Source organism: Gopherus evgoodei, chromosome 4, assembly GCF_007399415.2.
Source record: "Gopherus evgoodei ecotype Sinaloan lineage chromosome 4, rGopEvg1_v1.p, whole genome shotgun sequence".
In the NCBI taxonomy this organism is placed as follows: domain Eukaryota; kingdom Metazoa; phylum Chordata; order Testudines; family Testudinidae; genus Gopherus; species Gopherus evgoodei.
Genome location: NC_044325.1, coordinates 125,276,253 through 125,347,004, shown reverse-complemented (window position 1 = coordinate 125,347,004; position 70,752 = coordinate 125,276,253). Strand labels below are relative to the sequence as shown.

General features: G+C 48.1%; 2 protein-coding genes, 3 non-coding genes and 1 pseudogene across 8 annotated transcripts; 4 read left to right on the top strand and 2 right to left on the bottom strand.

Annotated features, from left to right (window-relative positions):
* The first annotated feature begins 226 nt into the window (after positions 1 to 226).
* Positions 227 to 300, top strand: TRNAV-UAC. The gene has a single exon. It is a non-coding gene; the product is annotated as a tRNA-Val (tRNA).
* Positions 301 to 22,908: 22,608 nt separating this feature from the next.
* Positions 22,909 to 37,663, bottom strand: LOC115650662 (zinc finger protein 883-like). 4 transcript variants are annotated; one of them, XM_030560918.1, is made up of 4 exons: positions 37,159 to 37,663; positions 34,653 to 34,768; positions 26,967 to 27,041; positions 22,909 to 24,596 (listed from the first exon to the last, which is right to left on the bottom strand). In XM_030560918.1, the coding sequence occupies exon 4, from the start codon at positions 24,583 to 24,585 to the stop codon at positions 23,059 to 23,061; it is 1,527 nt and encodes a 508-aa protein (XP_030416778.1). In that variant the 5' UTR covers positions 24,586 to 24,596; positions 26,967 to 27,041; positions 34,653 to 34,768; positions 37,159 to 37,663; the 3' UTR covers positions 22,909 to 23,058. The 4 variants fall into 4 exon arrangements, with proteins under 4 accessions (XP_030416778.1, XP_030416779.1, XP_030416776.1 ...); XM_030560919.1 differs by lacking the exon at positions 26,967 to 27,041 and having other exon boundaries at positions 22,909 to 23,240; positions 23,493 to 24,596; XM_030560916.1 differs by lacking the exon at positions 26,967 to 27,041.
* Positions 37,664 to 40,095: 2,432 nt separating this feature from the next.
* On the top strand, positions 40,096 to 46,693 carry LOC115650674 (zinc finger protein 250-like). Its single transcript, XM_030560958.1, has 3 exons — positions 40,096 to 40,185; positions 43,881 to 43,994; positions 45,717 to 46,693. The coding sequence occupies exons 1-3, from the start codon at positions 40,152 to 40,154 to the stop codon at positions 46,256 to 46,258; spliced, it is 690 nt and encodes a 229-aa protein (XP_030416818.1). The 5' UTR covers positions 40,096 to 40,151; the 3' UTR covers positions 46,259 to 46,693.
* On the top strand, positions 45,924 to 56,377 carry LOC115650669 (annotated as a pseudogene).
* A 7,609-nt stretch (positions 56,378 to 63,986) lies between these two features.
* TRNAS-ACU lies at positions 63,987 to 64,068 on the top strand. The gene has a single exon. It is a non-coding gene; the product is annotated as a tRNA-Ser (tRNA).
* A 4,026-nt stretch (positions 64,069 to 68,094) lies between these two features.
* On the bottom strand, positions 68,095 to 68,168 carry TRNAT-UGU. Its single transcript has one exon. It is a non-coding gene; the product is annotated as a tRNA-Thr (tRNA).
* Positions 68,169 to 70,752: the final 2,584 nt, after the last annotated feature.

Here is a 70,752-nt window from a genome sequence, read left to right as displayed (position 1 = left end):
AAGTGAAACATAATATTTTTTGGATATTCTTGCAGAAGAGTTTTGCTTTATGACCTGGAATTGAACAGGGGTTACCTGAAGGGGACAATGCTACTCCCTTTACTTGACTCATCAAAAAACGTAAGTTCTTGGTGCCCTTTGTTTCCCTGTTCTTCAAAGACAAATCAGCTGGTTTAGCAGCTACTGATAAAGTCTTTGAAAAGGGTCCCAAAGCTGAGAGCAACTGGTTTTAGTAGTGTAGCGGTTAGCACCTTTGCCTTACATGCAAATGGTTCCCTGGTTCAAAGCCAGGCAGAAACAGTGTTGCTTTCTCTCCCTTGGTCTTTCATCACTTCAAGCCATTTCTCAACTACACCCATAGCTTCTGTGCTTTCTTCCTCATTATTTTTTCCTTTCATGGAGCTTTAAATTCAAAAGGAGAGGCTTAGCTGGCATTTTGAGGGAAGGAACAGGTAATCATTTGGGAGACTGCCAGCTTCGTAACAAATCTGAGGGTAGAAGAATCTCAACCCTTTGTTCCGCATATTTAGCTCCCAGCCAGCAGTTTCCTCCTCACTTTTATTTATGTTGAGCTAACTACAAACAGCCTCGTGTATCCTTTTCATGTCAGAGAAATCTATTAACTGATGATCACATTTCCGCTACTTTCCTGGCTAGGCAGGGTTGGGGTGTGAGGAATCAGAACATAATAATTGGAACTCTCTAAATCCTCCTTTTAACATACAACATCACATTCCCCTTTCTAAATAACATTTTCCCATAACATTTTTGAACACTCAACATCTTGTTTGTCTTCAAACGATGTAGTGGGAATTCTGTGATTGACTAGCCAACTACAAAAACAGTTTCTCCTCCCTTGGTGTTCACACCTCAACTGCTAGAAGAGGGTCTCATCCTCCCTGATTGAACTAACCTCCTTATCTCTAGACTGATTCTTACCTGCATATTTATACATGCCCCTGCAAATTTCCACTACATTCATCTGACGAAGTGGGGATTCACCCATGAAAGCTTATGCTCCAATATGTCTGTTACTCTGTAAGATGCCACAGGACTCTGTCTTTTTGAGACAAGTGCAGCTGGCTTCGGATGGTGCTGATGATGGATAGAAAAAAGGCTGGAGTCAATGACAGATGAGACCACAGAAGGAACAGGGGAATGGCAGCCCCATAGAAGATCCTGGGTACTCAGATGCCCCAGTTATTGCACCCTGGCCTGTCGTAGAGAGAGAAAAGACACAGAGGGACCCAGCCTCTCTACGGTGATCCTATGGACAAGAACCTGGTTGGGAGTGGGGTGAAAGTTCCCTCTGGGCAAAGTGGAGCTGAAATCCCTCAGTGTCCTAGAATTTAAGTAATGGAAGCTTCAAACCATGCATGGATGTGGGCTGAGGTGCATCAGCAGAAGGTTGGGCTGGACAGGGGCGGCAGGTTTGAATAATTTTTGGTGGTGCCCAGAATGGGACCAAGTCCTGCTCCCCCCACCACACACACCTGCCTAAGGCTCTGGGAAGGTGTTTGGGGGTGGGAGGGAGAGGGATTGGGCTCTGGGAGAGAGATTGGGAGCAGGATCTGGACTCAGTCAGGGGGCTGGTGTGCAGGAGGGGAAGTGGGTCACAGGCTCTTGGAGGGAGTTTGGGTGCGGGTGTGGGGTCTGGGCTGGGGTAGGGGGTTGGGAGTGCAGGACAAGGTGAGGAGTGCAGCATTTACCTCAGGTATCTCCCAAAAGCAACCTGCAGCCCCCTCTGGCAGCAGCCCCTAAGCAGGAGGGCCAGGGGCATCTCTGTGCACTGCTGCCCGCAGACTCCCCCCGTCCCCGCAGCTCCCATTGCCGCAGTTGACAGAGTTGGCACTTGGGGTGGGGGCAGCATGTGAAGACCCACACCTCACCCCAGGGGCTCCAGGGACGTACCAGCTGTTTCCAGGAGTGGTGTGCCACATGGAGCAAGGGCAGGCAGGAAACTGCCTTAGCCCCCTTGTGCTGCTGGTTGTGCTGTTGGGGGTCTCCAGGCCCTTTTCAATTGCCATGGGGTGGGAGGCAGGAACAGGAGGACACTCCCAAGGGCCTAACATTGCTTTGCACAATGATAAATCTTGGAACAGGACAGAAATGAAATGGCAGCAGAACCTAAGGAATTAAACGCCTCCGGATTCTTGTGTGTGCTCTGACTCTGAACGGAAACTGTAATTTGACTCGCTTTGTGTCTGCGGCCAGTAAAATATCAAGGGAAAATCATTCCAGTGATTGTGACCCTGGGTTTGAGGCTTTGGTCTTATTAAAATATAACTAGCATGTTACACTTGTGTTTTTAAAGGTGGCTTCCCCAAGCAATCTCAAGTTGTTCTTCCCAGAGCTGGCTGATGGGGGCAGCAGAGGATTTCCCCAATCTGGGGGAATCTCTGTAGGCCCCACTGTTAGTTCTCCATCCTTTCTCCCCCTAACTGCACACACCCCTCCCCTCCACATTATAAATGTTTTGGAGCGACCTCTCCCTCCCTTTATGGGATACAGACTCTCTGTGACACTGACTGACTGGGGCTCCTCTCTGCATGGCCCCAATGGGGAAGGAAAGAGACTGGGGTGGGGGGAGAAGATGGGCAGAAGGAGTCAAATGGGGCTAAATCAGAATAGAGGAGATTTTCTTCCTGTTAAAATGTACTGGAGTCTCATGGCTGAAAAGCCGCATCTTGAGTTAGGTTTGATGTGTCAGCCTTTCAATTACCAGGCAAAGGTGTGAACCACAGAGATTGATAACTGCCTGCTTCCCAGCTTTGTCTAAGAAGCACCTGTAGTTGTGCAACTGGTTAGTGCAAAGGGGGATACTGCTGGGGTTATGAATTCAAGCCTTATCTGGAGCACTGGTTTCTATTACCTGTGTAATTTCCTGAACTTGCTTTGCCCAATGCACAGGGAAAGTGCCATACTAGGCAAAAGGCAAGTAAGTCCTAAAATGTGGCAGTGAGTGCACAGCTTGGAAACATCCCGCCTTGTGCTGCCATTAGTTCCAGTAGATTGTTCACTGGCAACATGAATTGATTTCTTTGGTGCTGTGAAAGCTGCCAGGAAAAGTTTCTGGTCACCAGAGCATCCCTGGCGCCTTCCCCCCCAGTCACTGCTGTAGGAGGGTTCTATATACACTGAGCCTAAAGCTTTTCCAAGCCTTCTTAGTGCAGTTGGCAGTGTATCAGTCTCATAACCTGAAGGTCCTGAGTTCAAACCACAGAGAAAACAATGATTTTCGCTCCCTGCTTCAGATTTTCTACAGGAAATCAGAGAAAAGAAACTAGAGGAGAGTGGTTTCCAGACACTCTCCCACCCGTCTAACACGCGCGCACACACACGCAGACTTTTCTAAGGCATTATCTTTTCCTTCTCTATGGAGTATTCTTCATAGAGCAAAATAAAACAAAAACATGCAAGTCTAAGTCTAATACAGTATGAAACTCAATACAGATAAAATCTCACCCTCAGAGATCTTCCAATAAGCTTCTTTTGCAGACTAGACTTATTTCTTGTCTGGGCCCAATCTTTTCACCTGGTACAGTCCTTGTTCCAGCTCAGGTGATAGCTAGGGGATGTCTCATGACTGCAGCCATGTTTGTTCATTTCCACCCCCTTATACAGCTTTGGTGCAAGGCAGGAATTGTTTGTCTCTCTCCTGGGGAAAAGCCCCAGGTTTCAGATGGATTCCTGTACCAAGTGACATGGTCACATGTCCTCTTAGACCCCACGCCTTCATTCTTCCTGGCCTGACTCACAGATGGTGCAGGACAGAGCCATCTCCAGTCGATTGTCCTGGTTAATGGGAGTCATCAAGATTCCAAACCATTATTAATGGCCCACACTTTGCATCATTACAACAAGACATCAGAGTTATATTTCATATTTCTAGTTTCAAATCCAAGAATGATTGGTTCATACAAATAGGATTAACACACACAGTAGATAATAAGTTTTGTAATGATACCTTACAGGAGACCTTTTGCATGAAGCATAGTCCAGTCACTTTATATTCACACTCATTAGCATATTTTCATAAAATCCTATGGAGTGCAACATCACAGCAGGGAACGGGTTTTACTGCAGCACCTGGGAGCAGTTGAGTTTCATGTTCAGGCTGTGGTATGAATTCCTCCAGATTTCTCGTAAGCATACAGGGACCTTAGCGGGTGCTCTCAATACAGGAATGGCCCAGACATGATAAAGTGTTGGGGATTGCATTTTCCTTTTTAATTTTTGTATTTCCAATGACATTTCTGTATGTGATTTCGTTTTGCTTTGTATAACTGTTTTCTCCTGGATTTGATATTTAATTAAAAAAAGAATAAGGCCTCAGGGTGCCAGATGGAGGAGCAGCCTGGGGCTAAGACTACTTAGAGAGCAAGAGTAGCAGGTTTTCTGTATTGTTTCCCACAGTTTTTCTTGAAAATTTTCTTCTTTTGCAGATGATCCTGGCTAGCTCAGTTGGCAGCACATTGGACTTTTAATCTGAGGGTCCAAGGTTCAAGTCCTGGGTCAGGTGAAAAAAGAATCATTCTGCCCAAAACTAAAAAAGGCATCTCTCCAGGATGTTATTTGACATCACCTTTTTTCCCCAGGACTTGGCCTTTCCTAGGAAGGGCCATGTACTGCCTGGGACTGAAGGGGCAACTTCCTCACATGCTCATTGGTGTCTCAGTCTGGATTAAGAAAGGCCTCTGGGAGCTGCAGCAAACTGCTGCATGCCAACTTGGTGAGCAAATGCAGGGCTGCCCTCACAGGGTCATCCCCACTAGAACTCAGCAGAGGTCTGGGGGTTCCCTATTGGTCCCATGGTGTAAGAGCAGCACTTGGGACTTTGAATCCTGCAATCTTAGTTGAAGTCTTGGTGGGATCTGAGAACAATTCCTGTGCCATCTAACCCTGCTGGGTCTTCCAAGGTTCTATCTTGCTTTCTCAAAGGCCATGGTAACCTGTCTTTTGCCTGCTAGCTGTTGTGACTTGAGCGCAAGAGGGGATGTTTGATCCAGAAGCCTGGCCTTGCCTGCAGTCTTGTAGGTAGGGATGGGAGCTCCATTTCCTCTCAGTCCTGGGCTGCAGCCTGGCCTAGGAGGCAGCCCTATTGGTTGACCTACTGGCCCAAAGTCACTTGGGCGGTGTTGGTGTTCCCCAGGAATGCTGAAGGGCCTAAGGGAGGGAGGCTTAATACTCCTCCCTATCAGTCAGGGCGAAAGAGGAGGGCTGCAGGAGTGGGCAGGTTGATGAGCTGGACCTTCTAGCATTCAGCTGGGGACAAGTTGGGGAACGCAAACTGGGAGAAGTGGTTGCTGGCCTGTGAGGAATGATTTGACCTGTGGTGTAAGTGGACTTTGTCATTACCTACAAGGTTGCCATGTTCAAGATCCATCTGTGGGGAATTTCCTGAGCCATGTATTTTCCCCTGCTCCATGAGTGCTACTGAGACTGAACACGATGGCCTTCCACTTCTTGTGGGGCAATAGGACATCCCTACCTTTGAAGCCTTGTACGGTTCTACTGTTTTGTGTTTCAATTTTCAGTGGGTGGCTGAGCTGCAGGTCAGGTCAGGCCCGAGGGGAATGGTAGCACAACCACAAAGAACCCAACTGACTCTTCCGATATGGCCGTATTTTTTTTTACCCCACTGGGTGCAGCACCGGGTATGGGATGGCTGATGGTGGGAGAAGGGGGAGGAGATTAGGAAGCCTCCCCTCCCCCCGTGTTCTTCTATTCCCACCTTACATCCTACAGGATTTTCAGTGGGTGGATAGGTGGAAGGTGCTTGCAGGATGGCTTCATCCACAACAGTGGACATCCTCACAGCAGTGGTGGCCACAGCAGCGAGACTCCCCCACTTTGGCTCAGTTTGAACAGAGGTCAATGTACCACTGTGTGAAACAGGCCAATTTTAGGGAGATTCCTCTGAAGGTGAGCAACTGTCCCCAGAACTTACTGACAGGAGCTTTAAAATATTTGCAAATGTGCACGACCGGCACGTGCAGAGCAAAGGCTGCCCAGGGGCACTGTGTCAGGCTCTGGCACCGCTTGAGACAATGGACCATCTTCAGCCACCAGGTAACCCAGGATCTAAGGCAGGAATGGGGAGAGGAAGCAAGTCAAGCTGAGCAAGGCAGGCAAAAATTCATCTAGCCTTCGTGGGCGCTTGCAATTATGCCCTTTTTTGTGTGCCAGGGCTGACAAAAACATCCCGGACAGAGAAGCAGCAGGCCCAAAAAATGCCCTTCAGGTGCTGACTTAGCTCAGTTGGGAGCGTGTTAGACTAACAATCTCGAGGTCCCTGGTTCACTCCCATGCTCTTTGTGTGCAGCAGTGGGCTTTTCTGTGGAAGCATAGCAGTGCCTTTATCCACCATGAGTCCCTCATTTCAGGCTCCCAAGCAAGAAAAGACAGCATGGATTTGTGTGTTAAGTTGGCACACCTGACCTTTCTTCCTTCTCTTGCTCTTTCTCAGCAAGGGGAAGAAAAAGAAACTCTCCTTCAAGCTGGAGTCAAAAGTGAGACATAAGGATGACCCTGAGTGCCAGCTCCGGTCCTTTGCTCTACCAGCTGACCTATCGAGGGGCTGCCACCACTCTCTCCAGGTTTGCCCATCAGTGTGTTCAGAATGGAGAGCGGTAACTAGTGGTGTTCCCCAATGGTCAATCCTATTCAACTTATTCATAAATGATCTGGAGAAAGGGGTAAACAGTGAGGTGGCAAAGTTTGCAGATGATACTGAACTGCTCAAGATAGTTAAGACCAATGCAGACAATGAAGAACTTCAGAGAGGTCTCATAAAACTGTGACTGGGCAACAAAATGGCAAGTGAAATTTAATGTGGATAAATGTTAAGTAATGCACATTGGAAAAAATAACCCCAACTATGCATACAATATGATGGGGGCTAATTTAGCTACAACTAATCAGGAAAGAGATCTTGGAGTCATCATGGATAGTTCTCTGAAGACAACCATGCAGTGTGCAGTAGAAATCAAAAAAGCAAACAGGATGTTAGGAATCATTAAAAAAAGGAGAGAGAATAAGATGGAGAATATTATATTGCCCTTATATAAATCGATGGTACATGCATATCTTTAATACTCTGTACAGATGTGGTCTCCTCATTTCAAAAAAGATATACTGGCACTAGAAAAGGTTCAGAAAGGGGCAACTAAAACGATTAGAGTTTGGAACGGGTCCCTTATGAGGAGAGATTAAAGAGACTAGGACTTTTCATCTTGGAGAAGAGGAGACTAAGGGGGGATATGATAAAGGATATGATAAAATCATGAGTGGTGTGGAGAAAGTGAATAAGGAAAAGTTATTTACTTGTTCCCATAATATAAGAACTAAGGGCCATGAAATGAAATTAATGTGCAGCATGTTTAAAACAAATGAAAGAAGGTTCTTCTTCACACAGCGCACAGTCAACCTCTGGAACTCCTTGCCTGAGGAGGTTGTGAAGGCTAGGACTATAACAGGGTTTAAAAGAGAACTAGATAAATTAATAGATTTCAGAGTGGTAGCCATGTTAGTCCGTATCAGCAAAAAGAATGAGGAGTACTTGTGGCACCTTAGAGACTAACACATTTATTTGAGAAACAACTCTGACATCATAATCAAAAAGGCTGACAAAGGAGGTGCTGTCGTCATCATGAATAGGTCGAAATATGAACGAGAGGCTGCTAGGCAGCTCTCTAACACCACATTCTACAAGCCATTACCCTCTGATCTCACTGAGAGTTACCAAAAGAAACGACACCATCTGCTCAAGAAACTCCCTGAAAAAGCACAAGAACAAATCTGCACAGACACACCCCTAGAACGCCGACCAGGGGTATTCTATTGTCTACCCAAGATCCAGAAACCTGGAAATCCTGGACACTCCATCATCTCAGGCATTGGCACCCTGACAGCAGGACTGATTGGCTGTGTAGACTCTATCCTCAGGCCCTACGCTATCAGCACTCCTAGCTATCTTCAAGACACCGCTGACTTCTTGAGGAAACTACAATCCATTGGTGATCTTCCAGAAAACACCATCCTGGCCACTATGGAGATAGAAGCCCTCTACACCAACATTCCACACAAAGATGGACTACAAGCTGTCAGGAACAGTATCCCTGATAATGTCGCGGCAAACCTGATGTCTGAACTTTGTGACTTTGTCCTCACACATAACTATTTCACGTTTGGGAACAATGTATACCTTCAAATCAATGGCACTGATATGGGTACTCACATGGCCTCACAGTATGCCAGCATTTTTATGGCTGACTTAGAACAACGCTTCCTCAGCTCTCGTCCCCTAACACCCTTACTCTACTTGCGCTACACTGATGACATCTTCATCATCTGCACCCATGGAAAAGAAGCCCTTGAGGAATTCCACCATGATTTCAACAAGTTCCATCCCACCATCAACCCTCATCCTGGACCAGTACACACAAGACACCCACTTCCTGGACATTACAGTGCTAATAAGTGATGGTTACATAAACACCACCCTATACTGGAAACCTACTGACTGCTATACCTACCTACATGTCTTCAGCCTTCACCCAGACCACAGCACACAATCCATTGTCTACAGCTAAGCTCTAAGATACAACCGCATTTTCTCCAACCCCTCAGACAGAGACAAACACCTACAAGATCTCTATCAAGCATTCTTACAACTACAATACCCACCTGCTGAAGTGAAGAAACAGATTGACAGAGCCAGAAGAGTACCAAGAAGTCACCTACTACAGGACAAGCCCAACAAAGAAAGTAACAGAACCCCATTAGCTGTCACCTTAAACTCCCAACTAAAACCTCTCCAGCGCATCATCAAGGATCTACAACCTATCCTGAAGGACGATCCCTCACTCTCACAGATCTTGGGAGACAGGCCAGTCCCTGCTTACAGACAGCACCCAACCTGAAGCAAATACTTACCAGCAACCACACAACAAAAACACTCATCCAGGAACCTATCCTTGCAACAAAGCCCGTTGCCAACTCTGTCCACATATCTATTTAGTGGACACCATCATAGGACCTAATCACATCAGCCACACTATCACAGGCTTGTTCACCAGAACATCTACCAATGTGATATATGCCATCATGTCCCTGCAATGCCCTTCTGCCATGCACATTGGACAAACCGGATAGTCTCTACGTAAAAGAATAAATGGACACAAATCACATGTCAAGAATTATAACATTCAAACACAGTAGGAGAACACTTCAATCTCCCTGCTCACTCGATTACAGACCTAAAAGTGGCAATATTATAACAAAAAACCTTCAACAATAGACTCCAACGAGAGACTGCTGAATTGGAATTAATTTGCAAAGTGGACACCATTAAATTAGGCTTGAATAAAGACTGGGAGTGGATGGGTCATTACACAAAGTAAAACTATTTCCCCATGTTTATTTGTCACTCTACTGTTACTCCCACTTTCTTGTCAGCTGTTGGAAATGGGCCATCCTGATTATCACTACAAAAGGGTTTTTTTTCTCCTGCTGGTAATAGCTCACCTTAACTGTTCACTCTTGTTATAGTGTGTATGGCAACACTCATTTTTTCCTGTTCTCTCTGTATATATATCTTCCTGCTGTATTTTTCACTGCATGCGTCCAATGAAGTTGGTTTTAGCCCACGAAAGCTTATGCTCAAATAAATTTGTTAGTCTCTAAGATGCCACAAGGACTCCTCATTCTTTTTGCAGATAAATTAATGGATGTTAAGTCCATGAATGACTATTAGCCAGGATGGGTAAGGAATGGTATCCCTAGCCTCTGTTTGTCAGAGGGTGGAGATGGATGGCAGGAGAGAGATCACTTGATCATTACCTGTTAGGTTCAGTCCCTCTGGGGCAACTGGCATTGGCCACTGTTGGCAGATAGGATGCGGGGTTGGATGGACCTTTGGTCTGACCCAGTATGGCCATTCTTATGTTCTTATGAAGGGAGGGGCAGAGCACCATGACAGAGGTTCTGCAGTGTAATGGTTATCATGTTTGCCTAACATGTAAAAGGTTCCTGGTTTGAAATCAGCAAAAACAGGAGGGCTTAATTTCCCAGCTCCTACTGGCCTGTCCCTGCTGTTGTGGGAACAGCATTGATTTCTATGCTCAAAAGGTCTGTTATACTTCTCCCATTCCCACCTTTGTCTCTTCTCCCTTTCTGAATACCTGTGAAGTGGCTTTCCCTTACTCCCTCCTGGAATGCTTGTGGGATGAATGGGCTGCTTGAAGAGCTCCCAGGTAGACAAGGTGTCTGGGACTCTAAATAGGCAGCACTCACACACCCAGAGCATGGACACTGCCCAAGGTGGAGTGTGGGCAACCAGATGCAGTCAAGTCATCTCTAGCTGCAGGCCATGAGGAGCAGGTCCTTAAAAGGGGAAGGGGCCCCATGCTCAGGAGTGCACTCACAAGCTTGTACCTCCAGTGAATGCCCTTCACTGGGTCCACTGTGCTGCATTTCATTGTGCCTCAGGAAGACTTACCTTCATCACACAGTCCATCACGGTGCTGTGAGACACTTACCTTGCAGAATCCTGACATCTCCAGTGCTGTGCCAGTTGTGTGAGTGTGACGCCTTCTCTTCTTTTGAGCTTAGCTGTCAGTATAATAAACGTGCTGCTTTCTGCCAAGCTCTGGTGGGTCATTAGTCCTCCCTAAGCTTACTAGCTGGCCCAATTTTGGGTAACACCTGCAACAACCCCAACCCCTGCAGGACAGAGGGTGGTGAAATGAGCTGAGAAAAAGCCTTAGCATCAGCAGGGGAAAGCTAGAGGATCTTGGCCAGTCACCTTTTGAAGCCCTGTGGCTTGGTCTCCTTTGCCCTTGGAGGTTGGCCTATGGCGGCCGGCTCTTTCTGCTGGCCTCTTTTGCATGAGTTGCCAAAGGAGAAAGTGAGGCAGGAATGGGGCAAAAGAGGAAAGTCGATCTGAGCAAGGCAGGGCAGAAGCTAAGCATCTCAGTGTGGCTAAGTGGGGTTAGTAGAGCATCACCATTTGTTTTGCAAAGCCTGGGGAGGTGCGGTTGGCTGCTGGGAGGTAGAATCCTGTGCCTGCCTCTTGGCGTCCCAGGGATGGCTACTTGCATCCCAGGAGAAGGATGGTTCCGGGTGAAAGGAAGACAAGCAAAGCTCTGGGAGGAAATTTGGGTGCGGGGTGCTGGCTCTGCACTGGGGGAGGGGGTTGGAGTGCAGAAGGGGTGGCGCTTACCCTAGGCAGTACAGCTCCCAAAGTGACCGGTACACACAACCCTGTGGCAGCAGTTCCTAGGTGGGCGGGGCCAGGAGATCTCCGTGCGCCGCTGCCTGCAGGCGCTGATCCCCAAGCTCCCATTGGCTGCAGTTCCTGGCCAATGGGAGCTGCAGAGTTGGTACTTGGGGCAAGGGCAGTGAATGAAGACTTCCTTTAAAAAGCAGAAGTCAAATCCTAGTGAGGCAAATAGAAAGGAGCATAAAAATTGCCAAATTAAGTGCAAGAGTATAATAAGAAAAGCCAAAGAGGAGTTTGAAGAACTGCTAGCCAAAAACTCCAAAGGTAATAACAAAATGTTTTTTAAGAACATCAGAAGCAGGAAGCCTGCTAAACAATCAGTGGGGCCCCTTGATGATCGAGATACAAAAGGAGCACTTAAAGATGATAAAGTCATTGCGGAGAAACTAAATGGATTCTTTGCTTCAGTCTTCATGGCTGAGGATGTTAGGGAGATTCCCAAACATGAGCTGGCTTTTGTAGGTGACAAATCTGAGGATCTGTCACAGATTAAAGTGTCGCTAGAGGAGGTTCTGAAAGAACTCAAATGTGAAGTTGCGGAACTATTAACTAAGATTTGTAACCTGTCCTTTAAATCGGCTTTGGTACCCAATGACTGGAAGTTAGCTAATGTAATGCCAATATTTAAAAAGGACTCTAGAGGTGATCCCAGCAATTACAGACCGGTAAGTCTAATGTCAGTATGGGGCAAATTAGCCGAAACAATAGTTAAGAATAAAATTGTCAGACACATAGAAAAACATAAACTGTTGAGCAATAGTCAACAGGTTTCCGTAAAGGGAAATCATGTCTTACTAATCTATTAGAGTTCTTTGAAGAGGTCAACAAACATGTGGACAAGGACATAGTGTACTTAGATTTCCAGAAAGCCTTTGACAAGGTCCCTCACCAAAGGCTCTTATGTAAATAAAATTGCCGCAGGATAAGAGGGAAGGTCCTTCCATGGACTGAGAACTGGTTAAAAGACAGGGAACAAAGGGTAGGAATTAATGGTAAATTCTCAGAATGGAGAGGGGTAACTAGTGGTGTTCCCCAAGGGTCAGTTCTAGGACCAATCCTATTCAATTTATTCATAAATGATCTGGAGAAAGGGGAAAAACAGTGAGGTGGCAAAATTTGCAGGTCATACTAAACTGCTCAAAATAGTTAAGACCAAAGCAGACTGTGAAGAACTTCAAAAAAAGATCTCACAAAACTAAGCGATTGGGCAACAAAATGGCAAATGAAATTTGATGTGGATAAATGTAAAGTAATGCACATTGGAAAAAAAACACCCCAATTATACATACAATATCATGGGGGCTAATTTAGCTACAACGAGTCAGGAAAAAGATCTTGGAGTCATCATGGACAGTTCTCTGAAGATGTCCACGCAGTGTGCAGAGGCAGTCAAAAAAGCAATCAGGATGTTAGGAATCATTAAAAAGGGGATAGAGAATAAGATGGAGAATATATTATTGCCCTTATAGAAATCCATGGTACACCCACATCCAGGACCAGCGCTAGAGTTTTGAGCGCCCTAGGCAGACGGCAATTTCGCCGCCCCGCGCGCTGGTCCCGCGGCTCCGGTGGAGCTGCCGCAGTGGTGTCTGCGGGATGTCCACCAGAGCTGCGCGAGCAGCCGACCGTCCGCAGGCACGACTGCGGCAGCTCCACGGGAGCTGCCTGCCACCCCCTCTGGACACCCTGGACTGCTGGCTGCTGCAGCGGCGCCCTGACCCAGGGTCAGGGCGCCTCCGCGACAGCTGGCAGCCCGGGGTTTCCCTGGGCCAGGGGACCCCCGTCCCTGGGCTGCCGGCTGCTGGGGCGGCGCAGTGACCCAGGGGACACCCTGAGCTGCTGGCTGCCATGGAGGCACCCTATCTCAGGGGCACCCTGGGCTGCGGGCTGCCGCGGATGCGCCCTGACCCAGGGGACACCCTGGGCTGCTGGCTTCCGCGGAGGTGCCCTGACCCAGGAGACACCCTGGACTGACAGCTGCCACGGAGGTGCCCTGACCCGGGGGACACCCTGGATTGCGGGCTGCCGTGGAGGCGCCCTGACCCGGGGGATACCCTGGGCTGCCGGATGCCACGGTGATGCGCTGACCCAGGGGACACCCTGGACTGCGGGCTGCCGCGGAGGCGCCCTGACCTGGGAGACACCCTGGACTGCGGGCTGCCGCGGAGGCGCCCTGACCCGGGGGACACCGTGGATTGCGGGCTGCCGCAGAGGTGCCCTGATCCAGGGGACACCCTGGACTGCGGGCTGCGGCAGCGGCGCCCTGACCCGGGGGGACACCCTGGGCTGCCGGCTGCCACGGAGGCGCCCTGACCCGGGGACACCCTGGGTTGCCGGCTACTCCCGGCAGCTCATATTCCCTCTCTGCCCCAGCAGCAGCGGCTGCTCAAACATTAAAAAAAATTGGGGGATGCTTTTTGGCACCCTGAAATCTCGGCGCCCTAGGCAACAGCCTAGTCCGCCGAAATGGTTGCACCGGCCCTGCCCACATCTCGAATACTGTGTACAGAGATGGTCTCCTCACCTCAAAAAAGATATACAGGCACTAGAAAAGGTTCAGAAAAGGGCAACTAAAATGATTACGGATTTGGAGAGGGTCCCATATGAGGAAAGATTAAATAGGCTAGGACTCTTCAGCTTGGAAAAGAGGAGACTAAGGTGGGATATGATAGAGGTATATAAAATAATGAGTGGTGTGGAGAAAGTGGATAAGGAAAAGTTATTTACTTATTCCCATAATATAAGAACTAGGGGTCACCAATGAAATTAACAGGCAGCAGGTTTATAACAAATAAAAGGAAGTTCTTCTTCACGCAGCGCACAGTCAACTTGTGGAACTCCTTGCCTGAGGAGGTTGTGAAGACTAGGACTACAACAGGGTTTAAAAGAGAACTGGATAAATTCATGGTGGTTAAGTCCATAAATGGCTATTAGCCAGGATGGGTAAGGAATGGTGTCCCTAGCCTCTGTCAGAGGATGGAGATGGATGGCAGGAGAGAGATCACTTGATCATTGCCTGTTAGGTTCACTCCCTCTGGGGCACCTGGCATTGGCCACAGTCTGTAGACAGATATTGGGATAGATGGACCTTTGGTCTGATCCGGTACGGCCGTTCTTATACTTGCTGTTTTGAAGCAATTCAATAAAATAATGGTGGAGCTACAATGTCCAGTCCAAAATTTAACACCCCTCCCCAGTTGGAAAAACATTATTTTAGGATCTAAATAGCAGGCTTCCAGCGCTAGGACACCTGACCAAAGAGCTCAGTGGGGGGTGTAACAGCTGCTGACTCTGAGGGTCCTGGGCTAAATCCACTTGCAGAGGGAAGTGTTTTGATTTATTTGATGGATAATGAGCAGCAGCTACCAGGGGAGAGGCCCTGAGAGCTGCTGCCACTCCAGCTGCTGCCAGGGGTAGCGGGGGAGCCCCAGGGGCCAGCTGCTGCTTCAGGCACCCTGGGAGTGCTGCCAGGGGCCACCAAGCTGCAGCTGCTCCCACTGCCCTCAGAACAACTGGTCAAGTGGTTCCCAGGGCCAGCTGCATTGGCCGCTGCTTGGATGATCCCCAGAGCCAGCAGCTTGGGTGGCCCTGGAGTCAGCCACAATGGCCACTAATAGAAGTCATGGAGGTCGCAGGAAGTCACAGAATCCATCACTGCCACAACCTCCGTGACCGACATGGATCCCTTACAATGAGACAAAGCCCTCCCTGCTATGACTGCAATTCCTGGAAGGAAAGAGAAGAACAGAAAGTGAAGAGAGAAGGAAAAAGAGAGACTCCCTGTCACCTCTCTCCCCTGCTCCCTCCCCCTGGTATTCTATAATCCCATCCCACTGGGTTCCCTGTGCTGGTGCCATGAGGGTGACACTAGAGTTCTGGGGATTTGCGGGGAGGGAAGGGGGCTCTTCACTTCTCAACAATTCACACAAATTTGTCTTTGGGCTGAAATTTCTCCTGTGGGGCTTCTCAGTCAGAGCTGTACCCCACCCCCTATAGTGGGGGAGGGGGGTAATTTTTAGTATTTTTATTTTGAAGTGTTTGGCTTAACTGTGATCTTCTCTTTCCCTAACTGTATTGCAATTTTGCATTTATTTTTATTGTGCCTCCATTTTGTTCATGTCATAATTGTAACAGCAAAGGAATCTGCCGGAGCAAAAATGGACTCAAAACTTAATTTCCCCATAATGCGGGAACAGATAAACATTGCACACAGCTGGAATCATAACACAGAAGGCCAGGGAATGGGAGATGGAGGTTTCCAAGCATTCTGTCTTTCTCAGATGACACATTCCAGCCCCTTGTACATCTCCATCCTGCATGACCTGCTGGACTTTGACACATATATTGTTTCATTCTATTGATAATGTGATTGTAACACAATGTGACTGAAATTAAATCATTTCCAGACAATGAACCAACAAAAGACAAAAGCCATTATTACATTGGCTAGGACTTGAACTCAGATTAATTGCTTAAAAGATAGCTATGCTCACCACTATACCACCAATACCCCACACACAACCGAGCCCTAGGAGAGGGGAACTGAAGCTCAATTTCAATTATAGGAATATCTTCCCTGAAAAGGAAGGAGACAGCTTGTTTTAAAGACAAGGTTTGTGTTTGTTCCTGCTACATGCAGAGGGGCTGGATAGTGTTGAGTCCAGCCCCCAGATTCAGGGAGGATAAGGAACAAACTCAGGCTGCCAGTCACCTGCAGGAGGGAGATAATTTTTTGACTGTGATGGATGCTTTGTCCTCAAGGCCTTTGTCTGTCCCCTTCTAGTGACTGTTTGGTACAGGAATGCAGCCACCACTCCTGGGTCTCTCCTGGGGAAATAATGTTTCTGTGCAAAACACCAAAGCTTGTAACAGAGGAGGGAAAGGAAATGGCCACACGATGGGACCAGGACATAAGGAACGAAACCCCAAATATTTCTTCCATGTGCATCGACTTTGAACCTTGTTGTTTGCAGTGCTGTTGCACCCATGTTGGTCCCAGGACATGAGAGACATGGGGGAGCGGGTCACATAATATCTTTTAAAGGACCAAGGAAGGGAGTGTTATTTACTCTTTCTCAGAATAACACAAGAAGTAGGAGGGTCACCAAATGAAATGAATAGGCTGCAGGTTTGAAATGAACAAAAGGAAATATTTCATCACACAATGCACAGTTAACCTGGGGAACTCTTTGCCAGAGGGTGTTATGAAGGCCAAGACCAGAAGAGGGTTCAAAACTGGACTAGATAAGTTCATGGAGGACAGGTCTATCAAGGGCTATTATCCAGCACGGGCAAGGATGGTGTCCCTATCCTCTCTGTGCCAGAAGCTGGGAATGGGCGACAGGAGATGGATCACTTACTTGTTTTGTTCATTCTCTTTGGAGCCCCTGGCATTGGGCACTTTTGGAAGACAGGCTAGTGGGATAGATGGACCCCTGCTGTGACCTAGTATGGCCGTTCTTATGTTCTAACTTCTGTTTGTGGAAGAGACAAACTTTGGGGCTACACGGAGCTGAAGAAGAATTCTGGGTTAGCTCCAAAGCTTGTCTCTTTCACCAACAGAGGTTGGTCCTCTACAGCTCTTAACCTCACCCGTCTTGTCTCTTTTGGACTCTGAAAAGTGTTTTCTCTCAACTCCCTTAGGAGAGAAGTTAAGTTTTCCCTCTGGAAAACTGTAACGCTGAAGCACTTATGATTGTGACACTAGGAGGAAAGGATTATTTAATATTATAAATAAATGAAACGAAACCTGTGCTTCCTGTTTTGAAACTGGTTTTCCCAACTCAGTTCCAAATTCTCTTCTAGAAAGGCCTACAAGATGCCTACCCATGCCAGCAGAAGTGGCAAGGAGAAATCTGATGAGGTTTAACAAGGACAAGGGCAGAGTCCTGCACTTAGGATGGAAAAATTCCATGCCCTGCTATAACCTAGGGACCAAATGGCTAGGCAGCAGTTCTGCAGAAAAGGACCTAGGAGTTAGAGAATGAGAAGCTGGATACGAGTCAACCATGTGCCCTTGTTGACAGGAAGGCTAACGGCATTTGGGGCTGTATAAGTAGGGGCATTGCCAGCAGATCAAAGGACGTGATCGTTCCCCTATATTTGACATTGATGAGGTCTCATCTGGAGTACCGTGTCCAGTTTGGGGCCGCACACTACAGGGAGGATGTGGAAAAATCGGAAAGAGTCCAGCGGAGGGCAACAAAAATGATTAGGGGTCTGGAGCACATGACCCTAACTCTTACCCACTCCGTCCTCAGCCTGTAGCAGTGCATAGGATTCTTCCATCCTAAGTGCAGGACTCTGCCCTTGTCCTTGTGGAACGTCCTCAGATTTCTTTTGGCTCAATCCACCAATTTGTCTAGGTCACTCTGGACCCAATCTCAACTCTCCAGTTCTTGGATTCTTTACATGCTTTCACAGAGGGAAGAGCATGTTTCATGATTTCGTAGGGCAGAGTTTTAGGGTATCATGGTATAATTCCCCACTCTGAACCTTAGAGTCCAAAAGATGCGGTACCAGCATGAATTCTTCTAAGCTCAATTACCAGCTTAGTACTTGTAGCACTGCCACCAACCAGGAATTCCAGTGCCTGGTACACTCTGGTCCCCCCTAAAACCTTGACCGGGGACCCCCAAGACCCAGTTCCTCTGGATCTTAACACAAGGAAAGTAAACCCTTTCCCTCACCATTGCCTCTCCCAGGCTTCCCCTCCCTGGGTTACCCTGGAAGATCACTGTGATTCAAACTCCTTGAATCTTTAACAGGGAGGAAAATGCACCTTCCCCCCTCCTCCTCTCTCCCCCTCCCAGACTCTCCCTGAGAGAGAAAGTAATCCTGACACAGAGAGAAATTTAACCTCTCTCCCCCTTCCCTCCTTTCTCCCCACCAATTCCCTGGTGGATCCAGACCCAGTCCCCTGGGGTCTCACCAGAATAAAAAAGCAAACAATCAGGTTCTTAAACAAGAAAAGCTTTTAATTAAAGAAAGAAAAAACAGTAAAAATTATCTTTGTATATTTAAAATGGAATAGGTACAGGGTCTTTCAGCTATAGATACTGGGAATAACCTCCCAGCCTAAGTACAAATTAAAATCCTTTCAGCCAAATACACATTTGAACTCCTCCCAGCCAAATACACATTTGCAAATAAAGAAAACAAACATAAGCCTAATTCACTTTATCTACCTAGTACTTACTATTCTGGATCTATAAGAACCTGTATCATGGAGATTGGAGAGAAACCTGGTTGCACGTCTGGTCCCTCTGAGCCCCCAGAGTGAACAACAACCAAAAACTAACAGCACACACAAAACTTCCCTCCCTCAAGATTTGAAAGTATCCTGTCCTGATTGGTCCTCTGGTCAGGTGACAGCCTGGTCCACTGATCTTGTTAACCCTTTACAGGCAAAAGAGATATGAAGTACTTCTGCTCCATTAACTCTTAACTATCCGTTTATGACATAGGGCTATTTTGAGTCTGGGAACTATGCTACAGGGTGCTTTCCCTCTGTGGATTTCACAGGTGTGACCCTTCTCAGGGAGCTGAGGGATGAGAGTCTCCTCATTGCCACCTGCCAGGAGGAAGAGGGACTTTTGCATTTGGCAGCTGGATGTCAGTGACCAAACTCACCCAGCCTGTCAGGCACTCAAGCACCCTCCTCTGAGCTACAGCAGCCCTGCCAGTTGCCAATAGAGGCACCCCAACCCCTGAGTTCCTTCAATGTGACCCCTCCCCCCCCGGGGTCCAGCCTGGATCACCAGATACTCAGAGAAATCCCAGATCCTCCCTTCCTGAAGCAATGGTACATCCCAGGTTATCAGTTTTACTGTAGACCACTGCTCCTGTATCACACAAAGCACTTGCGTAGTTATGAAAAAAATGGACATTTAACAAGGAGTAGAGATTTAAACAGAACAAAAACACAAAACGCAACCTACACTTTTTGATAGTTACTTTTCCTATCTTAAGTAGATTCTCACCTCACATTTCAGTCTATTGCAGTTGCTGCTAGTCCCTAGGAGCCAGGGCCCTGCCTTTCATGAAGCACCACTGGTCATTAGGGATCTCCTTGCTGAATGGATCCAGAGTGTTTTTCTCCACCCTGTTATGAACTGAACCAGTCTTTTGACTTTATTCACAGAAAGGACGATCTACTCATTGTCATATTGTCGTTTTCACTTCCACAGGGTTTCAATGTCTATAATTTGTCTTTGATGTTTTTCCATTGGCTTTTCCGGGTTGGTGCAAAGGTTGATAATGGAGCATTACAAAACATAACTGGCTAGCAAGGGACAGGTGCCAATTCCCTCCCACTGGAATGGGCCGTCCCCACCAAGACCTATGATTGGGGTGACTCACTTTCACAATACCATATGGGCATATTTTTCCATGTACTTACATTGTTCCTGCAATATGAATCGTACACACCTCAAAGTGATTAGGAGTATCAGTAATTTACAAGCTTTTTTACGTAGAGGTGTCACTGCTATCTATGGTTCCTGAATAAATATAATACAATCAGTGTATTTGGTGTGACAAGTTTGAAAGATCTGAGATGGGAGTTGCTTGTGAGTAACTGTGACCCCTTTGCCAATTGGCACCAAAAAGCTTTTGTCACACATGCGCTGAGCTACACAGTCACACCCTGATATAAGAGAAAGGACAGAACCTCTCCTAGCTATTAAAAACAAAAAAAACAGAGAAACGAACAATAAGATACTAAACTGACAATGGTTGGAACTCTCCCTTTTTTTCAGTCTTTGGATTGATGGGCATTGAGACCTCTATCTACAGTTGAGGAACCAGGCGATCGGACAGCTGGCTCAGGCCTCCATACTAGGAGCTCTCTCACATACAGGGAGAATGGTTAGTCAAACAAGAGATGATCTAACCAAAAACAAAGCTTTCAGGTTTTCAAAATGATTCAGATCATCACACAATGATTTCACCTATAATTTCATTTTCACTGGTGACACTAACATTTAAAGATCACAAATTCTTGTCAGATACGTTAGCTTTCTTTTAAGCCCCATTGTCAACAACTGAAACTTGGCTCAAGTTGCGGTTTGTCCCAATCACTTCTGTGAGTTCATATATCTCAGGATCTTCTGCCATGTGAGTTGGTGGAAGGGTTCTCCTATATGGGAATATTTGCATAAGGAGGAAAAACACCCCTCTTCTATGTGCACACTTTTTAATCTTTCAAGGTAGGAGGTGGTTTAGGAGAAGTGATGTAAATGCATAAAACAAGAGAAAACTGGTTTGGTCTACACTAAAGACATGTATCAGTATAACTACATTGCTCAGGGGTGTGAAAAATCCACACAGCTGAGCAACATAGTTACACAGTCCTAACACCTTGTGTAAATAGCACTACATCAGCAAAAGAGCTTATCCTGCCAACATTGCCACTGCTGCTTACTTGGGCTGGACTAATCAAGTCCAACAGGAGAGACCTCTCCCATTGGCTGACAACGTCTGTAATAGCAGTGCTACAGCAGCACAGCTACATTGGTGCAACTGTGTCAATATCAGCTTTATTGTGTAGCCATAGCGTAAGAGAAAAAAAACACGGAATTAGGACTCAACACATGAGTATCCTGAAGTCTGAAACTGGAGCCTGACACATTCGTTGCCTCATTGGTTACCATCATTTCTACAGCCTGAAAGTCCTTGTTACCCAAACTGGCTGCCTGACTGGGATACACTGGGAAGGAATGTCCTATGAAGCACTCTCTCTTTGAATCCAAACAGTAAAGATGTTTGTTCTGTATCTGACCCTGACATCCTTTGGAATTGTCATCAGTGACACTGAACTAGTAAGTGGAGTTGTACAACAATTTTCCTTGGGTCACTGGTCACCATATCTTCCTTTATTGGCATGGAAATGAAGAACTGAGTGAATTCTCTTTGAACCCCAGTTCTTTACAAATCCTTGGCCTTGGTTAGGGTAAACTTACACTTCTCTGAAGTAGAATCTTTTACAAAACCGCTCCAAATCTCTGCAGTGTTAGTGAGGAATGGCTTCCCAAAACATGCTCAGCTTTTCTTTAATTTGGTGGCACAGGTCTAGGCAAGGAACTGGATACAGGGCTAGATTAGAATCTGTTAGTTACCAGAACTGGAGTTTCTATTAGAAAATAGCTATTTTTCTGCAACTATTTAGACTTACAACACTGATTTCATTTTAGACACATTTTTAGCACCTACACAGGATAAATTCAGCTAAACCCCTACTTCTATTTCCTCAACATCTGTGTCACGAATGGCTGCATCTGCCATGATATAGGGTAAGTTAGGAAAAATCTGCTGTAGGGCCTGGTTACACATGCTTTAGGAACCAAATACATGTGCATTTTGCCTATTTCAAAATCACCTAATGTGGAATTCTCTCCCCAGATCATCAGGGACAATATTGTCTTCAACAATTGAACTACATGTGATCATATGCACTTCCTCCAAATAGCTGGGGTTCTGCTGCTGTTCGCCTTTGAGTGGAGATTTTAAATTACTGCTGTTTCTTTGTTAGCATGTGCAGTAAATTGGAGAGCTCTTTCCCGTTGACAGAACTGCACTTGAACTTTCCCCATGACATCATGGAGGAATGGGGGAAAAGCAAAACTGAAGTGAGAAATGATGAGTTTAGTAAATGGTCATTTGTCTTAAATTCTCCAATAAATCTGAGCTACATCCTATCAAACTGAACTAATATGCAATTGGGTGATGAAACGGCCTTCAGGAGAGATAGAATACATGACAATGAAAGCGTCAAGTCAAATTCGAGAGCAGGTTACATCTGATTATTCAGAATCGGGACAAGAGATTCTCCCATCACATTCTCCTCTGATTCTTTCAAACATATTTCACTCACCACTGTCTCAATAGTCAGTTATTTAAAACATATTTACTATCCTAGCATTCAAATAATGAGGGGATGGACCAGCCACCTTGCCAGAACTGGCATTACCAACAGATAGAATCTGTGATTTCAACTCCAAATGATAACACTGTGTTTGGGATCCATTTGAATTCCCCTTCCAGGTCTTTGACACTTATCTCCAGTCTCAATGACTCTGACTTAGAATTAAAGAAGTGAAAATATCATCTCCAAGCACAGACATCTGAGAACTGTTCCTCATAGGACACTCTGAGAAGTGGATGGGTAGAAAGTGATGAACATAAACTCTGCATGGCTCAGAAAAAAGGTATCAGTTCTGTAGTGATGGGGAAGGAGGTACTCTGAGTCACTCCATCCCCTTTCAATGTCACAGAGACTGAAATGACCCCTTTTCCCCGTCCTCCTTCATTTAATTATAATTTGAAAAGTTCCCAATATAACTGCTCTTCAGCACAACCAAGAGCAATGTGAGAACAACTGGCAATGATACAATCTGAATAATTGGTGACTAACAATAACTGTGCAATAGGAGGAATGATATAAATGTGATGCTCCCTCGTTCCGGATAGGAAGGGCACACTTGAATTACTCGTGGGACAATGGAGTTGATAGAAAGGACAAATGGATCAACTTCAAAACAGGGTGAACGGCAAAAGGCAAAAATGGGCCATTCATCTGGACAAGCTGAGGGATAATAGTGCTGCAAACAGTTCAAATAGCTTTAAAAGTTACTATGTGGGAATAAAAAAAAGTATTAAAGAAAAAGAAGTATTGAAAGCCCTAGAGGTTTTTATGGTGTTGATCTCCCTTGCAGATTCTCTGACAGCTAACGTGGGCAGAGTGCCAACAGAAGGTGTTTCCACACTCGATGCATTCATAGGGCCTCTCCTGTGTGGATTCTCTGATGTTCAGAAAGGGCTAAGCTGGTAGTGAAGTCTTCTCCACACTCACCGCATTTATAGATCCTCTCGCCTGTGTGGTTATTCTGATGTTGAAAAAGGGCTGAGCTGGTAGTGAAGCGTTTCCCACACGCACTGCATTCATAAGGCCTCTCTCCTGTGTGGATTCTCTGATGCCTAATAAGGTGCGAACTGTGCATGAAGGTTTTCCCACACTCATTGCATTCATAGGGCCTTTCCCCTGTGTGGATTCTCTGATGCCTAATAAGGGTTGATCTGTGATTGAAGGTTTTCCCACACTCACCACATTTATAGGGTCTCACACCGGTGTGAATTTTCTGATGATCAGAAAGTACTGAGCTGGTAGTGAAGCTTTTCCCACACTCAATGCATTTATAGGGCCTCTCACCTGTGTGGATTCTCTGATGTTGAAAAAGATACGAGCTGCGACTGAAGGTTTTCCCACACTCACTGCATTCATAGGGCTTCTCCACTGTATGGATTCTCTGATGTTCAGAAAGGGCTGAGCTGATAGTGAAGCTTTTCTCACACTCACTGCATTCATAGGGCCTCTCCCCTGTGTGGATTCTCAGATGTTCAAAAAGAGCTGAGCTGGTAGTGAAGCTTTTCCCACACTCACGGCATTCATAAGGCCTCTCTCCTGTGTGGATTTTCTGATGCCTACTAAGGTGTGAACTGCGACTGAAGGTTTGCCCACACTCACGGCATTCATAGGGCCTCTCTCCTGTGTGGATGCTTTGATGGAGAAAAAGGCCTGATCTGTGAGTAAAGTTTTTCCCACACTCGCTGCATACATAGGCCCTCTCCCCTGTGTGGATTCTCTGATGTTCAGAAAGGGCTGAGCTGGTAGTGAAGCTTTTCCTACACTCACGGCACTCATAGGGCCTCTCTCCTGTGTGGATTGTCTGATGCCTAGTAAGGTGTGAGCTGCGTGTGAAGGTTTTCCAGCATTCAATGCATTCATAGGGCCTCTCCCCTGTGTGGATTCTCTGATGTTCAGAAAGAGCTGAGCTCGTAATGAAGCTTTTCCCACACACACTACATTTATAAGGTCTCTCCCCTGTGTGGATTCTCTGATGGGTAATAAGGTGTGATCTGTGAGTGAAGTTTTTCCCACACTCACTGCATTCATAAGGCCTCTCTCCTGTGTGGATTCTCTGACGCTTTATAAGGGCTGAGTAGTCACATACGTTTGTCCTACACTCAGTGCATGTATTTTTAATCTTTCCCCTGAGGATTTCCTGGTGGGTTGTGGTTTCCTTGAGGTCCTTCTGAGTTCCCTGACAGGAAATACAGTTACTCACTTTCTCCCCTGGCTGGTTTCCTTGCTCTCTTTCTGATCTGTGCTGAATCTCACACGATTGTCCCTGCTCATGACTCCTGGACACATTCCTTTCCAATCTTTGCGATAATTCTCTGTGTTTATCCACTTGCTCAACATTTTCTGGCTGAGAATTCTGCTCCTCTTTCTCACATACCATTGTTTCACCTGCTGTGATAGAGACAGAAACCTCAACCAGGGATGGAAAGGGGAAGGCCAAACCAAAACAATTGCTGGAGAAAGATCAAATAAAAAATCAGGAACTGAACTCCCCCAAATTCTTCCCTGAAATGCAGTAGTAGGATTTTATGTTTTATCTGATTTAGAATGAAAGATAAACAATAATAATGTACCATGTATTAAATGTATTAGTGTATGATCTGATTATATCCTGCCAGCCACCCTTTTTGAAAAACAAAGATTTCAAGGAAGTAACAGACCTCTGAGGGTCACCAATTTGCTGTAGATTTAGCTTTTAAAGTAAGTAAAAGAATGCCACGATTGTTTTCTTTTGCACTGCAATTTGATGTTCCTGTTCAAAATGTTGTGTGTAAAATAAGTCTGTATTGTGTGTGAATGAGGAATGTATGTTTTAAGAGATAAGTGTGAAGGCCATTGCTGAACCAGATGTACGAGGGAGGAACCGGAGACAGATGCAAGGGCACCAGGAGGCTGCAACACGCTCCTAGTGAAATGTCAGAGGAGGGCAGATTTATGACTCTAAAGATGAGACAGGCACCTATCAGTGGGGACAAGATAGTTGTGAACAAAACCAGCCTGGGATAACTCTCTGAGGAACTTGACGAAAGAACAAGATAAAGGATGAGGACAATTTAAGAAAATGAGCACTCGTCAAACAACAACTGATTACAATACGACGGTGCAAAACTCATTGGTATCAATTAAGGAAAAATCAGTATATAAACAAGACACCTTGCCATGAAGCTCTGGGTTCGACCTGCCAAGACTTGCCCGGAGCATCATGTCATGACCACGGAATGGAACCTGGCTCCTCCCTACCCGTCATCAACTTTGCTGGCCGCTAGACTGATCTGGATTCTGGAGTGGCAACTATAACATACACTGACGAGACAGTGTGTTTGTGTGCGGTGTGACTAAATGGGAATACTAATTGTTGTATCTTCAATAAATGCAGCATATTGCCTTTTCCCCTGAGAAAGATCCCATATGCTTCTTATAAGAATAACATTTTTGGTGGAAAATTGCAAAAGGATGAAGACATGCACTGTGATTGTTGAACATACTGCTTAAATATTGCTAAAAGGTATACCATACGTATAAAATGATCAATCACACAGGTGTACGCAGCCTCAGTTGTAGAAGACCCAGGCAATAGGGGGAGGATTAGAGTCCTAGCTCTTGTGGGGGAAAACTATACAGATAAGATACATACAAAATGTCTAGGTATATACACTACCGGCAGGGGCGGCAAGTTCTATGGGCCCATGATGCCTGGGCACCAGAAATATTTTTGGCCGAGGGCCCGGCTCCAGCAATGTTTGGGGCTGGGTCTCTCCCCTGGCCCCACCTTCTGCCCCTGGATCCCCCCAATGCATCCTTTGGGACATTTAAAACAGCCCGGGGCAGTGCAGTAGAGCTGAGCAGCTTCTTCCGTGTTCGCGCCACGTGTCTGCCGGCTCCTCCCTACATCCCCTGGGCGGGGGAGGGGCTGTGTCCTGACCCAAGTGTCCCTGCAGCCAATGGGAAGCTGTGGGGGCAGTGTCTGAGGTTAGCAGCACATGGAGACTCCTGGGGTGCCCTGCCTAAGAGCCCCAGGTAACTGCTGCATCCCCCCCCAAGCGCTTGTACCCCCCCTTTGCCCCTCAAATTTCCTCTCAGAGCCTGCACTCCCTCCCTCCACCCTTCTCCCACCCCCAGCCTGCACCCAAATTCAGTCCCAGCACCTGCACCCCTTCTCCCCTCCTGCACCCCCAGCCCATCTCAGCTTGGAGCCTGCACACAGAACTCAAACTTCGTCACAGAGCCCGCACCCTCATCCCATTCCCACACATCTCCTCCTGTCCCCAAACTGCCTCCCAGAGCCTGCACCCTTCACCCCCTCCTGCACTCCCACTCCTTACCCAAACCGAGCCTACACCTAAACTGCATTCCAGAACCTGCACTCCCTCCTGTCCACAAACTCCCTCCCAGAGCCTGCACCCCTTACTCTCTTCTGCACCTCACCCCTTGCCCTAGCCTGGAGCTGCACCCAGTATCCGAACTCCAACCCAGAGCCTGCACACCAACCCCCTTCCCACACACCCTCTCCTGCACCCAAATTCCCTCTAGATCCTGCACCCCTCACTCCCTCCTGCACCAGCACCCAAACTCCATCCCCCACCCTAACTCCCTTCCAAAGCCCAACCTATCTCCTGTCCTGCACCCCAATCCCCTGCCTGAGCCCAGGACTTCCTCCTACCACGCAAATTCCCTCCCAGAGCCATTGACAGGTGGGGGGGGGTGGAGTTTGGGAGGCAGAGTCGGGGAGCAGGTTCGGAGGACCATAAAATGTCTACGAACCTGCCACACTTGACCTCCAAGCCCTAGAAGTGCCGGGCCATAAGGGGGACGGTTAGAGTCCTTGCTCCTACCCATCTGTCGAGAGAAAATTGCATAGGTGAATATACCCTCGGTCGTAGCAGGCTTGAGCGCAAAGGTAGGGGGCTTAGCATTTCCCCAACCTGCTCTGTCAGGCAGAATTCTTTTTAGTGGGTAGAGACTTTTCTGTTTTATAAGTCCCAGCATGCGCATGGGCATAGAAAAGTTATAAAGATAAAATAAATAAATAAAACAAACATGTTCAGGAAGATTTTCTATGTGAGACCAAACTCTGAAGGATATAGGAGTGTGGGCAAATAGTGGCAGCACTTGTGTAAGAAATGTTTAAAAGGAAGCAATCCAAAGACGATACTTGGTTCAAGAGATTACTCCTTTTAAAGAGCTTGTGCTCTGTGCAGCTGGGCGGCTACCCCACTCCACGAGAGAAACGGCTGGAACAGCCAGAGAGGCTGCGTAGACCAGCAGCCAATCTGCAAAGGCCTGTGGAGAGCCAATCAGGGCTAAGGAAGAGGCAGCCAATAAGGGCCAAGTTGGACCCTATGTAAAGACTGCGTAACGAAGGAGAAGAGAGTCTCTCCCTGACTAGCAAGGGAGAAGGACTGGCTCCTGCGGTAGGGAGGTAAGCACCTTGGACAGAGCACTGCTGGGCCGGCTTGGAGGAGCAGATGAGAGCCCTGGTCCATTACCTGCCAGGCTGTGGTCCCTGACTAGAAGGGCCAAGAAGGTGCAAGGGGCCAACGAGGAAATGGCCCAGGGAAAATAGTTGGAGAAGGAGGGCAGAGAAGCTGCCGCTAGAGCGTCCCTGGGTCCCCCCCTTCCACTGCACCTGGCTGCAGAGAAGTGTGGCAGAGACAGACTGCAACACGCCTGAGGGGAGGGGCTAGACTTTAGGGTTGTGGTTGGCCACCAAGGCAGGTGCAAGCTGAAGGACTGTTGATATCTTTCCCCTCCTTCCCCGAAAGGGGGTGAGAATGGAGTAGTGGGCACTGCTGGAGGGCAGTGTCCTGAAGTGGATGCCATTGAGCAGGGAGCAACACAGGTCCAATAGAGGAGACAACGGGCGAGACACCGCACACAGAGGGCACTTCATGGCTGGCGAGAGCTAATTCCCAGACTGACCAGCAGGAGGCATTGCGGTGATGAGTCTCGACGCTGCTATACTCTGTTAAACTAAACTCTAAAGGATATAGGAGTTTGGGCAGTGTAGTATTTTTTTGTGAATGATATTGTGATGATTTCACAATTTTAAAAGAAATCTTTAAGGAAAGAGACCAGGAGGGGTGGGGGCTGGTTGAGGAGTCCACCCTCCTTGCTAAATTGCTAATGGAACAAAGCCTGTGTTCATAAAAAGAGATGGTTCAGCGAGGAAAGCAGGGTTGGGCCCTGACAAGCAGGTAGGCAACAAATAAAAAAATTGGAAAGTAGGTTGGAAGCCTTGAGGGTATGGTGGCAAAAGAAAAAAAAGTAAGTACAGGCCATGGGGAATTCAGATCCCTGGAACAATACTTGGAATGGTGAAATCTGAGTTGACTAAGGTATCATTTGGGGAGCTAAGTGAGTGATTTAAAAGAGTGAGAAGTTCCCTCTGCAGAGGCTAGAGGGAATTAAGCAGATGAATGTTGTAAAAAGTTAAAAAAATAAAAGTTGTTATAGAAAGAGAATTCTTGGTTTCTTTGCAGCGATTCAGAAGGAAAACTGGGCCCTCTTCCAAAGGAACGTCTGTAAATAAGGCCAGGCAAAGAGAGAATCTGACTACATTGTTCATAGTCAAATGATTTCAAATTTGCTAAAAGAATACAAGGGGTTTCTGTTGGAACTTAACTGCCCACAAATGTAGTCTATTTACTGCTGTGTAAAAATTAAAAGCAGTGTAAGGAAGGTTAAGAAAAAAAGTGTGTATAAATATACTGCGTAACTATGTGGAGTGTTTAGAACCTAAAGCGACATTTGCATTTGTAAAATTCTTGTTTTGCAGGTTTAAGATGAATTGGTTTGGTTTTTAAATAATACCACTAAAATCCATTTGAATCTTTCATTCAAAGTTGCAAAACAGAGAAACACTTTTTGCCAGATAGAGGTAACAAGTGTTTGTTTTTGGTATTTAGCGTTTAACCCTTAAGGTACCTTAATGCTTTATAAGTTCAATATCTTTTTAAAAGACCAAAGTCATGGCTGCAGCAAGGCAGTTAAAACCAGGAGACTAGGGGGAAAAAGAATCTGGATTTTTTTTTGTAAAAAAATAAATAATATCTATACAGCGCCCCACACTGAGCCTTAGGGTGACTCTGTGTAATCAAACTATCGCTTTGCTAAGAGTACATAAAAACTTTGAGCATAAAGTTACACCTTATGTAAGAATTAATACAGCTAATGTTCTACAAATTAAACTATGGAAGGAATGTGCATTTTCCCCAGAATATGTGTAGTGTATATTGCAGAAGGGGTAAAAGAAATGCAGAAACATACCATACTACTTAATAAAATCCTACTAGGGCTCCAGAGGGAGCCACAGTAGGGTGTGTTTTTCTTTTTCAGATCACTGTGTGTTTTAGAAGCAGGAGATAAAAGTGAAAAATAGTCAAAACTCTGGAAGTTGATTGTGTCCCTTTTAAGACAGCGTCTCTATGCTGCTAATGACTTTAAATCCAAAAGCAAGCCAAAAAGTGTCTGTGCTCATGTAAATTACCTAACTGGTAAAGGAAGAAAAGAAGTGCCCATAAGTTGCAGCACAAAGAAGTCAAACCAAAGAACAAGATGGGGGACAGGAGGCTCAGAGAAAGGTAAGGGCACTCGTAAAAATGCCAGCTCCTACCAACGCCCACTCTTTAAGAATACTGCTATGAGGAGTTAATTTTCTTAGACCACATCTACAAATATGCTAAAATAACTCACCCATTGTTTTAAAAACGACAAAATTGGAATGAGGGAAAAGAGCAGGACTCCACTTTAACTCTGCTAAAACCGAAGGCTCTCACAGACCCAGCCCTGCGTTTCCATGATGAATCACAGCCTTTTGCTAAAAACAAATTAATGTTTGGAAGCTAATAACATGGCTTTGGCTGCCACACTATTATATAATATTAAAAAAGGGAACCTTAAAATGAGGAAAAGGGGTCACTCACTAGAATCAAAACAGATAGGCCCTTATGCCATGGTGGACCACCTTAGCCCATTGGTATACTGCATTTAAAAAATAAAAACGGAAATGGCTACGTGTTTCACAAATTAAACTGTTTACATAAATGTCTGAATTATTTGCAAAAATGGACATCCCAAAACCTGAGCATGAGGTGCTGCTTCACCCCCACAACTTTAATCCACAAAAAATGAGACTCCAGTGTAAGGTCTGGCGTTACCTGCTTCTGGGAACTTTTAGTGCCCAGATAATTAAAGCAATTAAAAAAGAAATGCTGCCCTCCTTTATAAGCCAATAGTTAAGGAATAATTCAGTCTCTGCCAACCAATCAGCCTGATATTAGCTCCCCAGAAGCAACAGCAAGGAAAGTAACCAACGCCCGGGAGGGGTGTCAACCCAGCAACAGCCATTGTCCAGCAGGGGAGCTACAACGTGAAGACTCACCTGATGAGGCCACACTAGGAGAATTGCTCAACCTTGCTTGGAGAGACTCAGAAATGCTCACCTGACTCTGAAGCAGAATGGGGTGTGGGGGGCAAAGCCACAAGGGAAGAAAGGACATGATAAAAGGAGAGACATGAGCTATTTATCTCTCTCCCCTACATCTACAGACATCACCAACCATCAGGTGACTGAAGCGCTGATCAAAGGTGAGAGCCTGATTGAAAAGTAACCAGCCAGCCTGTGGTGAGAAGTATCAAAGTTCGTACGGACACTGAAAGTGTTAAGATGCGTTTAGAATGCGTTTTGCTTTTATTTCATTTGATCAAATCTGATTCGTTATGTTTTGACTTATAATCACCTAATCTCTCTTTATAGCTAATAAATCTGTTTGTTCTACTTGAGGCAGTATGTTTGGTTTGAACTTTGTCAGAGGCTCCCCTTGGGATAACAAGCCTGGTACATGTGAATTTCTTTGTTAAACTGACAAATTTATATAATTTTGCATTGTCCAGTGAGCATTACTGGACACTGCAAGATGGTGGTTCCTAGGGTTGTGTCTAGCCAATATCTCTGGTCCCAGTGTCATGTGCTTGCCAGTAGCTGGGAAAAGCTGACATGCAAGAGGCTGTGTGTGAACACTCCAGAAGTGGGGGTTTTCACTGCAGAGCAGAGCAAGGCTGACTCCCAAAGCCAAGGAGTGGGGAGGCAGAGCAGATCACCAGTCCAGATAACACCAGCGGGGGATGTCACACCAGTGTGTTGGATTAAAGTCTGTGGGGAAATTCCATTTGGGATAAAAAGGCTGGTGCATGTCATTTTCCACTGATGAAATAAAAAAATGTAATACGCACTTCTAGTGGTCAGTAGCGTGCTGGACAGTGCAAGATGCAAATGACAATTTCTGTTATCCTGTGTATAATTCATGAATGGTTGACTAGCAGCACTCAACACTGTGTAGCTGGAAGAGAGTTATATGCTGGAGACTGCGTTTACTGGCCAAGAGGGGCTGTTCTCACAGTAAAACAATGGAAAATGCATCCCCAGGTTGGAGAACTGATTGGACACAGCTGTTCAACAGTCCAGATTCTACTCTGGGTAATGCCACAGACACTTATTACGACAGAGCCTCTTACAACACAGAGAAGGTAAATCCATGTCCCCAAAATCAAAGACTCCACACAGAAGGCAAGTCTCCCTGGCACTGCTTCTTGCTGACAGAGGTCCAGAGACAATAAGTCCTGGGGAAGCTGGGAACAGTAAGCTTGGGCTGGTGGGGTTCAGTGGAGAAAGGGAACCGTAAGGGCAGGGATATTACTGAATGCAGGATCTCAGCAGTACTAGATGTCAGGATAGCATATATTGCAGCCAATTGGAAAACATAATCCCAACTATACATATAAAATAAGGTCTTAATTACCCGTTTCCACTCAAGAGACGGATCTTGGAGTCACTGTGCATAGTTCATTGAAAACATCCACTCAATGTGCAGCAGCAGTCAAAAAAGCAAACGATGTGGGGAATCATTAAGAAGGGGATAAATAACAACAGAGAATATATCATATTGCCTCTATATAAAGCCATGGTACACCGCATCTTGACTATGGAGCGCAGATGTCGTCACCCCATCTCAAAAAAAGATATATTGGAATTGGTTCAGAAAAGGGCAACCGAAATGATTAGGGGTATGGAATAGATTCCTGATGTGGAGAGATTAAAAAGACTGGGCCTTTTCAGCTTGGAAAAAAGACGAAGAAGAGAAGATACGAAAGAAGTCTGTAAAATCAAGACTGCTGTGGAGAAAGTAAATAAAGTTTTATTTCCTACTTCTCCTAACACAAGAACTGGGAGTCACCCAATGAAAGTAATAGGCTGCAGATGTAAAACAACCCAAAGGAAGTATTTCTTCACACAACAGACAGTCAATTTGTGGAACTCTTTGCCAGAGGAAGTTGTGAAGGCCAAGACTATAACAGGGTTCAAAAAAAGAACAAGATAAATTCATGGAGAATAGGTCCATGAATAGCCATTTACCAGGTTGGGCAGGGATGATGTCCCTACCCACTGACTGCCAGAACCTGGGAATGGACGACAGGAGATGGATCACTTGTGGATTGCCTGTTCTGTTCATTCCCTCTAGGACACCTGGCTTTGGCCACTATCAGAAGACAGGATACTGGCTAGATGGACCTTTGATCTGACCCAGTGTGGCTGAATTTATGTACTAGGGAATCTAGTGAGTCCAGTGTAACAGGAGGGAGTATGAAAATCCCTGAGTGTGGAGAATATTGGGAAATTAGAAGCTATAATTCAGGAGCAACAGACTCTAGTTAGTCTGGAAAGGCAGAATGTGAAAAATAAGAATCAGGTCCTGTGACTTAAAGAATAGGTCCAAAGAGCCAGAAGAGACAAGAGCTTGTAGTTATTACACATGGTGATGGAGGAGCAAGACTCCCCATGTCTCAGGAAGGTTCACTACCAACCAAGGCCATTTTCACATGCTGCGGTGCAACCCAGAGCAGTGAGGAGTTGTGTTATCTGTAATCCTGGGTGAGATTCAACATTCTGCTGCTGGAGCTCCCCTGTCTGGATACCCCCTGCCAGCATTCAAGGACGCCCCAAATGTCTGTGTGACAGGTAACCCTGGACCAGCAGCTCTGACTCCAGCAGCTTGCTTGTTACACCCCAAGCACATTCTGGTTTGGGTGAAGAAGGCTCAGGGTTTAAGGGAAGGCTGGGGGGTAGGAACCTTCTGTTAGTTATGCTGAACCTAACCCCCCGTTTTTTCAGCAAACAGGAGATATTTGACATTGGGAACAGAACACAGGAGCAGTATTGCAAAGTGTTCTGTAGGAGGAGAGGGTAGAGTGGTATTATATGTGTCAGTGGCATGATGGGGTGATGCAGAAACAGGGCAGAGTAGAGGTGGCATTGTGAGACTGGCATGAACCTTCTCTCTTCATTTTCCCCCTCTTTGATGTTATTGACAAGAACTGGGACCGTATAGATCATTGTTGCAGCCAAGGTCCTGTAGTGGCACCAAATCTTATATAAAGGGGGACAAATGAGGCATCTAAGATCAGGTTATGGTTATAACACACATAGACAGCATATCATTTTTGTATTTAAAGTTATGAATATTGGCTCTATACTGTCTGTATCTCAAACTTATGCTATGCTTTTGCGTGACACCCAGACAAGCTGGTGTCAGCTCTGCCTAGCCTGCTTGATGGCCTATTAAGGACCATCAGTTATACAACTGATCCATTGAGAGAAGGCAGATACACCTTGTAACTCAGCAAAGTATGCAGGGACTTGCCTATGTGACTCCAGACTCCATTTTGCTGTAATTTTTCACAGTAAGGATAAAGAGGTGTCTTTACACCAGGAAGAAACTATGAAGTGCAGCTACCTCACCTCCATCTTGTCTTCAATCCTGCTTCATACCTCTGGAGGGACTTTGCTACAAACTGAAGCACTATACAAAGGACTGAATGACCCATCCCAGCCGTGGATGTTGTCCAGAGACTTGATTTGAACCTGCAGTTTATTCTATCACTGCTACAAGCCTGAACCAAGAACTTTGCCATTATTGTATGTAATTGATTCCATTTAACCAATTCTAGCTTTCATCTCTATCTTCTCTTTTTATATGAATAAACCTTTAGATTCTAAAGGACTGGCAACAGTGTGATTTGTGGGTAAGATCTGATGTGTATATTGATCTGGGTCTAAGGCTTGGTCCTTTGGGATCAGGAGAACCTTTTTTCTTTTTCTGGGGTATTGGTTTTCATAACCCTTTGTCCCCATAATGAGTGGCACTGGTGGTGATACTGGGAAACTGGAGTGTCTAAAGGAATTGCTTGTGTGACTTGTGGTTAGCCAGTGGGGTAAAACCAAAGTCTTCCCAGTTTGGCCAGTTTGGTTTGCCTTAGGGTGGAAAAACCCCAGCCTTGGGCTGTAATTGCCCTGCTTGAAGCAATTTGTCCTAAACTGGCACTCTCAGTTGGGCTCCACCAGAACCAGCATTGTTACACCCTTCTAATATCTGAGGGCACAGAAATCCTTACCCAGCAAGGTCACGCTCTCATAGTTCTTCTGCATGACTTGTCTGTAGAGGGCTCCTAAGCAGGGTCCAGCAGAGCCCACTCTTCTACACAGCCACCTCCTTGAAGGTCACTGGCCCCTGAAAGAGCAAGAGTCCCACACTCAGCACCTGATGCCCCACTCACAATCCCACTATTCGTGGGGGAGAGGAGCCAAATGGAAGTGCTGGGTGGCTCACAGTCAGAGTCCCACTCTCACTCTGCTCAGAGCATCTAGGAAACACCAGGGTGAGGGGATGAAGAGAGAGCCCCTTTTCTCCCCCAGCAGATGCATCACACCCCTACTAGCCACCGACTGATACAGGAGATGGAGCCCCTAGCAAGGTCCAGGGAGAGCTCCTTGGTAGGAAAGCTTCCCTAAGCCTGTCTGGGTGAGAAGGGCAGTGGTGGAGGTTTCAGAACAGGCTTCAGTTAATTTCACACCATGATTCTCCCAGGCCGTTTCCCTGCAGACAGACATCCTAGATTCTGCCATGTCAGGAAATTGCTCAATCTGTTTATTACAATGTAGACCTGGCCCCTCCTAAAAGGCTAAGGCCACAGACACATTTTTAATCTCCCCTCTCCCTCCCCACATCCTGTAATAAAGTCTAGAAAAAAGCAGAACCAAAGGAGTCACTTTCGATGATTCCCTTTGCCACTGACCCCATGGCAGCCACACCTCAGCATGAGGGATATGGAGTCAGGAACTGGGTTTTCCTCGGTGTGATCCTCATCTTGTCCACAGGAAAGTGACTCCGCCCAGGGTGCAGTAATACATCTGTCCAGGCAGATTAGAGATCTGGAAATCTCTCTCCAAACTCTTCTCTCCCACAGCCCCTTTCAGTCTCTCTTTCTCCTTCTATCTCCTTTTCCCTGTCCCCTCTCCCTGCCTATCTGATAGGAAAGTCTCATTCCTGGGTTGGTTGCTCCTCATGGCTGGATTTGCTCCTGCACTTGCTAATGGCAGGAGAAATGACTGGGGGAGGGGAAGGGGGCACAGCTGTTTGTGTAGAGTCATTTTAATGCCAGCCTACAGCATTTTCCCTTGGCTTCTTTCAGTTACCTGAAGTCTGTGGCTCAGAATTTAGTATAAACAGGGCTCAGGTCTGGAGAAAGTCATCAAGTGGGTGGACCAGAGAAGCAGCTTTATTTAAAAGGTCACTTCCCAGCACAGAGCCCTGCCGCTGGGGGAGAAGCAGCTGCTAAGCCTGGTCTCCCAGATCACAATGGAGACCTCGGCATCTGACAGAGGAACCTGAACTCCAATATCCTGGGCAGAGAGGGACAGAGCGTTTGAGCAGCCTCCCTCCTATAGCTCTCTGGGGAGACCAGCTAATGAGCGCCCCTCCCCACAGGGAGAATTGTTAATGTCATTTGCCCCAGTGTTCATCTGGAGTCACTCCTTTTTTTTTTCTTCACACAGTGACTCTGGATTAACAATGTTCTCAATGAAACCAGATTTCAGAAAGAATGAGTCCAGAACGCTGTGGAAGAGACCATAGTGTGGCAGTGCTAACCCCCATCCCACCTCCCTCACCCCCAGATCTAGGACAAGGACTGGGGGAGGGGGTATGAATATTCCCTATGGGAACGGAAGTTCCTGCAGTTTTCAAGAGGGGAGAAAAGCAAAATCTGTGATTTCACCTCACAGTGTTTGGTAAGTGGATAGAAAGTTATCATGGTGAGTGGGCCTGGCCAGGGACTGCCTGGCAGTGCTTGGAGCCAGGATTCTGGTACAAGCTGATCAGAGAGAAGGATCATGGTTAGTAGCAGCCCCCAGACACCCCCAATACCCAGAGCCCAGACCCCACAGCCAGGGGCCCCAGACACCGCCATAACCCGAGCCAGGGTCCTGCCAGATATTCCCTGGCACCCAGTCCCCAGAGTCCGTGGCCAGGGACCCCAGATACCCCCAAAGCCCCCACCAGCCACAGTGAGAGCTGGACACTGGTGAAACGGAGAGAAAATGGGGCACAATCAGGGGAGGGGAACAGGGAACTTCTCAGGCATTTGGGGGCAGGGAGAGGTCACCCTGGATGCTGCTCGTTGCTCTCTAGAGAAAAAGGGGCAGGACAGGGAGGGTCCCCACAAGAGGGAACAGCAGTAAATCCGAGGGGATCTCAGTCCCCGCCTTTCTCTCCCCGCTCCTCGGCGGTCACCGGCTCTTCTTTTCCTGCGGCCATGTCCGGGCTGCACAGACATTTTCCACCCGCCTCTTTTCCCAGGTCTCCCCCACGCCTCCAGCCTGATCTCACTTCACCCCTCAGCAGCCCCCGCCGGGAACCCAAAGGCGCCGGGACCCCCCGTGGGGCCCCAGGGCGGAGCCTGGCCGGGCCGGGGGCGTTGGGCTCCTGCGGGGACAGCAGCTCCGAGCCCCCCGCGGGCGCGGCCCCAGGGAGCAGATCCCGGCTCTGCGAGATACCGGGTCCCCCACGGACACTGGGGCAGAGTCACCGCCCGGCCCCGCCCCCCGGGATCGCTCCGGTACCTGGAGGCTGCAGCTCCTCAGCGGGGCGGGCGGAGCCCAGGGCGGCTACAGCGGGACCAGGGCCCGGGCCGGGCACGGAGAAGTTAATGGGTCTCCCCAGCACAGACCCAGCTGCTCAGCCCCACCCCCCGCAGCGCCACGGAGCAGCAGTGGGTGAGCGCCGCCCCTGGGCATGCGGGACGCCCCCTCCCCTCCGATCTGCGCATGCCCAGAGCCGGGAGACACAAAACGCTTCTCCAGCTCCGCACGAGCCAGGCAGAGCCGCAGCACCCTGACCGCGTTCGCAGCCCGGCTCCTCCCCCCACTAACGTCGCTTCCGCTCCCGGGAGAGTCAGGAACTACATCTCCCAGCCTGCCCCGGGGTCCTCTTCCGTCCTCTGGAGCCCGCTTGCGCCTCCCTCATCGCTCACCCTTTCTGCCGCTGAGACTCCGCTCCCCCATCTCCTCTCCTCTCCCGGCCGGGGAGCAGTTTATTACAGCGGCAGAGCTGGGAGGGTTTATGACTCCCCCCCCCCGTAATAACCGCCCCCACCCCAGATCCCCCCTCGGCTCCTCCCTCCTGGGCTCCGAGCTCTGCAGCCGAGCCGCGCTCCGGGCCCCTCCTGCAGCTCACGGCCCAGCCGCTCCAGGGCTCTGTCGCCCCGCAGCAAAGGCTGTTCCGTTCCGTCCCGCCACGCCCCTTCGCAGGGGGGGTGGGACACGCGGGGACCCGGCTCAAGTCGGAGGGGGTCAGGAGAGGAGCTGGGTCTCGGCAGGAGAAAAGCAGCGGCAGGGGCTAGTGCTGCTGAACCATCAGACCAACGAGCCCCCGGTTGTGCCAGCTGCTGCAGCCAGCCCCGGCGAGCGCTGCAGCCCGTGGGGCAGGTTTACAGGGCACGGGAAGGGGTGAGGGAGCGGGGAGCGGGGGAGGGGTTGCAGGGCACGGGAAGGGGCTGGGGCAGCTGGGAGCGGGGCCGGGGTTGCAGGGCACGGGAAGGGGCTGGGACAGCGGGGAGCAGGGGAGGGGTTGCAGGGCACGGGAAGGGGCTGCAGCAGCTGAGAGCCGGGGGTGGTGTTGCAGGACACGGGAAGGGGCTGCAGCAGCTGAGGGGTTGCAGTTCACAGGGAGGGGCTGGAGCAACGGGGGTCGCCGGGAGGAAGGAGGTAGAAGCCGGGAGAACAAAGAACCGGGAGCATCAGCCCCCGTGCAGCTCCTGAGAGACCAGACGCTGCTGCCTCCATTGGGAGCTGAGCAGCTGCTTCCCCAGCGGGGTCTGTGATGGGGGGATCCCGGCATTAACCCCTCCGGGCCCGGCCGGGGGGGGGCTTCTCCGGCTAGAAACCGCCTCGGACTCTGCTGACGGCAACTCCCGAGCTGAGACTGCAGGTGACTGAGCCCTTGGAGCTGTGCAGGTCTCTGCCTCTGCACAGTGCCCCCCCCGCCCCATCTCTGCCCCCCGGAGTGTCCGGGAGCCCAGAGCTGCTGCATCACTAAGGCCAGCAGGATCCTTCCATCAGCGGGTCTGACCCGCTCCCACTGGCTCTCTGCTTTGTCCAGTAACGTGTGTGGGCAAAGCAGGTCTCCCTGACTGGTGCCCACTTCCCCGCATGTGCGAGGCAGGGCCACGGAGAGAGAAAGCCCCCCAGAATGGGATGGTGACCATGTCTCCCAACCAGGGGGTAGGGTGCTAGGAACGAGGAGGGCATCAGGAGAAATAAGAGGGGGAGGGCAGGTTCTCAGACCTCTGATCCTCCAGGCACACTCACTGCAGTATCCTTGCACAGTGGTCACTTTCCTGTGAACAAGGTGAAGAGCAGAGAGAGGAAAAACCATCCCCGACTTTCCCTGTTCCCCCTGCTGCAGGAGTGTGCTGCCCTGGGGGCAGTGTCAGAGGGAATCCCCCCAAAGGGGCTCCTTTGGGTCTGGTCTTTTCCAGGGTTTGGTTCAGACTCTGTTGCTGGGAGGGTTTGAAAATGTCTTTGTGGGTTTAGTCCTGGGGTAGAGGCGGATGGGGTGGAGGACAGGGGCAAGGTCTGTGCTGCATTATGGGACTGAGCATGTTCCTAGCATGGCAGAATCTACAATCTCTGTCTGCAGGGAAAGAGCCTAGGGGAAGTGTGATGTGAAATGAACTAAAGCCAGTTCTGAAACCCCCACAACTGCCCTTCTTGCCATGCCAGGCTGCAGAATGACGCCCACGTCTCGCTCCAGCTCATTCCATCCTCCCATGGGACAAGGAAGAGAAATGGCTGCTTTGGAGCCAGCTCAAGTAGGGGTTATTGGGAGGTTGCTGGTGGGTTCCTGCTGGAGGGAGAGGGGCAGTAAATACTGAAGAGGTGGCAACTTCTGGAGACTTAGGTCTGGAGGGGGCAGGGAATACCCTGGGTGAAGAAAGGAAGGGAGACAGAGTGTGACAAATCTGTTGGGACTTGTTTAACGTGGGCCTAGATCCTCAGAACAAACGCTTGGATCCTGGGGGAGAAAATTCCCTAATTTTGACACAGGAAATAGAGAAACCAACCTCCTGGGCAAGGCGGGGAAAACTGACCAGACTTCCGGTGCTGAACTGTCAACCTGCTAGCCAGAGGCTAGTGTGACATGGAAAGATGTAGGATGATGAAGGGAAGATGTCCCAGCCCCTCACATTCAGCTGCTGGCGGTGGAGAGGGTGATGGTTTCCTACATGGGGTTGTATCAGCCTCTGGCTAGTAGGTGTGTGATGGATCTGCTGGCAGAGACAAGGGGCTCTCTCTTTTTTCTCTCACCGTGATGCCCCTTGGCTGCTCTCAGAAGTATGGGGATAGGACTCTGCTGACTGTTTCTCTCTCAGAGCTTTCATTTGATTGGTTCCTCTCCCCCATGAATAGTGGGGTTGTGACTGGGGAAGTAGGTACCTAGTGTTGGACTCTTGCTCTTTCAGGGGCTGGTGACCTTTGAGGAGGTGGCTGTGTATTTCACCAGGGAAGAGGGGGCTCTGCTGGACCCCACTCAGAGAGCCCTCTACAGAGACGTTATGCAGGAGAACTATGAGAACGTGACCTCACTGGGTAAGGATTCCCATCCCCTCAGTTCTTAGAAGAGGAAATGAAGAGATAAGGTTCACGCCACCCTCACAATGCCACCTCTGCTCTGCCCTGTTTCATCATCATTCCAGCATGCCAGAGACACACACACTAGCCCTCTCCCCTCCTCTGTTACAGAGCACTCTGGGAACAGAGTGGTACAGCAAAAAGTCTAACAACTTCTCTTTGCTACGATAATATTTGGGTTCATCTCCGTCGTGGCAAACAGAGGCTTCTGCCCCTCAGCCTGCTCTCCAGTACTGAACCTCCTGTACACAAACCATCTGAGACTTGTAAAGTGTTAGCACCCCTTTGCCCTCAACCTTTGTTTTCCTTTTGAGTCACTCCCTTCACTTACCCCTCACTAAGCCCCACAGATCACTCGAACATACGCCACCAGGGTGCTGACAATCCCTATGGCAAGAAGACACCCTTGGGTATCTTTGCTGACAAAGCCTACAACACTCAGCACGGAAATGGGCAGAATTGTCCCCCCAAGTTTCACATGCACCTCTCTGCATAGCACAGGCACAGCTGTGCCCAGCTGCTCCAACCAATCCCTCCATCAGCCACTTACAGCTGACCCAGTGCCCACAGCTGGAGTCATGCGGATAGATGCTGGGATTCCCATCTGTGAACACATCACAGACAATGGCACGTTCTCTTAGTCTTTCCTTGAATCGATTATAGGTTCATAGCTTTGAAGGCCAGCTGGATGTCAGAGTAGATGACCTAATAGTCACTTTATACCACAGACCATAGAATTCATCCCGTTACTGCTGCATTGAGCCGAATACCTGAGTCCTGTGGCAGTTTGTTAACTTTTGCATGGCCCACACAGAACCATCCTCAGTGGTTCTTGATAGTTGCAGGGTTAAAGGTTGGGGGCAAAGTTAAGGTTGCATTGGAGGGGGGCGTTTACATTAACTTCTCATTTCCTGGTTTGCAGAGGTTTAAGTTTAGTCATCATCCATACAGTGCAAGGCAGGAGACAGCACTGGGCAACTTTAACTCTGCATTAATGTAGCTTATGAGCATTTAAGCAGCGAAGAATCCTGTGGCATCTTATAGACTAACAGACGTTTTGGAGCATGAGCTTTCGTGGGTGAATATCCACTTCTTCAGATGCATGTGGTGGAAATTTATACTGCCCCTGGAAATTTCCACCACATGCATCTGAAGAAGTGGGTATTCACCCACGAAAGCTCATGCTCCAAAACGTCTGTTAGTCTATAAGGTGCCACAGGATTCTTTGCTGCTTTTACAGATCCAGACTAACATGGCTACCCCTCTGATACTATGAGCATTTAGTTTCCTGTTTTTAAAAATGGACACTTTTGCCACTCTAGCTGTGTCTATAATTGAGCTTTTGCTAGCAGAGCTATGTTGGATGGTGTGCGTGTGTGTGCATGCGTGTGTGCACTTTTTCACAGCCTTAAACAACAGTGCTGGACTGGCAAAGTTTTTAACAGCTACCTGAGACCTACCTAACTAGTTCCTTGACAGACACCTGACCTGCCACCTTTAGGTGAACTAATATACGTGTACCTGGTCTGCGGGATCCCAGTAAAACATTAGGCACCCTGTGCCCTCTGCCAGGTGGCATCAAGAGGTCCATGATGAGTCACAGCCTCCTTCTCCAGTTGCTGCATTAGAGTGTCCTTAGGATGATCCGGCTCACCCCCGTTCCAACTTCCTGTTTAGGTTCCATGGGGCTCTGTCCTGGGTCTCCTTCTTTTCTTCCTCTGTACCTTATTTCTGGGTAATCTCATCCACACACACATATTCAACTACCATCTCTGTGCTCCTAACTCACAGTTCTACCTCTCTGCTCCTGACCTGTCTCCTTCTGTCCCATCTGAAATCTCAGCCTCTCTCTCTCTCTCTCATCTCCTCAATGGTGTCCAGCCATCAGCTCAAGATCAACAGCTGAAGCAAAGCTCTTAATATTTCCCCCAGGCCCTCCCCCCACCTTCTTTCTCTACCACCACAAACAGCACCATTGTCCTGCCTGTCACTCATAACTGCAATATCTTTGTCACCGAGCTCCCTCTGGGGCCTCCCATCCAACCTGTGCCTACACCTTGCATTTTCTTTTTGCATAACTTCCCTAACATCTGGCCTTTCCTATGCATCCGTACAGCTAGAGCTCTTGTCATCCTCTCCTGTCTCATTTACTCAAACATCCTTTTCTCTGACCTCACTTTGCACATCTCCATTTAGAAGGAAAAAGCTACCTCCTGGTCCTCAAACATGACCTATGAGGGAAGGTTGAAAGAACTGGGCATGTTTAGTTTTGAGAAAAGAGTGAGGGGGGAGCTGAGAACAGTCTTCAAATATGTCAAGGGTTGGTATAAGAGGACAGTGATTAATTGTTCGTCGTGTGCACTGAAGGTAGAAGGAGAAGTAATTGGCTTCATCTGCTGCAAGGGAGGTTGAGTGTGGGTAATACAGACAACTTTCCAGCTATAAGGATAAGGAAGTACTGGAATAGATTACAAAGAGAGATTGCGGAATCCTTGTCCCGGGAGGGTTTTAAGAACAGGTCAGACAAACTTATGGCATAATTATACCTGATCCTGCCGCAGGGCAATGGGAATGGAGTAGATGACCTCTCGAGGTCCCTTCCAGCCCTATGTTAGAAGATTTTATGATTCATTGCCTTAGCCCTTTGCTTAGATCATGTCTCCCGGTGGAGATTGTGGACCACTTTTGCAGATCGGCTGCAGGTACAAATTTTGTACCTAGAGTCCTGAAAATCTGCAGATATCCATGGACCACTTTTGCAGATCACAGATCACATGTGGATACAAATTTTGTATCCATGCAGGGCTCTACCTGTCTTACTTCTGTCTATTCCTACAATTTAAATCTATTTAGTACACAATGATTACATTTGAAATAACATATGAGATGACCATAACAATGATAAATGAATGATAAAATGAACTAATTGGCTTCATGAACCATGGACATTCTTCCTTTTTCATCCCTTCCTCCAAGAGCTGCAGTCTCTCTTCCCTGCATGCTCTTTGGGTCTTCGAATCTGTACAGATTCTGAAGTCACATGGCCTGATTGTTATTTTTCACATTCTCCTTTGGCAGAAGAATTAATCTGTGGCTCCTGAACTACACCATCTAATTTGCCAGCTTTCTCCACTAAGTGTTTTTTATACTCGCTCCCTTTACACCTGACACACTAGGTTCCCTAATGCCTCAGTATGTGCTTTCCTGACATCTAATGCTGCTGAGATCCTGCATTCAGTGATATCCCTGCCCTTCCTGTTCCTTATTCCACTGAACCCCACCAGCCCATCCTTACTGTTCCCAGCTTCCCCAGGACTCTCCCATTGTCTCTGGACCTCTCTGTCAGTTAGAAGCAGCGCCAGGGAGACTTTCCCTCTGTCTGGAGTCTTCACTTTCTGGGACATGTAGTTCCAGTCTCCGTGTTTTAGGAGCCTCTTTGATAATGAGTGTCTGGTTGTGTGTGTTCCCAGCAAAGATGGGGATAGTTAAGTCTCTCATAAGCAGAGTGTTCTGCCCCCTGAGCACCTGGGGAGCTGGCCCTGGGATTTTGTTGGTTTAAAATAGATTGGGCTTAAACTAATAGAATGTTTTGTTTTTATGACAAATGGCCTATGAATTCCCCTGATCTCCCTTGTTTTCTTTCCCTTGAGCAGGGTTTCCAGTTTCCAAACCCTATGTGATCTCCCAGCTGGAAGGAGGGGAAGAGCCATGGGTCCTGGATCTCTCTGGTTCAGAGGAAAGTGAGATCCTGAGAAGTCCCTGCACAGGTGAGGAAACATTGAACCAACCCAGAAACTGTACATGCCTGAGAGAACCAGCTGGAATTCCCCACACAGACTTTGTGAGCTCAGGACAGTCCCCAGCAGATCTCACTCCTGGCTTCCTACAGATGATGATTGACACCTTGGCTGGAGCTCCCTCCCTTCCTACTGAGGGTTTGGATGGGATGTGGACAGGGCCGGCCTTGGGAAAATGGGACCCTGGGAAAACTTGCACTTTGGTGCCCCTGGCTCCCATGGGCATGGCACCCTCCATTCCTTCTGTCCCCCATGGGCTCCCCAGGCTCCCCACCCTCCCTTCCCCCCCTAGCCCCTGCACTGTGCCCCCTTCGTCCAAATACCTGCTCCCCCTCCTGCACCCCTTCACTCCTAACTTCTGCCCCTCCTGTGCCCCTAAGCCCTGCACTGTGCCCTTTTACCCCAACCCCTTTCCCTCCCTCCTGTGCCCCTAATTCCTCCACTGTTCCCCTTTCACTCATACCCCCTGCACCTCCCTCCTGCACCCTGAACCCCTGCATGGTGTATACCCCCTTCACCCCAACCCCTGCCCCCTTCACCTCAACACCTGCCCCTCCCTGAGCCCCCAACCCTGGCACTGTGCCCCCTTTGCCCCAACCCCTTGCATCCTCCTGCACCCAAGTGGGGAACCTGATCTGGATGCACAAAGCAGCTGGCATTGCTGCTCACTCCCACACTGGACTGCTGCTCCCCACCACCCTGCAGTCCTGGGGGGCTGGGAGAGGGGAGCAAGGAGTGATGTCAGGTCTTCCTGCACCCAGGTCACTTTCCCTGCAGGCTGCGTAAGCAGAGGGCAGGAGAGCAGCAGCTCCTGATGCCTCAGCACATCCCAGGTGAAGAAGGACGTGGATGCAGGGAGCCCTGGTGTGTGTGTGTGTGTGTGTATTGAGGGGAGGATATGAAGGAGTATGTGTATGTTGAAGAGTGTGTGTGAAGGAGAGTGTGTGTGCCTGAGTGAGTGAGTGCGCTGTCTCTTTAAGAAAGCTCTCAGGGTCAGAAGCCTGAACTAGGCTTGTTCAGACACAAGCAGCTGCCAGCAGCTCCGGCCCCAGAGGGGCAGCAACACACACAGATTCCCCCTGTCCCATCACCCCAGCTCAGTGGAGATTGGGTACCTGGGTGGGGGGAAGGGGGCACCCTGCCATCAATCAGCACCTCCCACCTGCAGAGCAGTCAGGAGGATGCTCCCAGTCAGGAGTGGACAGGGGCGACTCCAGGGGTGAACAGCGAGTGTGTGTGTGTGTCTGTGTGTGTGTGGCGAGGGGGGGGGCACAGAAACAGCAGCAGCTGCACACGTGGAGCAGGGTGGAGGAGAGGCCCCTCTGCTCCAGAGCAGTCACCTAGCTCTGACGGCTGGTCATCCAATGGCCCCCTGCAGCTCTGGTCTCTCTTCCTCCCAAATGCTGCTGCTCTCTTGCCTGCCACACCACCTCCATCAGCCCACCGAGCCTCTCGGCAGCAGGTCAGGTGGGAATCCAAACCCTATGCCCAGCACCTCCTTGGATGGGGCACCCATACAGCCCACCTTAAAGTCTGGTCCTGGGTGTGGAGCAGAATTGATCCCCTCCAGCCTCCCGTGTGGGGAAGAGTTTGGGGGAATTCAGTCCATGATTTTTATTTTCTGTCTCTCCAGCACTTGGGTTTCCTCTCTGCCTTTCCATCCCCAATTCTGAGATTTCTCTTCTCTTCTAGCAGATGATGGGGTGGTGAGGGAGAGTGAGGAGCAGAATCCTCACCAGGAAGATGCTGAGCTAGCCGAAGCGCATGGGGAATTACTGCAAAGATCCAAAGGGAATGTGTCCAGGTGCCACGAGCTGGGAAAAGCTGATGAAAGTTACCTCAGACCAGAGAGAGAGCAGGGAAACCACTCAGAGGAGAAAGTGGATGAACCCATTAATTGTCAGGGAACTCACAAGGACCTCAAGGAAACTACAGCCCAGGAGAAAATCCTCACGGAAATGAGAGAGTATACATGCAGTGAGTGTGGGAAAAACTTCAATTGCCACTCAGCCCTTATTCGACATGAAATAATCCACATGAAAGAGAGACCCTATGAATGCAGTGAGTGTGGGAAAAGCTTCAATCGTATGTCAGCCCTTATTAGACATCAGCGAATACATACAGGAGAGAGCCCCTATGAATGCTGTGAGTGCAGGAAAAGCTTCACTCAGTGGGGAGGAGGCAGCAGCAGGGGCAGGCAGGTGACTGGCAGTTGTGGGGAGATTGTTAAATGAACATTGGAGAATTAGAGAGAAAATGGGCCAAAATCTGAAAAGATTAGAGAAAGTGTCAATCATTGCTCCATCAGCACCGACCCTTCATGGAGCCGTCGCTGCTTTTACACCTGAGAGGAGACTTCCTATCTGACTCTTGCCTACAGAACCATGGTAGGAGGTGGTGACCTAGTGAAGCTGACTTGAGGCTGATGCGAGGTGAGCAAAGCCAGACCAGCTTCCCAGCTAGACCCAATATGGGATTGAAAGCCGGGACGGTGGGTGGGCCTGGGTTCCCCTACGTCAGTGGTTCACAACCAGGGGTACACGTACACCAGGGGGTACACAGAGGTATTCCAGGGGACCATCAGCTAGTCTAGATAGCTAACTAGTTTTACAACAGGCTGCAGAAAAAGCACCAACAATGTCAGTCCAAAATAAATTTCCATACAGGCACTGACTTGTACTCACTGCTCTATGCACCATGCACTGAAAGGTGCCTGCAGCGTTTACATTTCCTTGGATTTATTTTGTAATTCTCTGGTACAAAGGAGACACTCACAAGCCAGCCTTAGTAACAGGGCGCTGGGACACGCAGGTGTTTCTAGATCAGAAACTCGGGAATGCACATGGTCTGCTGCCTGACACCTGCCCCTGGACTCACCCCTTAGCCAGGAGACTATGTGAGCCCCCACCCCATATCCAGCAGCAGGGTAGAGGTCTCCTTGGCTGCCAGGGCCGGTTGCTCCCTCTGGAGGCCCTGGCACTGGCCGAGAGGATGCAGGACACGGGGCGGGTGGACTGGTCGGACCTGGGGCGGGGATGTGTGCGCATTCCTAGAGGTGCTGCCCAGACCCCTGGGAGCAGTAGAGCCAGAGACCCCAGGGCTGAGGCTTCCTCCATTCAGGGAGCAGCCCCTGTCCACAGTCCTTGGCACCCTGGGGCACGAGAGTTCATGTTAGAAGTGGGAAGGCGCTAGGAGGCTCCAGGCAGGGCCCCACGGGGGATCCCAGGAAGGAAGGGACTAGCCCCACTGGGGTCCCTGCGTGGGGCTGGGTGGGAGCTGCCGGGTGGGGGAGGAGCGAAACTGGGGTGAGTGGGGGAGACCTGGGAAAGGGGCAGATGGAAAATGTCTGTGCTGCCCAGACTTGGCCAGAGGAGGAGAAGAGCCGGTGAGCCCCCCCTCCTCCCGAGGAGCAGAGAGAGAAAGGGGGGGGGCTGAAATCCCCTCGGATTTATTGCTGCCCCCTCCCATGGGGACCTCCCCCATCCTCTCCTGTCCTGCCCCCTTTCTCTCTAGAGAGCAACAAGCAACATCCATGGTGACCCCGCCCTTCCCCCAAATCCGTGAGAAGTTCCCTGTTCTCCTCCCCTGATTGTGCCCCATTTTCTCTCCATTTCCCCAATGTCTAGTTCAGATCTCAGGTTTAGGGTGTTTCCCCACCCCCATTTTTACCTGCAGTGATTTGTCCTTGGTTAGGTGGGAAATCATTCCCTTGAGTGAAGGGAAGAGAGGAGCAAGTGCCCCCCAGGGAGACGGCCGAGCCCCAGCTTTCCCAATCCCAGCTACTTCCCCTCCCCCACTCTGCCCAGCCCAGCAGCCCCTCCCCCCATCACCTGCTTATCACATTCCCAGACCCCACTGCCAGCCACTCCCCACAGCCAGTGACCTTCTGGCTCTAGTCCCACCCCTTTCCCCTGTGAAAGCGACATCACCCAGGGCTCCCTGCTGGCCACATGAATGTGAGACAAGAAGAATCCATCCCATTCTGTTGTTGTTTCAATATTGCTGTATAATGCCCTCAGATTTCCACTCTTTTCTCTTCAACTGTTGAATAGTGACGTAAAAACTTCCTAGATGTTGGTGCTTCTCTTTATATTGGCAAATATTTAGTTAGTTCCCCATTTTCTCCTCAGTTCTGAAATACTGATATCAAATTCTTGAAAATCTTCCCACTTTTCTCCCCAGGTGTGTGACTGAGATCAGGGCTCTTATTGTACTGACCGTGGCTCAGGCCTTGCCTGAGATCAGGCCCCGGGTGTGCCGGGGACTGCACAAACCCTGACCGAGTTTGGGGCACTGATTATGCAAGGAACTGCACAGACCCCTAGAGAGAGAAGGGACTTTGTTGTGCCGGGTGCTATAGTGACCCTGACTGAGCTCCAGGCCCTGTTGTGCCAGACCCTGCATCAGCACGAAGTGAAATCAGGCTCCCATTGTGCCAGGTGCTGCAGACAGAGCAAACAAAATCAGAGACCTTGTTTTTCCTGGAGCTGCAGAGACCCCAAGTAAGATCTGGGTCCTGTTGTGCTGGGCACTGTAGAGACCCCATCTGACATCAGGCCCCCCATTGTGCCAGGTAAAACAGAGACCTGGACTGAGATCACGGCCCCCCTTGTTCCAGGCACTGCACGACTGTGGCACAGATTTCTGCCTCCGTTGTGCTGGACACTTCAGAGGCCTCGACTGAGATCTGTGTCCCCGTTGGGTCTGGCCCTGGCCCTGGCCCTGGCCCTGCACTGACCCCAACCCAGATCATGTCCCACCACTTTACTGAGCACGGCACAGACTCTGACAGAGATCCTGGCCCCACATTTTGCCAGATGTTGCAGGGACTCCAAACAAAATCAAGGATCCTGTAATGCCAGGAGTTGCAGAGTCACCGACTGAGGTCAGGCCCCTGTTGTGCAAGACTCTGCACAGACAACGACCAAGCACAGAATCATAAAATCATAGAATATCAGGGTTGGAAGGGACCTCAGGAGGTATCTAGTCCAACCCCCTGCTCAAAGCAGGACCAATCCCCAACTAAATCATCCCAGCCAGGGCTTTATCAAGCCTGACCTTAAAAACCTCTAAGGAAGGAGATTCCACCACCTCTCTAGGGAACCCATTCCAGTGCTTCACATCCCTCCTAGTGAAACAGTGTTTCCTAATATCCAACCTAAACCTCTCCCACTGCAACTTCAGACCATTACTCCTTGTTCTGTCATCTGGGGCCACTGAAAACAGTCTAGATCCATCCTCTTTGAAACCCCCTTTCAGATGGTTGAAAGCAGATATCAAATCCCCCCTCATCCATCTCTGCTGCAGACTAAACAATCCCAGTTCCCTCAGCCTCTCCTCATAAGTCATGTGCCCCAGCCCCCTAATCATTTTTGTTGCCCTCTGCTGGACTCTTTCCAATTTTTCCACATCCTTCTTGTAGTGTGGGGCCCAAAACTGGACACAGTACTCCAGATGAGGCCTCACCAATGTCGAATAGAGGGGAACAATCACGTCCCTCTATCTGCTGGCAATGCCCCTACTTATACAGCCCAAAATGTCTTTAGGGTTAGGGTTAAACTTATAAAGCATTAAGGTACCTGTTACCAGGCGCCGACTCACCCAGTGGTGCCTCATGCTGGTCATCTTGGGGAATTAGCTTCCAGCCTCCCTAGCGCCCTCTGTCAGCCGGTGTCAGCCTCTCCCAGGGCTGGCTTTAACCCTTCCCAGGCTGGAGCGGGTGACCACTCCACTACAGTACCTTAAGTGTCCCTGTTCTTTTATTAGTTGTCCCCCGGAATCAGTTGGGTTCTGAGGTCCTGCAGATCCTCCCCTTAGGCTGGGGCGGGGGGTCCGTTAGCAATGGGCAGGCTTCTGCCCGCTCACTTCCTGGAAACCCAATAGGTACAGTACCTTAGGGGTTAAATGCTAAATATCAAAGCCAAACAACACTAATTACCTGTGTCTGGAAAAAAGTAGTTTTCGGTTTTGCAACTTTGAATGAAAGATTCAAATGGATTGTAGTGGTATTATTTAAAAACAAACCAATTCATCTTAAACCTGCAAAACAAGAGTTTTACAGAGCGGGAGTGTTGCTGTAGGTCCTAAACACTCCACATATTTACACAATAGATTTAGACACACACTTGATTTTCCTTAATATTCCTTACTCTACTTTAATTTTTACACCGCTGTATCTAGATTACATTTGTATACATTTGGGAGGCGGTTAAGTTCCAATAGAAACCCCTTATGTTCTTTTAGCAAATTTGACTAAATTGTTCATGGTCAAATGATTTCAATCAGATTCTCTCTTTGCCTGGCTTATTTACAGACATTCCTCTGGAAAAGGACCCAGTTTCCCTTCAAAATGGCTGCAAAGAAACCAAGAGTTCTCTTTCTATAACACTTTTCCTATTTAACATTTTTACAACTTTCAACTGTTTAATTCCCTCCAGCCTCTGCAGAGGGAACTTCTCACTCTCTTTTTTTTTTAATTGCTTGCTTATCTCCCCAAATGACACCTTCATCAACTCAGATTTCACCATTCCAAGTATTGTTCCAGGGATCTGAATTCCCCATGGCCTATACTGAACTTCTTTTGCTTTTGCCACTCTGCCCTTGGGGCTTCCAGTCTGTTTGCCAATATTTGTATTTGTTGCCTACCTGCTTGTCAGGGCCCGACCCTGCTTTCCTCACTGAACCATCCCTTTTCACGGACACAGGCTTTGTTCCACTACCAATTTAGCACGGAGGGTGGGCTCCTCAACCAGCCCCAACCCTTCCTGGTCCCTTTCCTTAATCATTTCTTTTAAAATTGTGAAATCATCACAATATCATTCACAAGAAATAATGCACTGCCCAGACTCCTATATCTGTTTAAAAGGAGTAATCTCTTGAACAAAGTATCAACTTTGGATTGCTTCCTTTTAAACATTTCTTACACAGGTGCTACCATTGTTTTCCCACACTCCTATATCCTTCAGAGTTAGTCTCACATAGAAAATACTGCCTAAACTTATTTTTTATGAATTTTACTTTTATAACTTTTCCATGCCCACAAAAGTCTCTACCCACTAAAAAGAACTGCCTGACAGAGCACTAAGCCCCCTATCCTTTGGGCTCGATCCTGCTACGACCGAGAGTATATTCACCTATGCAATTTCCCCTCGACAAATGGGTAGGAGTGAGGACTCTAACCCTCCCCCTTATCGCCTGGCACTTCTACGACCGGGGGTCAGGGGTGGAAAGTTTGTAGAAACTTTGGTGGTGCTCAGAACCTGCTCCCCCAACTCTGCCCCCACCCGCCACCTGCCTAAGGCTCTGGGAGGGAGTTTGGGTTGGGGGAGGAGGTCTGGGGTGCAGGCTCTTGGAGGGAGTTTGGGTGCAGGAGCAGGTGTGTGGGTAGGGGGCTGGTGTGCAGGCTTTGGGTTGGAGTTTAGATGTTGGGTGCAGGCTCCAGGCTAGGGCAGGGGTTGGGTGTGCAGGAGGGGCTGAGGGGTGCCGGCTCTGGGACAGAGTTTGGGGGCTGGCTCTGGGCTGGGGTGGGGGTATAGGCTCTGGAAGAGAGTTTGGAGACAGGAGGGAGTACAGAGGGAGGGGGTGCAGGCTCTGGGCTTGGGCAAGGAGTGGGTGTAGGAGGGGTGAGGGGTGCAGGCTCTTGGAGGGAGTTTGGGGTAGAAGGGGATGTGTGGGAAGGAGGTGTGGGTGCAGGCTCTGGGAGGGAGCTTGGGAATGGGAGAGGGTGCAGGCTCTGGGAAGGAGTTTGGGAGCCAGAGGTAGGGTGCAGCGCTGACCTGGGGTGCTAGGCAGTGCAGCTTGGGAGTCTCCATGTGCTGCTACCCTCAGGCACTGCCCCTGCAGCTTTCCATTGGCTGCAGGGGTGCTTGGGTCAAGACACAGACCCACCCTGCCCAGTGGCTGCAGGGAGGGGTCTGCAGCCATGTGGAGGGAGCAGGGAGGAAGCTATTCCTTGCTGTTACTCAAAAAGGGATGCTGGCAGGATTTGATCAGCTCATACACTAATACATTTAATACATGCTACATTCTTATTCTTTATCCTTCATTCTAAATGATATAAAATACAAACACAAAATCCTACAAGTATCAGAGGGGTAGCCGTGTTAATCTGGATCTGTAAAAGCAGCAAAGAATCCTGTGGCACCTTATAGACTAACAGACATTTTGTAGCATGAGCTTTCGTGGGTGAATACCCACTTCTTCAGATGCATGCATGCATCTGAAGAAGTGGGTATTCACCCACGAAAGCTCATGCTCCAAAACGTCTGTTAGTCTATAAGGTGCCACAGGATTCTTTGCTGCTTTTAAAAATCCTACAACTATATTTGGGGAAAGAATTTGGGGGAGTTCAGTTCCTGATTTTTATTTGACCTCTCTCCAGCACTTGTTTGGTTTGGCCTTTCCCTTTCCATCCCTGTCTGAGGTTTCTGTCTCTATCACAGCAGGTGATGCAATGGATTGTGAGAAAGAGGAGCAGAATTCTCAGCAGGAAAATGTTGAGCAAGTGGATAAATACAGAGTACTATCGCAAAGACCAAAAAGGAATGTGTCCAGGAGTCATGATCAAGGACAATCCTGTGAGATTCAGCACAAATCAGAAAGAGCAGGGAAACCATCCAGGGGAGAAAGTGGGTAACTTAATTTCATGTGAAGGAACTCAGAAGGACCTCAAGGAAACCACAACCCAGCAGGAAATCTTCATGGGAAAGAGAAAAAATACACGCACCGAGTGTGGGAAAAACGTGCATGATTACTCAGCCCATATAAAGCATCAGAGAATCCACACAGGGGAGAGGCCCTATTTATGCAGTGAATGTGGAAAATGTTTCACTAAGAGCTTGTCCCTTTCTGAACATCAGAGAATCCACACAGGGGAGAGGCCCTATGAATGCAGTGATTGTGGAAAATGCTTCCCTAGCAGCTCAGGCCTTTATCAACTTCAGAGAATCCACACAGGGGAGAGGCCCTATGCATGCCGTGAGTGTGGGGAAAGCTTCACTACCAGCTCAGCCCTTTCTGAACATCAGAAAATCCACGCTGGTGTGAGACCCTATGCTGTGAGTGTGGGAAAACCTTCAGTCGCAGCTCGACCCTTATTAGGCATCATAGAATCCACACAGGGGAGAGGCCCTATGAATGCAGTGAGTGTGGGAAAAACTTGTCTCATAGCTCAGCCCTTTCTGAACATCAGAATATCCACACTGGTGTGAGACCCTATGAATGCAGTGAGTGTGGGAAAAGCTTCAATCGCAGTTCACACCTTATTACGCATCAGATAATCCACACAGGAGAGAGACCCTATAAATGCAGCGAGTGTGGGAAAAGCTTCATTAGCAGTTCAGCCCTTTCTGAACATCAGAGAATTCACATGGGTGAGAAGCCCTATGAATGCAATGAGTGTGGGGAAACGTTCACTTGGCACTCAACCCATGTTAGGCATCAGAGAATCTGCAAGAGAGATGAACACCATTAAAACCTCTAGGCTATCCATACTTTACTTTTCCTGATTCCCACAGAGTAACTTTTAAAAGCTGTTTGAACTGTTTGCAGCACCGTTATCCCTCAGCTTGTCCAGATGAGTGGCCCATTTTTGCCTTTTGCCATTCACCCTGTTTTGAAGTTGACTGATTTGTCCTTTCTATCAACTCCATTTTCCAATGAGTAATTTGAATGTTCCCTTCCTATCAGGAACCAGGGAACATCACATTTATACCATTCCTCCTATTGCAAAGTTACTGTTAGAGTCACCAATTATTCAGATTGTATCATTGCCAAGTGTTCTCACATTGCTCTGGGTTGTAATGAAGAGCAGATATAAGGGAAACTTTTCAAATTATATGTAAATGAAGAGGAGCAGGGGCAGGAAAAAGTGTCATTTCAGTCTCTGTGACACTGGAAGTAGATGGAGCGATTCAGTTTCCCTCCTTCCCCATCACCGCAGAACTGTTACCTCTGCATGGCTCAGACAAAAGGTATCTTCATCACATTCTATCCATCCACTTCTCAAAGTGTCATGTGAGGAAGAGTTGTCAGCTGTCTGTGCTTGGAGATGATGGTTTGACTTCTTTAATCCTATATCAGAGTCACTATGATTGAAGAGGAAAGTGTCAAAGACCTGGAAGGGGAATTCAAATGGATCCCAAACACAGTGTGATCATTTGGCATTTAAATCCCCAGTTCCATCTATTACTAAAGCCACTTATGGCAAGTTGGCTGGTTCCCCCTCCCCCCCATTAGTTGGATGCTAGGATACTGAAAATGTTGTAAATAACATAACTGACTATTGATACAGTGCTGAGTGAAGCAGGTTTGTATGGATCAGAGGAGAATGTGATGGGAGAATCTCTTGTCCTGATTCTGAATAATCAGATGTAACCTGCTCTGGAATTGCACTTCACACTTCCATTGTAATGTTTTGTATCTCTCTGTGATGCGGGTTTCTATCTTTCCTGGAGGCTGTTTGGTCACCCAATTGGATATTAGTTCAGTTTGATATGATGTAACTCAGATTTATTGGACAATTTAAGATAAATGGACGTTTGCTAAAGTCGTCATTTCTCACTTCAGCTTTGCTTTTTCCCCATCCTTCCATGATAACATGGAGAAAGTTCAAGTGGAGTTATGTCAACAGGAGAGAACTCTCCAATTTAGTGGACATGCTAACAAAGAAACAGCAGTGATTTAAAATCTCCACACAGAAATGGTGAACAACAGCAGAACCCCAACTAACTGCAGGAAGTGCATATGATCACAGTGTGGTTCAATTGTTTAAGTCAGTATTGTCTCAGATGATCTGGGGAGGGAATTCCATAATAAGTGATTTTGAACTAGGCAAAATATCCATGTATTTGGTTCCCAGAGCATGTGTAACCCAGGTCCTACAGAAACTCTCTCCTAGCTAATCCTATATTATGGGAGATGCCCTTCATGACACAGATGTTGAGGAAATAGAAGTGGGCTTTTTGTTGAATTTATCCTTTGTGGATGCTAAAAATGTGTATAAAATGAAATTAGTTTTGTAAATCTAATAGCTGCAGAAAAATAATTATTTTTTAATAGAAACTCCAGTTCTGGTAACTAACTGAGATTCTGATCCAGGCCTGTATCCAGTCCCTTGCCTGGACCTGTGCCACCAAATTAAAGAAAAGCTGGGCATGTTTTGGGAAGCCATTCCTCACTAACACTGCTGAGATTTTGAGTGGTTTTTTAAAGGATTCCACTTCAGAGAAGTGTAAATTTACTCTAACCAAGACCAAGGATTTGGAAAGAACTGGGGCTGGAAGAGTCCACACTTGGTTCTTGGTTTCCATCCCAGTAAAGGAAGCTATAGTGGCCAATGACCCAAGGAAAATTGTTTATACCACTCCACTTCCTAGTTCTGTCACTGATGACAGTTCCAGAGGATACCAGGGTTAGATCAAGAACAATCATCCTTCACCATTTGGATCCAAAGAGAGAGTGCTTCATAGGACATTCCTTCCCTGTGAATCCCAAACTGGCTGCCTGATTGGGTAACAAGGACTTTCAGGCTGTAAAAATGATAACCAATGAGGCAATGAATGTGTCAGGCTCTAATTTCAGACTTCTGGATACACACATGTTGAGTCCTGATTCCATGGTTTTGTGTCTGATCCTGTGGCTACACAATAAAGCTGACCTTGGCACAGCTGCACCAATGTAGCTGTGCTGCTGTAGCATTGCTATTACAGAGTCTGTCAGCCAATGGGAGAGATCTCTGCAGTCAAACTTGATTCGTCCAGGTTTCGCAAGCGGTGGCAGCTATGTTGGCAGGAGAAGCTCTCCTGCTGATGTAGCGCTATCTATACAGGGGGGTAGGGCTGTGTAACTACATTGCTCAGCTGTGTGAATTTTTCACACAGCTGCACAATATACTTTTACTGATAAATGTCTTTAGTGTAGGCCAGACAGTTTTACCTCATGTTTTATACATTTACATCATTTCTCCTCTAGCTTCTCCTACTTTGAAAGATTGAAAAGAGTGAAAAGAGGTATTTTTCCTCATGATGCAGACATTCCCGCACTGGAGACCCCTTCTACCAACACACATGGCAGAAGATCCTGAGATATATGAACTCACAGAAGTGGTTGGGACAAACCACAACTTGAGCCAAGGTTCAGTTGTTGGCAATGGGCATTAAAAGAAAACTAACATATATGAAAAGAATTTGTGATCATTTAATATGTTCTTGTTACCTATTAAAATGAAAGTATAGGTGAAGTTATTGGTTAAAGAGTAAGAAACTAATTGTGTGATAATCTGAATTATTTTGGAAAACTGAAAGTTGTCTTGTTTTTTGTTTTGTTAGTCATACAGGAAATGATGGCTAATCTTGAAAAGTCATAGGATGTGTCCAGCTGGTAGAAAGCTGCAATCATCAACCATCAGTATGAAGGAAAAGGCTGAAGTCCATTGCCTTTCTGGTCAATAAGCCATCTAAAGGCTGGTCTTTGCTGAAAAGCTGTGTTGGCATAGCCACATCTCTCAGGGGTGTGAAAAGTCCTCTCCACTGAGAGAAGTAGTTAATGTGACCTGAGCCCCAGTCTAGACAGTGTTAGGTTATCAGAAGAATATTTCCAGTGTTTGAAGTGTAGACCTAGCCTTAGACAGATTGATCCCCTCTGGGAAGCGAGTCATGACATCAATTCCAATTTTGACCCAATTCCCTATATGTGAGAAAGTTACTAGCATGGAGGGCTGAGCCAGCTGTCCGATCGCCTGGTTCCTCAACTAGCTACAGCTCTTAGTACCAATCAATCCAAAGACTGAGAGAAATGGAGAGTTCCAGCCGTTGTCATTTTAGTATCTTATTGTTCCTCTCTATTTTTTGTGCTGGCCTCTCTATTCTATCAAGGTGTGACTGGGATTCTCTGGAGCAGGGATTCTCCTTTTTTTTTCTAAGGCCCCCACCCAACATGGTATAAAAACTCTACAGCTCACCTGTGCCGCCACAACTGTTTTTCTGCATGTCCAGTAGATTAAAAGCCAGGGCTGTTGTTAGGAGGTAGCCAGCAGAGTAATTGTGCAGGGCCCACAGGGATCCCGTGAAGTTAAGTTGCTTTGGCTTCAGCCTCAGGTGGAATGGCTCAGATTTCTGACCTGAACCCCAGTGAGTTGAACACCGGCCCTGCTTTCTGGTACATTTCTCCCACCCTGAAACCAGCTCGCTGCCCCCCAGGGGGCTCCGGACACCTGGCTGAGAACCACAGCCTTGGAGCTCTGTCTAGAAGGAGGGAGCAAAGCTGCTGCCTTTCCTGATGGCTGAACTCAGGCCCTCAGAGTGGGATATTCCTGCCCTTCTAGCAACGCTAGGAAAGCTCCTTGAGCCTGGCCTCAGGGACAGTCAAAGCCTGCAGAGCTCCAGGGGCAATGAAGCAGCTGGGTCAGGCTGGGCACCCTGAACCCCAGAGAACTGCGCTGGCTGCCTTCTCGGCAGCAAAGAAGTCAATTCCCCTCACCCCTGATGAATCAGCCTGGAGCTACGTACAGAGCTGGGGATTTCTCCTTTCACTCCTGCTGGGGAGGGCTCGGGTCCCAGGGACATTTCTAGCAGAGCATTCGGAACTCAGCTGGGGGAAGCAGCCTCTCATTACAGAATGCTCACGTTCAGACCACATCTTTATTTACAGTTTTTTATAATACGATATAATCCTTCAATCCTAGTGTCACCATTGATAACGTGGCTTGGTCAGCCTGGTGGGATACCCAGGGTAAAACTAACCAGCTCTTCAAATCCAAGAGAGTGAAGATAAATCACCTCTCAGACTCAATGCGGGGTAATCAATAGGCAGACAGTGGGCCAAACTGCTTTTGAATGGGCCCCAAAATCTTTTTATTTACTTATTATTATAATCATTATTGTTATTTTTTATTATTATTTACCCTGGAGTCTGGACCACAACTAGACCTTGACCAACAATTTTGGACCTTGACAAAAAATAATGGTTTACCCTAAGAACAGGCTTGTGTTACATTCCTTATGTTGGAGATTTTTATGCTTCTAAAGATTTTAACTTTTTAAATATTTGCAGGTTTTAGGACCACAATGTACGTACATGTAATATGCTGGGGCACCCTTAGGAGGTGAGCGGGAATGCTTAGACTGTCCTCCACCCATTTTTTAATCCCACACAGAGGAAACATCCTGTTCACTAGCGGCTAATAAACTAAGAATTTCACACTACAGGGCACTCACACGGGAGCAGCACACAGAGAGAAAAGCGGGAGGGGAGATGGGTTCACACACTCCTAGACCCAGGTAGCTTCCTCGCCGGACAATGCCAGGTTGAATCAGCCCACCGTGGATTGGATATTTTACAGATCCTCTAGGTGGAGTTACTGGGCTTGCCTTAGAATATTTTTGATCACGAACTATTGCTTCATAGAATACTCTGGGCGGCTTCTGGCAACACTCATTCACACTGTGTATACACACATACACACCAAGGCCTCTATTCTAAATACCACGATGCAGCTGTACCTTATGTCCAGACTCAATACACTTTCCCTTATGAAGTGGTAATAACCCCTCCTGAGGTGGTAAAAGCCCCTTAGCACCAGTGCACCAAATGCATTTCCCTTATGCATTAACCTTACGTGGGCGTGGCCAAACTAACAGTTCTCCAGCACCGCATACAACTACCTTATTGGGGGTGGCAAAACTAAGTCCCCAGCACCAATTCACACTAACCTTATTGGGGGGCAGTGAAACAATTCCCCAGTACTGCTCTGCATCTGATCTTGCTGCACAGTCAAAAAGTTCAGATGGCATAAGCCCAACAGGGACAGATGGCCCCCGGATAGTCCTCCGAAGCCCCAATAGAAATTTCAAAAGGTTTCATACCTCTCTTGTGGCGCCATGGGATTCGAAGCGGAATGATCCATAGCAGCTGCCTGTGTCTCCGTGGGTGTTGCCATCTCGGACGAGCCCCCAAATTGTCGGAGAAAAACTTAGTTCTCACTTTTTGGTTGGGTACAGCAAAGTCAGATACTTTATTTTCTCAAGCAATTGCACAGAGGGAGAGAGTCTGCTAGGACACAGGGTTTCCCCCTCCTAGGCAGGTCTCTCTACAGGTAAACAATTACAGCAGCATTTATACCTTTTGTTGCTTACAGTAATAAGCAATTGCATTTTGTTTATACATAGGTCATCTTGATATCTTATTTTTCTCACTTCTATTTAAACGCTAGTCTACATTCCTCATTATCGACACAAGGTCGCAACAACATCTCACACAGTTCTTTCCCACTCACCTCACACAATCGTCACTTCTAAAAATCTCATGTTATTAGGGTTACAGCTAGCCTGACTCTTGCCCTACTTCCACGCAATATTGGCTGCAAATATAGAACAGTGGTTGCAACAGTGATCTATACAGGTACAGATTATGTCAATAACATCACAGGAGGTGATGCGGCATCAGTGAGACATTCTGGAATACTGCTTCCAGTTTTGGTGTCCTCATTTGAAAAAGATGTTGTGAAATTGGAGATGGGGCAGCAAAGAGCCACCAAATGTTCTGAGGGTTGGAGAAAATGCCTTCTAGTGAGCTATTGAAAGAGCTCAACCTGCTTAGCTTATCAAAAGAAGATTGAAAGGTGACTTCATTGAAGTGTTGAAGTGCCTTAATGGAGACAAAAGATTGGCTATAAAAAGGCTGTTTAATCGAGCAGAGAAAGGCATAACAAGACCCAATGGCTGGAAGGTGGAAAGACACAAATTCATACTACAACTGAGGCACAAATATTCAACAGCCAGGATGATTCACCACAGGAACAAGCTACCAAGGAAAGTGATGGATTTGCCATCTCCTGATGCCATTTAATGAAGACTAGATGCCTTTCTGGAATGTGTTTGCCCCCAAAGTAGCTATTATGTCATACAGGAGGCCTGTGATATGCAGGGGGTCAGATTAGATGCTCGAATGGTCTCTTCTGGCCATAAAGTCGACTAATTTCTGAAAAACTGAGTGTAGTATTGGGAGCAGCGTCTGATGTTTTCCTGCCTAGCTGACTTGCTTCCTAGAACAAACGCTCCTTGAGTGGGGTGATCCACAGGGAGTAGCTCAAACCTCCAAAGAGCCTGGGCAAGAGCAGGACATTGGCATAGCAATGGAGGGGTGTGGCAGTGACATCACAAAGACCTCTTGCAGGACCTCAGACTATTGGTCAAAGGTGGTGGGGAGGTGGTAACTTCACAGAGAGATGCTGACATCAGGCAGGCAGGACAGGGGCGAGGGGCCAGTGAAACCTCAGAGACTCCTGCAAGTCTCCTTATCCAGGTCTCTCTTTGAGGACTGAGAGAGTATTCAGGTTCACATACATGAGCTCCTGGAGGAGCCTCTTTCAAGTTTTTTCCTTCCCTTTTCCTGATTTTACTAGAAAACAGCCATCCCTGTTTAGAAGGTAAGAGCCTCCTCTAGGTTTGGAACCTGTTCAGTCTGATCCATCTGGTGACAGTTGAATTCTAGGCATGGAAAACATAGGCTTAAGGAGGCAGAATTTTATTCCGCACCTGGGATTTTGTCCCTTAGAAACACTGGGGACATTAAGGTTTGTCCTTTTGGTTTCACCTTTTCCTCCATCCCTCCCTGCCTCCTTTCTCTTTGTCTCTTGCGTCTTTTGTCCTTTCTCCTTTTCCCCTCCCAACACTAGGAGGTAGAGAGGTGTGTGTGGCGTGGGAGTGCTCTGCAGCTCCCACTGTGGGAGGTCCACCCAAAAATATGGGACTGAAATAGTGTTCGGGCAGTGATCCCCACCAGTGACCTGGGCCATCCTTTGGGCTCTCTGGTGAGAACCCTCAGCCTCCCATCCTCAGTCTCTACCTTGACTGGCTGAGCAGGGGGTTATTGACAGGGAGGAGACTCAAGTCCTTGTTGTTCTCTTTTAAGACCAAGTAAATATCATAACCAGTTATATGTTTGATGAATTTTGCTGCTTCTCTGCATTAATTGTCTCTGAGCAGTTCATGATTCTCTCTAACATTGCAGTTCTCTTCAAATACTTGCTGAATAATTACTGTGCACTGTTGTTGGTCTGGAGGTTATCTGAGAGCACTTTATTCAAGTTATTCAGTGTATGAAATTCAAGATCTGATGGTTAATTTGAAAATCAGGGCTCTTGAGTCCTATTCTGAATTCTGCCGCTGACTGGCTGTGTCACCTTAGACAAGTCAATTCTCCTTTCTCAGCCTTAGCTTCTCCCTCTTTCAAGTAGGGATAATAATGATCCGCTCCTGCCTATCTCAATACACACAGTGTCTCTCCCCACACACAAACAATCTCCACACTGCAGTGTGGCAATCTAGTAGGATGCCCATGGAACAATGGGATAGAGAAACCTGCATCACTGAAAGTACAGCCATGAAGACGCCACACACCAGCCTTCCCTAGTTGGCAAGAATCACACCTCCACAGAAAGACCCTATGGTGTCATATCCCAGCTCCCTAAGCCCTCAGCCTCAACCACTTAACACAGGGGCTTTTCTACACTATGGTTCTGTTCTCACTGAAGGGTCATTTCCAATTGTTTGCTCAGACCAGCTTCCCCAGCGCACTCACTGCTGTGCAGCTCTGTATGTGTGGCCATTGCTGAACAGCAAGAATTCCTGCCCATTTCCCTATTGGTTGGAGCATGGTTAGAGTGTGTTTCTGGTTAATGATGTTGCTGTAGATTGCTCATTCCCTGCCTTGGAAATTCAGACAGTCCCTTTCCCCAACATATTTCCAGCACATCAGTCCCTGGTTGGGGTCTCCTGGGCAGTGGAAAACATCCCTTTTTTGGTGCTGCCAAGGGGATCTTGTAGAGCTGAGATGTCCCTCGGCTTGGATCAAAGGGGAATGTTGGATGGAATTTATCACACAATCCTCCCTGCTCCCCAGAGCCCCATGGGGAGAATCTAGAGAAGAGGGAGTCATTCCTCACCTGCCCTCACAGAAGAGCTGCTAGGACTCCTTCCTGCCAGCTACTCACCCCTGGATTCATCCTCAGCTTCTGGGATCTTTCTTCTCCAAAGGCTCCAGAGTCCTGGAATGGGGAGGACGTCACTGCACAGTCTGAAACACAAGGTAGGTTTCTGGAATTGAAGGAAGGAGCAGAAAATGGAGAGGAAAGAAACAGAGAGAAAATGCCTCATCTCTGTCCCCTCCCATTCCCAGCAAGAAATGTTATCAAGGACCAGTGATAGGGGAAATGGTGCCCTGGGCAAAACTTGTACTTTGGCACTTCCCCATCACCCCTGGACAATCCCTCTCCCCCTTTACCGCTAGCTTCTGCACTCCCAACCCTTGCGCCTCCTTCACCCCTAACTCCTGCCCCCTCCTGTGCCCTAACCCCTACACTGTGTCCCCTTTGCCCTTAACTCCCACACTCCCCTCCTGTGCCAGCAGCCACTGCCCCCTCCTGCAACCCTTCACCCCTAACCCCTGCGCCCCTCCTGCACCCACGTGGGGACACTGCCCGCTCCTCCCTGGAATGCTGCTCCTCCGGGCACCCCTAGCAGCTGCGGAGGCGGGGCTAGGGGGCAAGAAGCGACATCATCTGAGTTCCCTGCATCCAGGTCACTTTCCTCAGCCGGGCTGCATAAGGGGAGGGCAGAGAGCAGCAGCTTCTGATGCTCCCCTCACAGCACAGCCCAGGTGGGGAAAGTGACCAGGATGCATGGAACACATAGTGTTGCTCCTTGCTCCCTCCCAACCCTCCATGGGGCCATGGAAGAGCATTGAGGCAGGGGAGACCAGCAAACACCTTTGCACTGCCACACAGTGCCCTTTGACCCACTGGAGCCCTGGGCGGCTGCCAGGGGGCCCTACTCCTAAGGCTCCCCAGCATGAACAGCGGAGACTACAGAGAGACTGGCCACACACTGAGCAGTGGTAGCCTGTGGGGCATGTAATGGAGGCTCGGGCAGGCTCAGCCTCCCCAAACCTTGTGTCGCCAAGGAGGCAGTGGGGCCCATGACTAGGGGCTCTGGCTAAATTAGGCCCCTTTGGAAAAGTCTCCCCCATGTCAGCCCCACGGCTGGAGGACCACAGCAGGGCAGGGATAAAGGAGTGATAGGGTGGGGCCAGTGGGGGAAGGGGTGGAACAGAGGTGACACTGGATGAGGCTGTGGGTGGAAGGTGTGGAAGGGGGCAGAGCCACAGACAGAAGTGGGGGGTCATGGTTCCAGTGCTGGGGCCCCCAAACTTGTTCTCTCTTTCCCTGGGCTTTGGCATCACTAGCCCCTGATTAGCAAGTAGGATTCAGTGATCCCCAAAATGTGGGGCATGACTCCTAAGGGGCACAGAGGAACATTCATGGGGGCACCTCAGGGCCTGAGCCAGCCCCCATGGAGGGCAGGGAGGGAGCAACGCTTAGCCCTACTCTGTCGCACCCTCAGCCTGGATCCCTGGCTCACTGCCCAGCCTCGACCCCCTTACTCCTGTCTGCACCCCTCTCCCCAGCAAGCAACAGCCCCACTCTCAGCCCCAGTTCTCAACCGCGGCTTCTGAGGGGCCACAGCCATGGTTAAGAGGGCACGGTGTGAAATGTTTGGGGACCAATGGTTTAGGCTGATGTTCTCAATCACTTCTGTGCAGTCCAATAAAAGCTATTTCTAACCCACCTACCCCCCCATCTGGACAGACTAGGTATGTTCTGCTGCCCTTCACTCATGCAGGAAGGATAATAACATTTCATTCCATTTAACCCTAAAGTGATTTGTAACCTGCCACCAGCCAAAACTGGTCATTTTGGGAAAGTGGCCCCATCATGCTGCATACCTAGGCAGAGTAGGTGTGTCTATGCAAACATGGTCTGTTCCTGAAGTCTTTCCCCCAGCTCCTCACTAGATGTGAGGGGGGAGCTCATTCAGCCCCTGCTTCCACTTCTTATTTAAAAATTCCTTATTGTCCCTATCACTACCTACCTTAGATTTTTCCTCTTGTCCCATTCTTGATAGCTCAGATGAGGTGGCCAAGTGGTTAAGGTGATGGACTACTAATCCATTCTGCTCTGCATGCATGGGTTCAAATCCCATCTTCATTAGATGCTTTTAGTCTTCAGTCCTCCTTTATAGACAATCATCTCCCCCTTTGGTATAATGACAGATCAAACAATGTTACTTCTTGCAAACAAAAACCTTCTTAGAAACTCAGACCCCACCTTGCTTTAAATAAAATGTCTAAATCCCAGAATTCTTAAAAAAATAGAATTCTCTAGTCCTGTATTTCTTAGTTTTTATCTCAAAAAGTGACATCCTCCTCACCTCCCCCAAACACCCTGGAACCTGCCCAAATTATTAAAATACCCTCAACCTGAGCAAGGCCAGAACCGTGAACCTGAGCTAGTGTCTAGGCCAAGCTGTTCGGAAGGAGGCAACTCAAATATTTTCTCCCTGCTTCCCTTGGCAAGGTCTGACTGAGAAAATAAAATTCCTCAAATTGAACAAGTATCAGAGGGTAGCCGTGTTAGTCTGGATCTGTAAAAGCAGCAAAGAATCCTGTGGCACCTTATAGACTAACAGACGTTTTGGAGCATGAGCTTTCGTGGGTGAATACCCACTTCCTCAGATGCATGTAATGGAAATATCCAGGGGCAGGTATATATATGTGTGCTAGCAAGCAAGCTAGAGATAACGAGGTCAGTTCAATCAGGGAGGATGAGGCCCTGTTCTAGCAGTTGAGGTGTGAAAACCAAGAGAGGAGAAACTGGTTCTGTAATTGGCAAGCCATTCACAGTCTTTGTTCAATCCTGAGCTGATGGTGTCAAATTTGCAGATGAACTGAAGCTCAGCAGTTTCTCTTTGAAGTCTGGTCCTGAAGTTTTTTTGCTGCAGGATGGCCACCTTAAGGTCTGCTATAGTGTGGCCAGGGAGGTTGAAGTGCTCTCCTACAGGTTTTTGTATATTGCCATTCCTAATGTCTGATTTGTGTCCATTTATCCTTTTCCGTAGAGACTGTCCAGTTTGGCCGATGTACATAGCAGAGGGGCATTGCTGGCACAACCTAAGTCGTGCAGAACGCAATGCCATCCACAGCCTCAAAAACCACCCTGACATTATCATCAAAGAGGCTGATAAAGGAGATGCCGTTGTCATCATGAACAGGTCTGACTATCAAAAGGAGGCAGCCAGACAACTCTCCAATACCAAATTCTACAGGCCACTTCCCTCAGATCCCACTGAGGAATACACTAAGAAACTACAGCATCTACTCAGGACACTCCCTACACTAACACCAGAAGAAATCAACATACCCCTAGAGCCCCGACCAGGGTTATTCTATCTACTACCCAAGAACCACAAACCCGGAAATCCTGGACGCCCCATCATCTCGGGCATTGGCACTCTCACTGAAGGACTGTCTGGATATATGGACTCTCTACTCAGACCCTATGCCACCAGCACTCCCAGCTATCTCCGCGACACCACTGATTTCCTGAGGAAACTACAATGCATTGGTGACCTTCCAGAAAACACCATCCTAGCCACCATGGATGTAGAGGCTCTCTACACAAACATCCCACACACAGATGGAATACAAGCTGTCAGGAACACTATCCCTGATGATGCCACAGCACAACTGGCTGCTGAGCTCTGTGCCTTTATACTTACACACAACTATTTCAAATTTGATGACAATATATATCTCCAGATCAGTGGCACTGCTATGGGCACCCGCATGGCCCCACAATATGCCAATATCTTCATGGCCGACCTGGAACAACGCTTCCTCAGCTCTCGTCCACTCACACCCCTTCTCTATCTGCGCTACATTGATGACATCTTCATCATCTGGACCCATGGGAAGGAGACTCTGGAAAAATTCCACCATGATTTCAACAGCTTCCACCGCACCATCAACCTCAGCCTGGACCAATCTATACGGGAGGTCCACTTTCTTGACACCACGGTGCAAATAAGTGATGGTCACATTAACACCACCCTATATCGAAAACCCACCGACCGCTATGCCTACACTCATGCCTCCAGCTTCCATCCCGGGCACATCACACGATCCATTGTCTACAGCCAAGCACTGAGGTACAACCGCATCTGCTCTAACCCCTCAGACAGAGACCAACACCTACAAAATCTTCACCAAGCATTCTCAAAACTACAATACCCGCATGAGGAAATAAGGAAACAGATCAACAGAGCCAGACGTGTACCCAGAAGCCTCCTACTGCAAGACAAACCCAAGAGAGAAACCTACAGGACTCCACTGGCCATCACATACAGCCCCCAGCTAAAACCCCTCCAACGCATCATCAAGGATCTACAACCCATCCTGGACAATGATCCCACACTTTCACAGGCCTTGGGTGGCAGGCCAATCCTTGCCCACAGACAACCTGCCAACCTGAAACATATTCTCACCAGTAACTGCACACCACACCATAATAACTCTAGCTCAGGAACCAATCCATGCAACAAACCTCGATGCCAACTCTGCCCACATATCTACACCAGCGACACCATCACAGGACCTAACCAGATCAGCCACACCATCACTGGTTCATTCACCTGCACATCCACCAATGTAATATACGCCATCATATGCCAGCAATGCCCCTCTGCTATGTACATCGGCCAAACTGGACAGTCTCTACGGAAAAGGATAAATGGACACAAATCAGACATTAGGAATGGCAATATACAAAAACCTGTAGGAGAGCACTTCAACCTCCCTGGCCACACTATAGCAGACCTTAAGGTGGCCATCCTGCAGCAAAAAAACTTCAGGACCAGACTTCAAAGAGAAACTGCTGAGCTTCAGTTCATCTGCAAATTTGACACCATCAGCTCAGGATTGAACAAAGACTGTGAATGGCTTGCCAATTACAGAACCAGTTTCTCCTCTCTTGGTTTTCACACCTCAACTGCTAGAACAGGGCCTCATCCTCCCTGATTGAACTGACCTCGTTATCTCTAGCTTGCTTGCTAGCACACATATATATACCTGCCCCTGGATATTTCCATTACATGCATCTGAGGAAGTGGGTATTCACCCACGAAAGCTCATGCTCCAAAACGTCTGTTAGTCAAATTGAACATTTTCTGCTGAAAAACCAATACTAGTCTGTTTGGGGACTTTGGTTTAAAAGTATTATTGTTATTATTCTCTTCTGATTTCTGAATCAATTCAGTTCAGTCTTTGTCCTCCAGGTGTGTTTCCAGCTGCTGAGTTGTGGGGAAGAGAGGCCAAGTCATGATGTCTCTTTTCCTCTTTCATAGTTTCCTTCCAACTTGCTAGGAAGCTCCTTTGCTACAATGTGAGTCAAGCAGTGTCCATTATCGCTGTGCTGTCTTGGCAAAGTCTGCATTGTACATGGTTCCTGGGATAGTCCTTGGGAGTGTGGATACCTTCAATGGGCCAGCAGCCAGTCTGGCTCCTCCATTGTCACACTTGAAAGGCTGGTGGTGGGCATTTCCCAACCCATAACATATTTCAGTAACGCACACAGAGCAAAACTTCATAACTTCCCAACCAATGCGAGGACACACAATCCAACAAGATATTAATGTTCAACGGATCAAGACTTTTGAAATGATACCTCACAAAGCAGAATTTGTACAAACCATGTCATCATTATATGAGAGTGGTGAATATGGGGCTTCCAGGGTGCTACTTTGAGCACAGCGTGCCACACCTGAGCTTACATTGCAATAGAGAAGTACCCTTAGAGTCCATCTCTCCTGGGATAAAGGTGGCAGCAGGACTGGCCTGGGTCATCTGACTTCAGCTCCTGAATGTACTGTGGTGCAGATATTTGTGTTCACACTGAAGCCTGGGTTCAGAAACCCTTGCCCCTCATGGGGCCTCAGAGCTTAAGCTCAAGCCCATATGTCTGCACTGTAATTTTATAGAGATTGGGAGGGAGTTTAGCAAGTGGAAATGGTAAAACCGCATTGAGGGAACTGGACCACTGACCTATCAGCTCTTAACACCCAAACTTTCAGTAACTCTATTATCAGTGCCTGTGAGTGTAATTTAAACCATAGGTCAATCTAGTTCTGAAGATCGTCTTCTGACAGTAGCCAATACCAGGTGCCCCAAAAGGCACTCCCCAAGGCACCACTGGGAGTTGAACCCAGGATCTCTTGTTTACAAAACAAATGCTTTAACCAGCTAAGCCATGGTGCCTGCTGTTCCTTAGAGCATTGTATCTGCCCACACCTGACTCTCTGTCAAGCCCCACTGGCCCCTGACAAGTATTGCTCGTGTTTGGCTTCTGTAAAGCCGAGGAGCAGGTGAAGTTTTGCTCCCAAGGTGTGTGTGTGATTCTTTGGACAGGTCTACACTACAAAATTGGTTGGTGTAATTACATTACTTAGGCTAGCAATGCAGTTATATCAACCTAATCCCGGTGTAGATAGCAGCTCAGCTGTTAGAACTTTCTGGAGCTATGAAAGGGGAGGGGCCCAGCCTCTATAGCAGGAATACAGGGCAGACAAGTTCACAGCAGGCATGGTGGGATACTGGTGGAGGCCAGTTATGGCGATATAATGACCAGCAGCATTTACACTGACAAATTGTCACTTTAAGTTTGCTGCAAAAAGCTCTAGGCCTCTGGTCGAGGTGGTTTTATTTTGTCACCAAAACAGGGCAGTTTTGTCGCCAGACGTGGCATTGCAGTGTGTACACCAGCCATAAACTGCCGACCAAGGGAGCGTTGTGTGTTTTTCACACACCTGAGCAATATAATGATGCTGAAATAACTTTGTAGTGCAGACCTGGCCAAAGATTCACACACACACACACACAGCTTGCAAGGAAAACCTCACCTGCTCCTCTGCTTTGCAGAATCCAGACACATGCAAAGCTTGTTAGACCCCAGTGGGGATGGCAGGGAGTCATGTGTGGGCAGACAGTGTGCCTGAGCCACAGATAGGCATTGTGGCTTATCTTACTAAAGTATCTGTTTTGTAAACAGGAGATCCTGGGTTCAACTCCCAGTAGTGCCTTGCTGAGTAACTCTTGGGACACCTGGTATTGGCTATTGTCAGAGGACAAAACACAGAGCAAGATGGGCCTTTGGTCCAGCCCTGTATGGCTGTTTTTATGGCTTAAATTACACTCACAGGCACTGATAATAGAGTTACTGAAAGTTTGGGAGTTAAGAGCTGATAGGTCAGTGTTCCAGCCCATCACAGATGACCCCCTCCCTCTGGGACAGGGGCAGGTCTGGGCTCTCAGACCAAATGGCTCATTGTGGCTACCAGAAACTGTGGGCAGCTAATTTAGTTTACACTGAGGGTTGAGTCCTACTTTGTGCACAGTGTGTGAGAATGAAAATCCTAAACCACCCTTTGAAATAACAAATCCAGTAGGATGTGTTATTGTCCCTGCCCCAATGCAGAGAGACAGATGGAGAAATGCCATTGAGTCTGCCATTTTACCTGTTTCACTTGCTAAACTCCCTCCCAACCGTGTGGAGTCCAGAGTCCGGTATTGAGCCTGAGTCGAAATGTCTACACTGCAAATTTACCACCCCACAGCCCAAGCCCTGGGAGCCTGAGCTGGCATGGGGCAGCGCTGGGTGTTTCATTGCAGTGTTTCATTGAAGCCTAGCATTATGTCTACACTGCCATTAACACACCCAAGCCACTATTCTCAAACCCTGGGTTAGCTGATTGAAGCTTGTGGGGCTTGTGCTGCAGGGTTATAAAATTACAGTGCAGACACTTTGGCTTGAGCCCAGCCTCCAAGACCCCACGAGAGGTAAGGGTCTCCGAGCCTGGGCTCCAGTCTGAGAACCCAGGAGTCCAAGTCAGATGATCCAGGCCAGCCAGACCACAGGGCTTTTATCACAGTATAGATGCACTGTCAAGGTATGTCTACATTGCAATGTAAGCCCAGGGTTAGCAGAAGTCATGTCAGCAGCCCCAACACAGAAACATAAACCATGAGGAAAAGACCCACCCCCCCCAATAACCTGGGCAGTATCCTTCTCCCTACGGTTAATAAGTCCAGCAACCAGAAGTCCTTTAACATGAGCCATCCTCTCTCTGCACCCCACTCACATCTATTGTCCTTAGTCAGTGCAAGCCCAGAGGTGCCTCTGTAGAGTTCACCTGCCATCCTGGGTAGAAACTGGGGAAAATAAGCAGGCACCGTACTCACTATGTTGTCTAGGGACTCACTCATCCCTCCACAGCCACCCTGTCCTAACATTGATCTCACTCCTAAATTTTAGTGTTAGAACCCAGGCCCAGGCCGACTTGGCTTTGGAACCCATGTCTCCTGCCTAGCAAGTGCTATTTAATTGAGGGCGAGTCCCTCAATTGTGGTCTGCCAAGCACAGTTCTGCTGCCCTCGATTCACACAACAGGATAACAACCCTTTATTTCTCCTGCCCCAATAACAAGGAGACTGGGAATCCAACACCAGCCAAACGTGATCATTTCTGCAAGCAATCCTACATTATTTCCAACATACTGTAAACTCCACATGCAGACCCATACACGAAACTTTGCAAGAAAAACTTCCTGAGGGGGTCTGAAGCACCTGCTGCTGGAAGGAAGGAGGGAGCCGTGGGTTGGGACTAAGGGGCACTGGGAATAGGAGGGGGCTGTGGGCTGAGACAGAGGAGAAGGGTGAAGAGGAGTAGGCTCTGTTTGGGAGTGAGGAGCAGTGAGCATAGGAGGGGCTGGGGGTTGGGACTGAGGGGCACTGGGAATAGAGGGGACATGAGTTCGGTCTGAAGAGCATTGTCATTTGAGGATTC

Coding starts and splice junctions, on each gene's coding strand:
- LOC115650662 (XM_030560916.1), bottom strand. CDS start 34,686: ATGCAGAAGAACTATGAGAGCGTGACCTTGCTGG. Junction 24,597..34,652: donor TGAGAGCGTGACCTTGCTGG/GTAAGGATTTCT, acceptor TCTCTATCACAG/CAGGTGAAACAATGGTATGT.
- LOC115650674 (XM_030560958.1), top strand. CDS start 40,152: ATGCAGGAGAACTATGAGAACGTGACCTCACTGG. Junction 40,186..43,880: donor TGAGAACGTGACCTCACTGG/GTAAGGATTCCC, acceptor TCCCTTGAGCAG/GGTTTCCAGTTTCCAAACCC. Junction 43,995..45,716: donor CCTGAGAAGTCCCTGCACAG/GTGAGGAAACAT, acceptor CTTCTCTTCTAG/CAGATGATGGGGTGGTGAGG.